Below are 54,595 nucleotides of genomic sequence, written 5' to 3'. Positions count from 1 at the left end.
GTAGAGTGCTGAAACACAGTAAGAACTTAGTAATTGTTACCTATTTGTACTGCAAATTGCTGTTTTTGTAATTCTGCATATATTCACTCTTAACTACAAAGAATTTCTCCTTGAAACACAGACTCCATCACTCTTAGCTCATGTGGCTTAAATGGGGCCAGCAATGAGACTCAGACTTAAACCAATTAGAGCATTCCATTCCCTTTGCACAGAGACTGTGTTTCACAGATGGCCCAGAATTTTTATTCAAACAAATGATGGGAAAGAAAAACTCTCCTTACCCCCAGTCTTTAATTTTAGAAGATTTGAGGCTGAAGTTACTGTAGCTATCTTACCACAGCAAGGAGACAGCCTGGAGGTGCCAAAGGCCACTATGTAGAGCCTGAGAATAATGCCAAGTAAATGGTATGCAAAGCAGAGCAAAGAAACAAAATCCTGCTGTCGTTGAACACCGTCCAGTTATACTCACCTGATTTTTTGGATATAGAAGCCAATTTTTTTTTTTCTTAAGACAAACTGGATTGGGTTTTCTGTCACATATCTAAAGTCCTACCAGAGACAATACTATAATTATTTCTTTTTCCTAGATTCTAACATTTTCTGATGCTATTTCTTCTTTACTCACAACCTTAAAAACCTAACCTATTTTTAGTGTTCCAACTATCCTTATAACACTCTCTCATCCTATTTTCTCTCTTGAGCTATATTCTCTACCGCTACTGCCTATTTGATATATCTTTCAATAAAGCCCACAGACATGAACAAAAACAAACTCATCTTTCAAAATGGTCCTTCCCAAAAAAATATTCCGCTTCCTCGCTTCCTATTTTTTTCTGTGAAGTAGGTGAGAGTTTTAGCAAGGTTAATGTACTTGGGGGCTTATATAGGGTGACCAAAAAACATGTATACACACTTTAACAGCTGATAGCTCAACTGATGTTTCTTTTCAGCCAGAATACACTTTGAACAAAGGAAATTCATCCTAAAACACTACTGGAAGTTTGAAAATGCAGCCAAAGTACAAACACGGCCTTTATAATTATTCAAAATGTGTATACATTTTGGGGGGACACCCTGTATTATCCAGAGGGGTATTCATTACTATCTGTCCTGTGTCTATATCCAATTTATTAATCTTGAATGATAATCTCTAAGTATTTATACATCACTTACATAAGTTCATGTTTATTTATTCTTTTTTTCCATTTAAAAAAAAGTATCTTTTTTATTTCAGAGAGAGGAAGGGAGAGGGGGAGAGAGAGAGAGATAGATGAGAGAGTCATTGATTGGCTGCCTTCTGCACGTCCCCTGCTGGGGTTAGAGCCCACAACCAACCGGAGCAGGTGCCCTGGCCCCGAATTGAACCTTGATCTCCTGGATCATAGGTTGATGCTGAACCGCTGAGCCACTTGGGCCAGGCTATTTATTCATTTTGATTCATTAATTAATATCTAATTGACTCAAATACAGGATGTACATATGTATACATTTTGGGAGGATACCTTGTATTTACAGTTGCAAACTTGACTAATATTTTTAAACATTTACCCAATCTAAGTTCACTTTATGAAATGTTGTGACCACACTAGAAGGCAGACAAAACATATAATAACGACAAAATCATGCACTTAAAGAAAGAATTGCAAATGTGTATTTTAATTCTAATTCCACCTTTTACCTGAACCTATTTCTTCCTGTGGGGTACAATTTTACTTTTAAAATGTAAAAAGTAAGGGTTCTCTTCCCTGTCTGCCTGAAATTAAAGATAAAGGTTATTAGTAGATGATTTTGGACCAGAAAGATGAGACACTTTCCAAAATGACTATAACCTAGTCTATTTCAATTGGGCCATCCTCTTTTTATAATTAGAAAGTGTTGATTTCATGAGAAGCATCCAAAGTATTGGCAGATGCCAACCAAGTTTTTATTTCTTGTGACCCTCATCTCTTCTTATTCCAAGTGTCTTATTTTCACTCTAGATTTAAGTGTACTCTGTAACTGTTTGTTATGACTGTCTTTTCTTCATTATACAACCTTGTTTAAGGGTATTTTAAAAACCTTTGTTCTGAGTGGGTCATGGTTAGGTTCAACTAAATCAAAAGCTGTCAGTCAATTTATTGATTTATTGAAATTACATTTCTTTCTTATTAATCATCAAGACCTACCATTATTCACAGCAATTATTAAAGGCAGTAAAACTACGATTTATTTGTGATTTATTTTTCTTCCTATCCCTTCATCACTAATTCAAAGATTCAAACAAAGAATGGTGTCTCACTTTCAAGGTTTACACTCTTAACTTTGTACATTAAAATCTATAAAAGCTATAGATTTTATTTCTTCCAAAATGTGTCAGGATGTTTTCCATTCTACTATGTAGAGACTTCTCACCTCCCACATGGAGCACTGTACCGTAATAATCTAACTAAGCAATGCCTGATCTCAGTCTCTTTTGCCTTTAACACATCCCACATAATTCTTTGTTTTATATTTTTTAACAAGTCATTCCTTAGTTCAAAATTTTTCTAATAGATGCCTCCTCCATACCATATCTAAAATCTTTGACATGGCTTTCAAGACCCTTCATAAGCTAACCTTCTTCTAACTTGACATTCCATTATACATCCTTAGCACAGTATCGAATGCTTATAGCATGTGTGCTAGATGAACAGTCATAAACAATCCTATGAGACGGGTATTACATGCTGGTTTTATAAATAAATACTCAGAGAGATTGATAAATTGAGTAAATTGTCCAAGCATGTAGCTAAAAAATGATGGGATTTGGGATTCTGTTGTCTGTTACATCTTTCTACCATATTGTGCTCTCCCCATATACACAACTCAATTTGGTCTAGTCTTTGCTTTTTCATGGTTGATATCTCTCCAACTCAGGTTTTGCAGTGTTTTACAAACTTCAAAAATCCAAAAGATTTCAGAGGCTCTCAGAGGGAATCCCTTTATCTCCTAGTATGCCTACGGGCCAATTTTTCCCCCTTCAGCTTTATTGTCTGTAGTTTGTCTTATGAAAACAATAAATATAATATATAATATAGTGATTAATAATATGATATAATAATATCAAGTCAATGCTTATTCAAACCGCACCAGTCTCTTACACTTGTGAGTGTCCACACCCCACTTTGAGAATTACTGAACCTGATTTTATGCTCCTCAGAGCAAGCGTCATAATACTTACTTAGAATGACAATATAAATTCATTCATAAAGCAGGTGTATTGGTGCTTTAGTATGCCAGGCACTAAGTGTGCAACATTTTTTTAAAAAAAAGAGTCTCCTGGTTCTCAATGTCAAGTACATAAGAGTTGCTGAATAAATGCTTCCTGGTGGGGATTAAGAGCATGTTTGAGACTCTGATCAAAGTTCTGGAAAAATTAATTCCCCAGAAAAATGCACAAACACAAAATTTTGTATACAATTTGGGAAGGGGGGTACAGCTATGAACTCCTCTGAAGCCCAATAACCAATCACCAGATCCACAGACTGCAGGTTAAAAACTCACCAACACAACTGAGTTCTCTGGGAACAGGAATACTTGCTTAATAATCCAGATTATGCCTTGCACAATGCGAAGTATACAAAAGAAACTTTAAAATACTTGCTGATCGATACTTGTAATGATAACCAGATGACGTCGGCAAATGGCTCCTTCCCTGACGGACTTTCAAAAGCCCACCACCCCTGCACTAGCGACACTAACGACCTAACATCAATAATTCGAAATCATTTTGCTATTCACACGTGGACTACACAATCATTCACCAATCCAGGTCTTCCGTTTTCCTTGCTGTCCCTAGGTTTCTCCAAATTCTGGGCTTCCTCCGTTGCATCCCAAAAGCTACGTCCAGAGCCCCACTGCCCCCAGGGGAGACGGAAAACAACTGATGCTCCACGCCGTACACACCCCCAAAGCAGGAAAGATGGGATCCAGTGACGGGCACAACTTCCAAACCCTTTCTTCACCACGTCCAAAGGTGAAGAGATTTACCTTAAGTTCCAGGGAAGCGATGGCGACCGCTCTCACAGACCAGTTACCAAGAAGCTTCCCGACCTCCCGTCACCATAGTGACTTCGAAGGAGCTGCGCTCACTCCCTCTTCCCGCGATACTTCCCGCCGCGCGTCACCCGAGCGGGCCTGAGACCCCGCCCCTCAGGGAGCCCGCCCTCGCTTTGAGGGACTTTATTGGACGACTGAGCCCCGCCTCCAGTTGTGGGCGGAACCCTACTCACTTTTTTTCTTCTTTCAAAACTCGCCTTGTCGGGGTTTTTTGTAATATTTTTATAAGATGCCGTTTCCGTAAGTTCCGGGGAAAACACTTTCGCTCTTCCTTTCGCTTAGTAGAAACGTCCCACGTCGCCTGGGTGCCCTCCCCCCCATCCAGCAGTTCGCGCATGTGTGTAAGCGACTAGAATATGGCGATGATAATCGCCGCACTTTTTTTCAAATTAGTGATTCCCAGAAAGCATTGCGCACATTTGTAACGAATTTCCGTTCGAGTTTGTATTTTAGGCGCCATTTTCGAGTGAAGGACCCGGAGCCGAGACACCGGTAGGAGCGGGGGGTTTATACAGCCGTTTCCAGCCTTGGTCTGAGTGGACTGTTCCGCAGGTAAAGTACATCTTTTCCTGATCAGGTTGTCATACTCTCACTTCCTACCCCGTCCGCGCGCGTCCGGAAAGTACAGGCCTTGAGCTGGAGCAGCCGAAGTCTGCGCCGAGGCTGTCGCCGGGAGGTTTCTCTCGCTGTCACCCCTCCCCCCTCGGCCGCTCCCCGGCAGTCGGGGCTTCCGCGCGCTTCTCCCGGGCGCCACTTCTCTGAGCTACTTGGGCGTCGCTTGTGGTGGGAGTAGGGGTTCTGAGCCTCGCGGATCGCAGAAATTCTGGGGTCTGTCGGGGAAAGGGCGTCTCCCCCGACCCTTGCCCTTCTCTCTTCTCAAGAAACTAGTCACCGGGTCTTAGCCCTTACTGGTGACCTTTCGTAGTTCATTATCCAACGGGATTCCCCTGCGCGCCCCGGAGGGACAAACCCCGGGCACCCCAGATGATTGAGCCGGAGCAGGCGTCGCCGGCGTCCGATTTGGAAGCGGGAAGTTTTCCGCCGAGCCTCCAGCCGCCCTCCCAGTCGGGCTGTAGAGAGACCTCGAAGCCCCCGAGCCGTCCACGGCGCCGAGGGCTAATGGCGGGGAAAGGACTGTGGGCTGCGAGCCGCCCGTTAGCCTTCTGCTTTAGGAAGAGTCAATAGCCCCTCGAAGCTGAAGCGAATACGAACTCCTCGAAGTCCGTGCGCTTGCATCCCTAGCCCCGGGAGCGTGGGAATGTTAGTAAATGCCAGCGTATGGAAGTTACTTCGTTTAGAAATTACATTCAGATAAACCTATACACTTGTGCTGTGGGCGACGGAGGTGAGTGGGGCATTAAAGAATAAAAAGAACCTAAGCAGCTGCTCCATCGTTGCTCGATTTCCAGGCACGTCTAGTTTCCCCGTTTGCTTAGGACTTGCTTAAGAACACAAATCCCGCTTCCTTAGCGCTTAGGTTTTTTTGTGCCTTCTTTCTGGAGGACCCGCTGGCGTTGAGCAGGGTTTTTAAAACAGGCTCTTGGAAACGGGTGGACGGAGTTTTTCCCCGAGTGGGACGGGGTGGAGGCTTAGCCGTCCCGCCGCGGGATCCTGCGGGGAACGTGCGTGGCCGTGCGGCAGGTGGGCTCACTCGCTGCTCTCACCCGGCCCCAGCGACCATGCCCCGTAAAGGCGCCCAGCCCTCCACCGCCCGGCGCAGAGACGACGGGCCGCCGCAGTCCCCGGACGGCGCCAGCAGCGACGCGGAGTCCGAGCCGCCGCCCGGCCGCGCCGGGAGCCCGGCCCCTGCTGTCGCAGGTGAGTAGTCCGCCGAGACTGTGCGGGAAAGCTCGCGGGGGGACCCCAAGGGGTCCGCGCCCAACCCAGGACTGGCTGGTTTTATTTAGCGTGGACGAGAGGGGCTGCGGAGTTGACGTCTGAAGTTCGCGTGCGGGTCGGGTAGGCCAGCTCAAGAAAGCGATTTGGCGATTTTCAGACACAAGACTGCAGTTTCAGTGTAGCGGTGCTGGAGGGGATGGGGGCGAGTAAATGGCTTCAGTTGTGAATTTCTGTTTATGGCCTTATTTCTGCGGAAATTGGTACGGTCAGCCTATAGCCAGTGAACTTTTTTTCAGGAAGAATCAACATGACTATGTTAATATAAGTTGCTTGACCCTAACTAACCTTACTTCCGTGGTTTTAAAATGCGATTAAAGAGAAAATGATAATTTACTCTAAACCACCGTAGCATTTGTGAGTCTAGTAATTGGATGACATTATGAAACGCCTGTGACAGTTTGCAGTGGAGCTCGGAAGTGTCCAAAGTTAAGTTTCCAGGTGCTCAAAGAGAGGAAGAGAGTTGGAGCTAGATCCTTAGGATGTAACCACCGAATTAGGCGAAGAGCAGGGAATCAAGTTGTTTTGATTTACCCAGATTTGGTTCATGATGGATGTAGTGTTCTGACTCCTAAGAGGTATATTTTTATAGAATTTTGTGCCGGTCGGCATTTCTTTCACTTTAAAAAAAAATAAAACCAAGATGAAAGATTCTCACTGCCTGTGAGCTTAGGATAATACTATTTAAGTGGAAAATAGAGATTTCCAGGTTTCCTAAATAACATTTCTCCAGAGATTAGCAGGCCCTAGTTCTCAGAAGGAATTGTACTAATGTAGGCTTTTTTCCCCCTTGCCTTGCCTTTAACTGACTTAGAGACTCCAAGTGAGGAAATTGATAATAGAAGTTTAGAAGAGATTTTGAATAGCATCCCTCCTCCCCCGCCTCCAGCAATGACCAATGAAGCTGGAGCTCCTCGACTTATGATAACTCATATTGTAAACCAGAACTTCAAATCTTATGCTGGAGAAAAAATTCTGGGACCTTTTCATAAGGTATTTGACCATTTTAAGTAACTATTGAAAGATAGTGAGTCTTTATTACAAGATGTTTCAATTTTGTAACTATTAAATTTATCCTGATTGATACACACCTGGTACATTTTCTTTGCTTTTTAACAACAAATTCTCTTTTGTTTTATCTAATTATTTTTAGTACCTGTTAACCTATTATAAAGTTCTCACTGAATAGAATTGGTGAGTTTTTGGTTGAAGGGAGTATTTTCTCTTTACTATTAGAATGAATTTTGTAAAAAATTAGAATTAGAATGTAGTATTTTTTAAAGTGTGGAAGCTTGTGACAGGAGTAAGAAATCAAGTTGTGTTATCGTGTAGCAATGAAAACTTTTGGATGTGCATAGATGTGCTGCAAGTTAAAAAAATCAAGCCGTTTAACATCAGTAGTATGACCTTTTAAACTTCACTTTAATTTTTTTTTCTGTCCTTTTTATGCAGCGCTTTTCCTGTATTATTGGGCCAAATGGCAGTGGCAAATCCAATGTTATTGATTCTATGCTTTTTGTGTTTGGCTATCGAGCACAAAAAATAAGATCTAAAAAACTCTCAGTACTAATACACAATTCTGATGAACACAAGGATATTCAGAGTTGTACTGTAGAAGTTCATTTTCAAAAGATAATTGATAAGGTAAGAGACTTTGGCTGTTTAGTACTTGCAACTTCAAGTAAGGAATACAAAGTATTTTAGTACATTGCATATTTTATTATTTTTGACTTAAATTTGGTTTCAAAAGTTAGTATATAAAGCAGAACAGATTATTGATTTAATTACCTCCATGACCATATTTTCTTTTTGAGGAGTGGTGGAGGTAGCTTTTAAACTTAAAATATTAAAATTTTTAGCCAGGGAAATTAATTTTAAGTAGCTCATAGTAGTTAGTGTGCACCTTTTTGGAATAAAACATCAAGTGGTTTTTAGTATTCTGAGTGCCAAATAGGCATTCTTTTACTATAAATTTTTGGTTCATTTTTAAAGTTATATTTTTATTGCCTTCAGATAAATTACCTAAACTTGAAAATGTAATAGTTAGCTAATTTTACCATTTCTGTTATTTCAGTTCACGTGAAATTTAATGTTGTTAGTAGTCCTGTGTATCTGATGTGAAAGGGCTTTGCTTCCGTTTGAACTACCCTTTTAAAACAGGAGAAGGGTCAAGCTAATATGTTTGTTTTCTAGAAAAGGAGGCAATTATAGGTAAAATGTCTATTTAGATTATTTATACGGTTTTGTTGGTATAGGTTTTTTTCTCTTCTGATTAATAATTAACTTTGGAAATTCATGGTTCAAAAATGACTGGCCAGAACCTAAAAATATAGAGAACAACGAGAAGGGATGTGACTTGGCTTGTAGGTTTTGTTTTAAATTTTTTTTTAATATAAAAGGTTTTAAATCTACACAGTGGAATCTCTTTTAATTTGTCTCAAGTTTTTATTGTACAATTTGAATTGGAAATAGATCGCTAATAAATGGGATTTGGTTCCATTGCCCATTACATTTGATTTGTGTAAATTTTAAGTCATAATTTCGAAGTGGCATAGCTTTTAAGGGGAAGTGTTTTAATAAAGTAGATTTTGTACTTCACTTATTTTTTTTAATTTGGGTTATTTAAATGTGGGGATATAGTTGTCAACTTTTTACAATTCTTTTTACCTTTTATTAATGGTATTTTTCCCTCCCCCCCAAAAAAAACAAACACTAAGCCGTTATCACCTTGTTACTGCCTTCCTTTTTTCCTTGAATCATCCTTTGCAAATTTTTTTAATGGACTAGTAATTTAATCTGTCAACGTGATATAATTGTGTGAGTTTGTTTTGGATATAGTCAGATTCTTGTCCCCCTTCATCAACTCTTTTCTCGGTAAAATGTTTTTAGGCTTGTTTGGAGGTGGGTGTTTTGTTTTGTTTTTGTTTATTTGATTTGGCTTTTTGTTTTTTGTGACCTCTGAGAAAGGAATCACACAACTTTGAAAAGTATTCTTTGCTAAGAAGGTTCTTTCTGAGAACTATTGCCAGTTTATGTGCATGTTCTTTGAAATTTTTAATCCATAGAATTAGTTTCAATATGAAGTGAGTAAAATTTGGAGCAGACAAAATACCAACAATTGTTTTCTGGTTTTGTTTTTCCTCAAAACAGGAAGGGAATGATTATGAAGTCATTCCTAACAGTAACTTCTATGTATCCAGGACGGCCTACAGAGATAATACTTCTGTCTATCACATAAGTGGGAAGAAGAAGACATTTAAGGATGTTGGAAATCTTCTTCGAAGCCATGGAATTGACTTGGACCATAACAGATTTTTAATCTTGCAGGTAAGTTTATTAAAGACTTTAGAGGTTCTCTTACTACTGTTACTTTTTTTTCCTTCTTTTTCAATAAAGTTTAGGGGAATTTCCCTGTTGGATGAATCCTGTATTTTTGAGGCCTTAAAGTACTGTAGCAGCACATCATGGTTTACATACTACAGTCAAGATGCGAATCATTATTTGCTGCTCTAGAAATTTAAGGAAATTCATTCAAAACTATATTTTCATCATCAGATGCTCATGTTTGGATGAACTGACAAACTTGTTCCGCTCTAGCAGCACGTAAATATTGGCGTAGTGAAATAAATATTAAACACCAATATTATTGTGCTGCTTTAGCGTGACAGGGATATAGCAACTATTTATCATTTTTGTTTGTATTTCCCTTTCAGGTAACATTTTAAATGAGATTCATTATCTACTACTAGTTATTTTCCTTTACTTTTGTTCTTATTATCTCCACTAGTATTATATAGCATAAAAAGAAGAGAAAAGACTCTGTACACTTGGTGTTTGCTGAATTTACCTGAGTACCTAGCTAATTTAATTTAATCTCTTTTTTAACACTTAGAATGGTTAACTAAAAGCTTACTCAAGTTGGTTTTTTGTTTTGGTTAGAATGGATGTCCTACTTGAACCAGTATTGGAAGATCAGAGAATAACTGATATTTCATTCTGAAATATCACAACTCTTAAATTTTTTTAAAGGGGCATAAAATTAAGTACCTGGCTTTAAGTTGATTTTTATTAGAAACCCTGTATTCTCTCTTTGAGTAAGGATGTATTCTAGCAGCATTGCTTTGTAAGAAAAATCCCTTCTTTTTATTCTTTATGTGTTTCCTTTTTAAAAAGTTTTTAGTGTAAAGCATAGCTTTATCAGATGTATTAAAAATTTTTTTTTCCTTGAGGCTATCTTTTTGTGTCCTGTCCAAAATCACCAAGAGTATCATAATTAAAACTATATTGTGGTGTAGAAATAGCCACTAATATTCTTTAGTATCTTGTCCTATTGATTTTACACGAAGTTGGGAATTTTTATTTGATACTAAAAGTTTTGTTCAAAAGGAAATACTGCTTTTAGACATGCGTGGTGTATGTACAAGGTAAACCAGAATCATTCTGAAATGACCTATATTAATACCTTTGTTACCAGGCACAGTACATTTGTAATACTTCTATAACCCAAACTTATTTTAAAAAGAATGTTGGGAAATCAGCTCTAGATATATTTTTAAACAAGATTGAATTAACACAAGTGTGGAATTAAAGCTTTGTGGGTTTATAAAAAATCAAATTTAACTGTTTTATGGACTTTTACGTTCTGAGATTGGGTTTGGTTAACTATGAATAAAAAGTTATGTTCCTTTATAATACTAAGTTTGAAAATGATACCATTTTGCAGGAACCTATACTTGTGTTTTTATCTTTTGTTTATAATTTACTATTATCCTGGGATAAACTTTTACACATAAGCAAAGGCATCAAAATAAATTGGGCTGCATTTTAACCCTTGTAAGGGTAATTCTTTTTCCTTTGTGCAGCCTCTCTCCATAATTCAGTAATAAAGGAAGCTAAATACAGTAACAGCTTTCCCAAAAAAGTAAATAAGAATAATCTTTAAATTGCCAACTTTATATTAAATATGTTCTTCTGAAGTACCTAAGATGCTTAAGCTATTTTGCCCTCATGATAATCTCAATCTTTTTATATCATCTTAACAATTGTTTTAAACATTTTTAATACCAAGGTAAACTTTCCAAGTTAACAGATTAAATTTTGTTTGATTAAGCTTATAAGAACTTTAGGAACTTGCCTGTTAGGAAGAAGAAAGAGGGATTGGACTAGGTAGAACTAATGATGCCCTATTTTAAAGTTAGGGAAAGTTGCAGTGGTTTCTATGGATTTTTGTTTAGTTCCTTATCAAAATCTTAGACTTCTGTACTAGAGATATAAAGTATTTGAAGGTAAGTAAGAATGTTGCTTTTATTACTTTCCCTCCCTCTGAATAACATTTATCTTAAAATTTGGCTGTGGTTTGGGAGGTTGGAAATGTGGAGACATAATATCACCATCCAAGACATACGTGATTACTTTGAATAAAATGTATAGACTGGCCAGTGGTCATGTTCAACTGAAGTCCATAAGGGTAAATTTTTTTTTTTTTTTTTTTTTACAATGTTTATGTTGTTTTAGTAAATTCTTCAAGAAAGCATTTCTCATATTAGATCCATTTAAAATTTAATCATTTGACCACTCAAATGAGTACCTAATAAGGTAGTATTCTAAGATGCTATAAATGATACAAAGATGGTTAAACCCTTTCTTGTCCTTAGGGGCACTTATATATACATGCTTTCAAGAAGTTTTAGATTATAATTGACCATTATACTTTCTATATTTATATATTTATTCATTTACATACTACTGATTTGGGAGCTTTTGTTCCATTATAATAACTATTGGTGCAAACAAGTAGGGTTTTATTAGCTCTATAAAGCATTTCATGATGACTGTGACTTACTAGGTTTAGTTGGTTTGGATGCATGTGCTCCATTCAAGGTTAGAAGAATAATGATAACCCTTGGGTTGCATTAATGATTACTGTCTCAGGAGTGTTTTTTTGTAAACACCTGAAAAGCTACAGCAATTAACACAATTTTACTTTTGTCAAAGTTTTTTAACTTCATATGCTTTGTGTTTATATTATAAAACCTAAATTAAAATTTAAAACAAGAACCAAGTTTTTTTCTTATTGTTTAAGAATTTGGAGATTAGATTAACTTAGGTCTGAGTTGTTGCCTGTCCATCTCTTTCTTTCCAGGATAGTTCTCCTAAGTCTGGCATGACACACAGACTATTTGGGTTCTAGTCTTTAAGCCTATCAATAATACTTCTGTTATCCAAAAGTATCGTGTTCAACAGCCTCAACTATGAAAGAAAACAGGCTATCCGTAAGCAACCAGAAGAGATATAAGATAAAGGACAATAATTTACAGTGAAAATGGAGAAAATAAAAAGATTAATACAAAATAAAAATTTAAAGTTCAGTAATTCTGAGCCATTTAATTTTGATGCAAACACCCATATTTATCTTAAGAATCTTTAGGCCTTATTTAGGGAAGCAGTTTATTATAACTATATACTTGAGTTCTTGTGGTTTGTACTTTTGCTAAAAATTTGGATTTTATTGAATAAGAATAAAGAGTGTCATACCTATTCATTCCTCTTAGATTTTTACATTGTATCCCTGTAAATTATATTATCAAAGAATGGCACAGTTAAGTCACAGTATCCATCCACTTCAATAAGTTAAGATTTAAGCCTCTGTGTTACAAATATTCTCTTGAAGTATGTTTGCTATTTCTGTTACTCTTAAAAACCACAATTCATACATTCCACAGTTTAATTTCTCTGATATAGTTTAACATAATTTAAAATATGTTAAAATATACAGACTATATTAAAATATAGTCTGTAGTAAATAACAACAACAAAAAGTGTTTAAGAACTTATGTATAAGCTGTAGAAACTAGAGGTAACAGTATAGAGGCCTATAAAACTTTGCCAGCTTCAGATGCTAGAATTGTAGCTACTTGAAGAAACATTTTTTTTTGGTCATCATGTTAACACTATTTGTGAGCCTTGGTATGGAAGGGTGACTTTAAAATCAGGTTGGTGCTTTAAAATTATCTCTGAAATATATTGAACTTATTGCCCTAAATTAAAACGATACTATTATAATTTCCTATGGGGTAGGTAAGATTTCTGAAGAATAAAGATGTGGTCCTGTGGGCACAGACTATCAACTCACAGATTATATATGAAGTGGCACAAAGTGGAAAAAGAAGCAAGAAAGCAAGTAGTAGCAGGTGGTAAAGTAGGCAAAAGACATCAAGGAGCAGAGCCACAAGAAAGGTCCAAGGTTGTCATTGGGGTGCCATAGCAGCCCTAACAGTCAGGTGACAAGTAGAGGCCTAAATGCTGTAATAGCTTGTCGATTCAATAGTGTTCATCTGATAATAACTGGTAAAAAAAAAAAATTTGATTGCCATACAATAAAATAATCTAAAACAATGTTATGTGGGACTTGAGGTGAAACTATTTTGATTCATAAGTGTCCTTGTCTTTCACTTTAATATTTATTTTCAAGTGGGCAACCTTGTGAGAATAAAATCAAATTATAACTGTATATCCTTCATTTTAATTGGGGTAGAGGAAGGAGGAACAAATAACCAAAAACAACTAACCACTGTACCCAAAGCTGGCGGTCTGCTAATAGAGGTGTTCCATCTCCTCAGCGAGTAATTTGGTCAGGAAAAGCATGATATCTTTAGGAATGTTTGTATCACTGTAAACTGTGTACTAAATTCCAACTTTTGGTTATCTGAAAAATATATACTAAAATAATGTGACCATCTGAGTCAGGTATCTAAGTTCATGGCACAGTTTTAACATCAGGTGTTAGCTATTTGTTACTTGTATTATAATTCTAAGATTTAAACAAGTAGACCCATGGCTCTCAGCTGAGGGTGGTTTTTCGTGGAGACAGTCTAGGCTATTGTAGCTGTGGGGACTATAGCTGCGGGAGAGGAGATGCGACTGTCATTAGTGGCTCCAGGTCAGAGATACTATTAAACATCATAAGATGCCCAGCATAGCTCTCCATAACACGAAATACCTAGCACAAAATGTTAGTAGTGTCTCTGTTGATAAACCCTGCCTAGATAAAAATTTTGAGTAAGACTCAGCTTCTTCAAAGGCTGGAATTTACCCACGTTGTAATCCAAAGCTTCGGACATTTTTCCAGGCTTAAATCTTGACTAAAACTTAAAACTATTGCTGCAAATATTTGGAAAGAACTGATCATTGAAAGCAGAATAAAATAGATACTTAATGTAAATAAATACATATTTTAGGTTAAACTAATTTATTTAAAACACTGATTCATATATACTGAAGATTACAGAAAATCTAAGCAGGCTCTTTGGAAAACATTTCACTTTGTATTTGATAATCATGTGCTGCTATGTTGTCAAAGTAGAAAATGTGATGATGTATAAATATTAAAAATTATTCTTTTCAATGGGTAGATTAAAAATTACTTTATCCCCTTTTTTTTACTTTTTATAGTTATGTTGAGGCTTTTTGGTAAACATGCTTTGTCATAAGCAAGTCTTACTCCAAATTTTTAGGATTCACTCATAAATAAATATTTTAAATATTTAAATTGAGAAAGTAATATGTTCTTTTTAATGTGTAAATTTTTTCCTTTTTTTTTTTTTTTTTTTTTTGCCTTTGCTAGTTTTTCTAAAATAAAGGGTTTGGGGTTTTTTTCTACTTGCCTGTCCCTTCTGTTGTACAGAGAACAAGCAGACTACTGTGAAGTAAAGTTGCAACATTTTGTCTGAGCATGTTTAGACAAAATTTTCTCCATCATCAAACTAAATGGCTGCCTGGTAGTCAGCCTTGAAGGCTACTGATTGTGGATTTCTTTCTTCTTTTGTTTGTAATTAAACTGCATAAATACTAATACATGATGTTATTCTAAGATCTTAATTATAGTTCAAATTTTTATACTAATGATTACAAACAAAAGTTTTTCAATGTCATATATCAGGACCTTTAGTTTTTAGTCAGTTGGGTTTCTTCTATTACCATGATAAATGGGTCATTTCCTTTTCTAGTTAATAGACTTGCTTTTAAAAATTAGAACATTAAGTTTGAGACATCCTTATGAAGCCCAGCACTTGTAGAGAAGGTTTAATAATACTAGCTACCTTGAGACAGGATTTCTACTACAGTATAACCATGAAAGGTCTTTTTGAAAATTCTTGGTTTTAAAACAGGAGCTCTAATTATGATATTAACATTGATAATGTTGCCACAGTAATCGAATTGTAGGTTATATGAATAACCTTGCTGAATCTTGCTTAGTAGAAAAGTTAATAGTTTTATTTATACTGAATGAACTTCGTAGACGGAATCTTCCTTTGCCTCTGTGTGTATATGTGGGTATATACTATAAGAGTTTATGTAAGGGAGTATAAACATATATTTCTTACCCCCTTGGGTAAAATTAAAACTCTTAAGAATATCAATGGAAAGAACATTTTATTTGTATCTTATTTCATCTCTAAACTATTGATTTACAACATTTATTTGTTCATAACTATTGGATTTGCTAATTGTTCCTAACTTTCAGTTTAAGATTGATGTAGCTAAACATACACAATGAGTGTGAAATATGACTTCTTTTAAAGGGTGAAGTTGAGCAAATTGCTATGATGAAACCAAAAGGCCAGACTGAACATGATGAGGGTATGCTTGAATATTTAGAAGATATAATTGGTTCTGGACGGCTAAATGAACCTATTAAAGTCTTGTGTCGGAGAGTTGAAATATTAAATGAACACAGAGGAGAGAAGGTGAATCTTTTGTAGACTTTTGTTGTAAATCAGAATGTTTCATTTATTGACAAATTTTACTGAATCAAATATTCAAATTATAATAGATTATAATTATTGAAAAATGTTTACCATTTTAGATTGAATTTTATGTTTTTCATTGACATTGTTTTATTAATGAAGTTTATGTTTTATCTAATTTTGGCATATTTTAAGTTCAGATTTTACATTTGAAGTGTTTTTTAACAATCTCTACACTATTTTTGTAGTTAAACAGAGTTAAGATGGTGGAAAAGGAAAAAGATGCCTTAGAAGGAGAGAAAAACATAGCAATTGAATTTCTTACCTTGGAAAATGAAATATTTAGAAAAAAGAATCATGTTTGTCAATATTACATGTAAGTACCTTAATTTATTAATTTTTATATTAATTTCTGACATTAAGTCAAATCCGCTTCTCTTTTCCTATATTAAAAAGATGTGAAGACTGCAGTAAGAAATTCTAAAAATTGTTTTATATGATGAATTCATTAAATTGGGGTTGTTTACCATAGTACTGAAGTTGACTTTAAAGTATTCTACTTTAAATTGGGAAGTGGGTTCACAAGTATGTATTACTATACTTAATAGTTTTATGTAAATTTTTTCATTCATGTGACAGATCTAATTTTGTTTATGTGGAACCTATTTTGTTCCTAATTCTAGTCTTGACCCTGGGTTGGTTGCGTGTTCCCCCCCTTCCTCCACACATATCTCCCAATAGCCCCAGGTAATTGTAAATTGACTGTAGTTAAGAATATTTTAGAAACATCTGGTTTTACTAAAATAGTTACATAATTTTAGAAATGGCATTTTAGGATCTCCGATTTCTTTTTTTCTCCCTCTAGTCATGATCTACAGAAACGAATTGCTGAAATGGAAACTCAGAAGGAAAAAATTAATGAAGATACCAAAGAAATTAATGAGAAGAGCAGTATATTATCAAATGAAATGAAAGCTAAGAATAAAGCTGTGAAAGATGTAGAGAAGTAATGATTTTTTTTGAAAGCACTAGAAGTATTTTAATTCAGTTAATTTTATTAAACCTGTATGTGTGTGTGTCTATAAACTTGCTGGCAGCACAAAAGTGTAATACATTTGCCAGCATATAAAATGGTCTCCTTTTGCAGACGAAAACGAAACATTTAATTGCCCTGCATCCAGTATTTGAGTGCTCAATGCTGAAATCTTAAAATAATGGAGGATGCTACCCCCTTGTGGCAGAACTCCATAACACAAAACCTCACAGGAAAAACAAGTATTTAATCTGACAGATGGTTTTAAGAATATAGAGTCTGCATATCTAATTGAGGTAGAATTGGGGTTGTTTTAGTAGGTGTTTTTTTTTGTTTTGTTTTGTTCTTTAATTTTGTTCATGACCTTTTTCTGTGCCAATATTTAATGAAACCAATATCTCTTACCTATGTGACTTTTCTTTTTTATTCCCTTAAGTTTTACGATGAAATATATATATTTTAATATATCTTTATTGATTTCGGAGAGAGAAAAGGAGAGGGAGAGAGAGAGAGAAACATCAATGATGATAGAGTCATTGATTGCTGCCTAGCCCGCAACCCGGGCATGTGCCCTGACCGGGAATCAAACCCTAATTGCCTGGATCCTAGGTTGACGCTCAACCGCTGAGCCATGCCCGTCCGGGCACAATAAAATATTTTTATACCTAGACTCATAGTCCCTGGGAAATACAGTATTTCCCATCCAGCTTAGAAGGGCAAAATAGCTCTCATAATCACTTAATGACATCCTCAAATATGGGGGGAAGGTAGGATCGGCTTGAAAATAGGTCATTTTAGAGTCCTACCTTATAAGAGCTTGGCTACATTTACAGAGCAAACGTCCCAGGCAGGGTATAAAATGGCTTTAAGTACCTGGATATCAAAAATAGTGACTGATCATTTTCTTGCTTTGCTAGGAAACTGAATAAAATTACAAAATATATTGAGGAGGTCAAAGAAAAATTTACACAGCTAGACTTGGAAGATGTTAAAGTTAGGGAAAAATTAAAACATGCTTCAAGTAAGGCAAAAAAACTGGAGAAACAACTTCAAAAAGATAAAGAAAAGGTAGGTTTTAGAAAAAAATTATTAAAATTTACTATCTGCATATCGGATCTGGGTTTTTTTATAGATGTGTTTGCCCCATATTACCTAAGAGAATGCACTGGGATTCTGAACATTAAGTATTTAAGATTTATCTTTGAACCTGATTTTTTTCCCCTAAAACATTCATTGATTTTTGAGTTTTAGAGCATATTTTTCTATGATATACATTGTTGAGGAAACATTTGCCAAATCAGCAATTCTCTTTCGGTGATAGATAAAACAATTTTCTTTATTCTAGGATAGTGGTTTAAAAAGATATTTTTGGTTCTGTGTTATAGACAAAAATATTACCTCCCTCCTACAAAAATTAAATTGAGTTCCTCCTTAAAAGTGGGGGGAAGGGGAAGCTGGTAATTTACAAGGTTTCAAAAAAAAAAAAAAAAGACGAACTTTGGACCGGAATGTGTAAGTTGCTAGTGGCCAGACTCTAATAATTAATTAGGGGCTTTTTCAAACTATGCTCATAGCTCTATCAGATACAAATAGATATGACACCTAAATCCCCTTCCCCTAAAAAGCTTTTTATCATGTAATTATATAGTAATAATAATACTGACTTTGTTTTACCTTATAAGTATTTTCTGAATGCTTTTGTTCACAAAATACTTTCTGCTTGGTATGATAACAAGTTTTATGTTAATCAGTGTTTGAGAAACTCCATTTAGGGAAATGTTGAACTTCTCTAGTACTAGATCATCAGAATAACAAAAATACCATATGGATTTGGGAGTGACCCCTAAATTGGACAGATAGCCAAATGTAACTGAGAGGGATTAGCCTTTAGGCATTAAATGTTGGTAAGTGGTTATTATCAGATAGTAGTAATGGAATAAAATATTAGTCCTGCATGGTGCCTCTAGAAGGGTAAAGTTGTGAAAGATCTTAGGATTTGAGGGAAGCTGTGGCTGTAAAAGTAATTCATGGTAAGTTATAATATACCATGATGGATGGTTTAAGAAGCCTCATGTAGTTTGAGCATTTTAATAGGTGAAAGGATAATTATTGCCTGATATTGGAACAGAAGGAAGAAAGACCTAATTCCCAGTCAGGGAGAATTTTCTTCATAAGGAATCAGGATTCATAGAATTAGCTTTACCATTAGACTGAGAGAATATAGAAATTTCAGTAAGTGAAATGTTGAGAGTGTCAGCCTAAGGCATATGCTCCTACAACTTTAATTTGTTTTATAATCTCAGGTAGAAGAATTTGAAAGTATACCTGCCAAGAGTAAGAATATCATAACTGAGACAACAACTAGAAAGAATACCCTTGAGAAGGAAAAAGAGAAAGAAGAAGAAAAATTAAAGGAAGTGATGGATAGCCTTAAACAGGAAACACAAGGGCTTCAGAAAGAAAAAGAAGTAAGATCTCATCACTTGGTGTTTATTTTGGTGACTTTTTTTAACTCTGTTGTTTTTATAGTAATAGTAAAAACTGACTTGTTAGAAGAAAAAGTTTGGACTTTTAATATCTAACATTCCTAAGAATAGCCTATAGTCTTTCTTTTCTACTTTCCCATTGAAAAAAAAATTAACTGAATCAGAATTTATAGTGGTTGCAGAAAGTGTACTACATCAATTACTTTGTTATATATGCCATTCTTTGTTGAGCCTGTTGATTTTATCATCATATTTTCTTTTTCATCCTCAAATTATTTTCTTGGTAACTTAATTGGTAACCACCCATAAAAACTTGGAACCACACTAACCACAGGTTGACATCTCCTTTCTTTGCTTCTATAGCTCTTATGTAATAGTTTAAAGCTACAGCCCTTGTATAAGTTCTTGGTTCGAGTCATCTCTGATCTTGTGCAGGTTATGTAACAAGAATATTATAAGCACAAAATTTAGCTGTCTTTGTTTATATTCACTATAGTTTTTTTTTTGACAACACTGAGCATGTTAAATTGGTATTTTAATAGATAATGGTAATTGATTTAAATTGACTTATGTACATAAGTTATAGATTTGTGTACAACCTTTGTAAATTATACCTCAGTAAAGTATTGAGTTTTTTTGCTTTTAATTACAGACATAATAGATTCTGTTTTGGAATATGGACATATTCTAATGTCACACTACAGAACTTTGTAAGTAGGATGCCCATATGGTAAAGTGGCAATGGATAATACAGTAGCTTTCATAATGAAATACTGTATGGATATAGATTTTTCACATTTGCTCATCTAATGTATATTGAATACTCCTATGTGCCTTTACACCCTTTGTTAGTGAAAAAGCCAGGACTCACATCCAGTTGTCTTCATTCCTCAGCATCAAGTGTTAGCTAAAAAAAGAGGCGCTACCACTTATAAGTGCATTTGAGCAAGTTATCGAAACTCTGATCTCAGTTTCCTCAAAACGGACATAATGATGGTATTTACCTCATAGGGTTGTTACGTTAAGGAATTAACACATACATACATCACATTCATAATAGTGTCTAGAATATAGTGTGTCAAGTTGTGTGTATGTGTGTTAGTGTTCATGATTTAAACTGATTATCTGATGACCTTGGATAGAACCTCATGTTCCTGGGCCTATTTTTGTGTGAAATGAAGGTTTGGCTTTTGTAAGGGCCTTTCTTAAGCCATTATTCTAATTAGGGGTTTTTTTACACAATTCATTATAAAACCCCCAAATTTCTACTCACTCATAAAATAAATGACTAGTGTTGGGGATTACCTTCCTTGCCTTATCTCTAAAACGTCACAAAAAGATGTTTAACACAAATATACTTGAGGGAACTTTCTACTGAATAGACCTTAAACTTTACCATTTCAGGTAAATTAGTGTATAAAGACCATGAAATCTAGAGTTTAGACCCACATTTTTATTCTCTTAACCACTACTTTGTAGTGGTTTTAATTTCTAAAATGAGCATACTAACATATACCTCATTAAGCTCTTGTGAAATTAGTTGGGGAAAGACTATACACAGTGAACACGGGCAGCTAGGCAAAAACTTAGTCCATTCCACTTGTAAGAATTATTTCTATATATTATGCTTGTAGACTCTCAAGTTAAATTCAAAATACATGGTTTCTATTTCAATTTAGGTATGAAAACACAATATTTCAGATTTAATGACATCTATCATATTTTAACAGAGCCGAGAGAAAGAACTTATGGGTTTCAGCAAATTGGTAAATGAAGCACGTTCAAAGATGGATGTAGCCCAATCAGAACTTGATATCTATCTCAGTCGGCATAATACTGCGGTGTCTCAATTAAGTAAGGCCAAGGAAGCTCTAATTGCAGCTTCTGAGACTCTCAAAGAAAGGAAAGCTGCAATCGGAGATATAGAAGCAAAACTCCCTCAAACTGAACGCGAATTAAAGGAGGTAACTCTGCTTCTGATTTCATCTGAACACTATCAACCCAAGTTTTGTATATATGTTTTCTTTATTATTTTATTTTTTTAATCCTTACCCGAGGATATTTTTTCATTGCTTTTCAGAGAGACTGGAAGGGAGAGAAAAGAAAAAGCATTGATGTGAGAGAAATACATCAATTGGTTGCCTCCCACTCGAGCCCTGACCCAGGCTGGGGATCGAGCCTACAACAGAGGTACGTTCCCTTGGCCAGAATTGAACCTGAGACCTTCAGTCCACCGGCCAATGCTCTAACCACTGAGCAAAACCTGTCAGGGCTCTTTTTTTTTCTCTTTTCTTTTTTTTTTTTTTATCTCAACATCTGAAGTGACTGGTTACAGATGGTTCCCAATTCAGTATTTTTTAACTTTTATGATGGTGTAAAAGTGATACACATAACTTACATGAGATATTCAACACTTCATAATAAAATTTTATATAATAGCCAGTTTTATTGGCTTTGTGTTCCATGATTTTGCCAAACTGTAGACTAAGGTAAATGTTCTGAGAACATTTAAGTAGGCTAGGCTATGACATTCAGTAGGTTAGATGTATTAAATGCATTTTTGAGTTAATGGTATTTTCAACTTCCAGTGGGATTGTTGGTATGTAACCCCATCCTAAGTCAAGGAGCATCTGTATAGATTTCTTTAATTTTATTTAGTATTAATCTTCCCTAAAACAACAGGGTTAGTATTTCTGTATTGCAACTGATTTGAACTGAGATTGTCAAGAAACTAGATGTATTCTCCCCAGGAGGGTCAAACAGCAAATAACACTGCTGCCACCACCATTATTTCCCATGGAATTAATTTCTTTTTTTCAAATCCTCACTCAAGGAGATATATTTTTCCACTGCTTTTCAGAGAAAGTGGAAGGGGGGAGAGAAACATTAATATGAGAGAGACACATTTATTAGTTGCCTCCCATACATGTCCCGACCAGGGTTGGGGATCGAGCCTGCAACTGAGGTACATGCCCTTGGCTAGAATCAAACCCAGGACCCCTCAGTCCAGGGGGAGAGGGATGGGTAAAGGGGGTGCTCTAACCACTGAGCAAACCTTCTAGGGCTGTAATTAATTCAAACAAAAGGAAGTTTGTGTTTCCCTAAATCTAAGTATAGACAACTTCTACAAGAATAAGTGAAAACCATAAAATATATATGGATGAATGTGCAAACCAACTCTCTTAATGTATTATTTTTTAATTTATGGATGTAGTTTCTTTGTTGGGACTACAAACTGTTTTAAACTAATTAAGACACCAGTTTAGCCCATTGCTATCCTTGAATAAATTACATATCTGAGGAATTTCATAACTTGAATCCTCCAAAGCCTCATTAGGCAAGATGACAATAGAAAATGCTCTCTGAAGAGAAATAATAATTTTGGAAATAGTTTGTTTTTATCCTTGTAAATGTACACTATTTGGTCATCTGGGAATTTCTTGACCATGTAGAATTTAAGTTATATCCAGTGACCACTTCTATCTGCCTAGTAATTTGGTTTGTTTTCAGATAAGTTGTAACTACAACTTGAGCTTTTACTTTATACTAGTGTGACTGGTAAAGGTGATAATTTAAAGCCAGGAGATGAGGGATAATGTAATTTAGAAAAAATGGCTGCTCTAAATTAGAGATTTAGCAACTGAGAATTTGAATTTTTGTGTGCATGTGTGTGGTTCCTCTTTTGGCAGCCTTACATTTTTGTATAGCAAAACCAGAATTCACTCATTATGTCCCTTTCAAAAAAGCTATGCTTTTTGGTTGTTTGTTTTGTTTTCTTTGTCTAATTAAATGTAATATATATAATAAATTTTCTTTATTATTTAGAAAGCATAGCACAGTATAACCATAGTCCTGCCCAGTTACCCATATTTAGAGGTCCTGTACCAAAGTCTGTTTTTCATTAGTGCAGAATTTAAGAATTAGGACACACTTTTGCATAATTGTGTGGTTCCAAACTGGGATTTCCACAGCCCTGGCACTACTTGCTCTATCAATCAATGTATTGCTCCTAGAACCATACTGTATTTATGTTCTTTATTATTCACCCAAGTCATTTATGCCTTTTTTAAAATAGAATATCCATCCACATTTTTCAAATCCAAACCAGCAGTTGCAGTATGGTTGCTTAGTTCCGGTTCACATGTTTATTTTTGGTCTTTTCTTGTTTGAGGCATTACAACTAATTCTGTGCTATGATTAGGCATAGAATTATGGGATTCATTTTTATTTTTTTTTAACTTTTCACTTTTAGAAAGAAAAGGAACTTCAAAAACTTACACAAGAAGAAATAAATTGCAAAAGTTTGGTTCGTGATCTTTTCCAAAAAGTTGAAGAGGCAAAGAGTTCCTTAGCAATGAATCAAAGTAGGGGGAAAGTCCTTGATGCAATAATTCAAGAAAAAAAATCTGGCAGGATTCCAGGAATATATGGAAGATTGGTAAAGTAGATTTATTTGGAATAACTACATTTTTCTCAAGAAAAACATTGTAAATAATTTTTTTGCCTTGACTTAAAGAAGTGTATATTGAGTGTCACTGTAATAAAATAACATTCTTTTTTGTTTATTTTAAAGTACTTTCAGTTTTAAACATTTTGCTCTTATACTCAGGCATGATAAAATTCTTTGTGCTGTGGATTGATTCTCATATTGAAAGTAGGGGATTTTTGTTTGTTTGTTTTTTAGTTTGGACAATTATAATCATTTTAATTCTGGGGGAGGGGGGGCAAATTTTAGTAATGGTAAACTTAACAAAACTACTCTATTTTAAAAATTTTTTTAAGATTTTGATAATTGTATTCCGGGTTTTATATCATTATACTGAAGGATGTGGCTATAGTTTAGAGACTTCAACAAGGGATATTTAGAAACCTAAGACTAGCAATAGTGGGGGCCATTCCCGCTCCTAAGACTGAAGAGGGAAAGAAGCTGTGGCCTTGGCTAGAGGGTGACAGGGAGGAAATGGGGAAAATATGTATTTCAACCCCATTCATCTCCTACCCTACCCATTACTCTAGCTAGTTCCTCACATTAGCTAAAGCTAGTGGGCCAAAGGAGCCAGTTGATGGAATCCCTGAATCAGCATTCCAGAGAAGGAAGCAGAATTACAAGGGTAAATGAAAATTACCCAGCATAGTTGCTGCCTGTCTAAATGTTAAATGACTTTCACCTTATTTTCTCAAAGATACACAGTTTGATCCTGTTCATTTACTCTAAAGGAAAAATAAAGCTAATCAGTGAATGCTGCTTGATAGCTAATTTATTATACATTAATAACCAGGCAAATGTATCTCATTAGGACGTATGTAACCTTAGATGGCTTTGAATAAAGTTTTATTATTTTATAAATTATTTTGCTCATAGTACTTTTAGGTTTCAAATTCTCAAGTGTTAATTTTTATGCAGTGAAAGCAGTTTAAGAGAGTTCGCAAAACCTGTATGAATAGTTATGAGATGGTTCTTTGCCTAATTCCTTCCTGATTAAACATTGATTTTCCCCCTCCTGTTATATTAGGGAGACTTAGGAGCAATTGATGAAAAATACGATGTTGCTATTTCATCCTGTTGTCGAGCATTAGACTACATTGTTGTTGACTCTATTGATACAGCCCAAGAATGTGTCAACTTCCTGAAAAGACAAAACATTGGAGTTGCAACCTTTATAGGTTTGGATAAGGTAGGTACTCATAAAAAGCTACATATAATTTAATTTAGTGCCAGGTGTTGCTTTTTAATTTTGAATCCTAGTTTTTTTTCTTCTTGGTTATTCAGTGAACACCTGGTAGGTTTTGAGGATTATTTTAGGTTCTGGGGTTACATGGTTGTGGGAAAAACATCTTGTAATGCCTCCTCAAAAGGATTATACATTCCACTGTTAGAGTGACTGGTGGTTTGCATTTCTAACTTACATCATTAATAACAACTTTTAATAATTCACATGCCATAAAATTCACCATTTTAACATATACAGTTCAGAGAGTTTTAGTGTATTCACAAGGTTAACTGCGACCTCTGTAATTCCAGATTATTTTCATCACCCCAAAAAGAAACCTCATACACATTAGCAGTCATTACCCATATTCTCCCTCCCTCCCCCAAGCAACCTCTAAATCTGTTTTTTGTCCCTATCTATAGATTTACCTATACTGGACATGTCATATAAACAGAATCATACAATATGGAGCCTTTTGTGTATGGCTTCTTTGAGCAGATTTTCAAAGTCATCCATGTTGTAGTATGCACCAGTACTTCATTTCTTTTTATTGGTGAATGATATTCCATTGTATGGATATACCATATTTTGTTTTATCTATTCATCACTTATTGGACATTTGTGTTGTTTCCATATTTGGCTGTTATGAATAATGCTGCTGTGATTCACATGCAAATTTTTGTGTAGCTACATGTTTTCAGTTTTCTTGGTTAATACTTAGGAGTGGAATTGCTGCGTCATATGTGAACTGTTTAACTTTTTGAGGAAACTTTTCCACAGTGGCTGTACCGTTTCCTACCAACGATGTGTGAGGATCCCAATTTTTTTATATCCTCACCAGTACTTGTTATTGCTTATCTTTTTTATTATAGTCATGTTAGTCAGTGTGAAGTGGTATTTCATTATGCTTTTGATTTGCATTTCCTGATTACTACTGATGAACTTCTTTTCATATGCTTCTTGGTCATTTGTTATCTTTGGAAAAGTACCTATTTAAATCCTTTGTCCATTTGTTAATTGGTTGATTTGTCTTTATTATTGAGTTGTAAGAATTCTTTATATATTCTGGATACAAGTCTCTTGTCAGATATATCATTTGCAAATATTTTCTCCCATTCTGTGGGTTATCTTTTCACTCTCCTGGTGGTGTCCTCTGAAGCACAATTTTTTTTAATTTTCATAAGTCCAATTTTTTTAATTTGGTTGTTTGTGTTTAAGTGTCATATCTAAGAAACTATTGCAGCCCGGCCGGGCGTGGCTCAGCGGTTGAGCGTCAACATAGGATCCAGGCGATCGGGGTTCGATTCCCGGTCAGGGCACATGCCCAGGTTGTGGGTTTGATCAATGACTCTCTCATCATTGATGTTTCTATCTCTCTCTCTCCCTCTCCATTCCTCTCTCTGAAATCAATAAAGATATATTTTTTTAAAAAAGAAAGAAAGAAACTATTGCATAATCCAGGGGCATGGTAATTTATTTCCTCTGATTTTTTCTAAGAGTTTTATAGCTTTAGCATAATTTAGGTTTTAAGTACATGTGGAGTTAATGTGACAATATAGTGTAAAGAAGGAGTCCAACTCTACTGCTTTGCATGTTGATATCCAGTTGTCCCAGCACCATTTCTTGGAAAGACTATTCTTTCCCCATTGAATTTTCTTGGCACCTTTGTTGAAAATCAACTGACCATAAATGTAAAGATTCATTTCTGGACTCTACATTTGTCTGTCTATCATTGCACTGGTACCACACTGTTTTGATTACTGTAACTTTGTAGTAAGTCTTGAAATCAGGTATCTTCTAATTTTGTTCTTTTTATTATTATTATTATTATTATTATTGATTTTAGAGAGAGAGCAACACATTGATTCAGTGTTCCACCCATCTGTGCACCCACTGGTTGCTTCTTACATGTTCCCTGACTGGGGATCGAACCTGCAACCTTGGCATATTGGGACAACGCTCTAACCAACTGAGCTACCCAGCCAGGGCTCTAATTTGGTTCTTTGATATCAAGATTGTTTTGGCTATTTGGAGTCCCTATAATTTTCATATCAGTATTAAGATTAGCTGGTCACTTTCTGTGCCCAATTTTTTAATTACAATTGACATACAATATCATTAGTTTCAGGTGTACAACATAATGATTAGACATTTATATAACTTACAGAGTGATTTATATAACATAGACCTTGCTGGGCAACTGGAATTTTATACAGATTGCATTGAATCTGTAGATCAATTTGGATAGTATTCCCATCTTAATAATATTAAATCTTAAAATCCTCAAACCTGGGATATCTTCTGTTTATTTAGGTTTAATTTCATACTGTAATGTTTCATAGCCTTCAGTAAACAGGTCTTATGTTTGTTTTGTTAAACTTATTCATAAGTTTTGGGTGCTTTTTTTTTTTTATATAAATGGAGTTTTTAAATTTAACTTTAAATACTAGTGTATAGAAATACATTTAATTTTTGTATATAGATTGGTCTTGTATCCTACAATTTTGCTGATTTCATAATCAGTTTTAATAGTTTCATGGGAGGATTCTTTAGGATTTTATGTATATAAGATCATGTCATCTTTAGAGTTTTATAATAATTCCTTTATTTTTTATTAATCCTCACCCAAGCATTTTTTTTTTCCCATTGGTTTTTAGTAAGAGTGGAAGGTGAGGCAGAGAGAGAGAAACATTGGTTGGTTGCCTCCCATACTCTCCCGGACCAGGGTGGGGGTATCAAACCTGCAACCAAGGTATGTGCCCTTGATCAGGAATTGTACCACTTCCCTTCAGTCTGTGGGCCAGCACTCAAACCACTGAGCCAAACCAGCCAGGGCATAACTCCTTTTTTAAAATAACAGTGAAGTAATACAGTAGTACCCCCTTATCTACAGTTTCATTTTCTGTGATTTCAGCTACCTGCTGTAGGCTACAGTCTAAAAATATTAAATTGAAAATTCCATAACTAAATAATTCCTAAGTTTTAAATTTTACACTATTCTGAGTAGTGTGATGAAATCTCACACTGTCTTCCCAGACATAGGTTTTTCCCTTTCTCTGGAGTGCCCATGCTGTGTGTGCTACTTGCCTGTCAGTCACTTAGTAGCCAGATCTGTTGTCAGAGAAAGATCACATTCACATAACTTTTATAGTGTAATTATAATCATTCTATTTTGTTGTTAATCTGTTACTGTGCCTAATTTATAAATTAAACTTTATCAGAGTTATGTGTGTATAGGGAAAAACATGGCACATACAGGGTTCATACTAGCTACAGTTTCAGGCATACGCTGGGGATCTTCGACCATATCCCCTGTAGATAGGGGGAACTACTGTACTCAATAACAGATACTCAGAACCTTGTATACATGTCCTTACATTTTTTTAATTTATTTTCTTAGAAACTAGATGGAGAAACAAGCTGTCAGTCATTGTCTGGCAGGTTTTGATCTAGCATCTCTTATTTATTTTAAATTTATCTTTATTGTTGAAAGTATTACAGATATCCCCCCCTTTTTCCCCCCATTTATCCCCTCCACACCGCATCTGCCACTGGCCTTCACACTATTGTCTGTGGCCATAGGTTATGCATATATGTATATAAGTTCTTCAGTTAATCTCTCACCACCCACTCCCCCACCCCCACCTTCCCACTGAGATTCATCAGTCTTTTCCATACTTATATGTCTCTGGATCTGTTTTGTTCCTCTGTCTATTTTGTGTATTAGAGTCCACATATGAGTGAGATCATGTAAAACTGAAACAGGAAGAATCAGAAAACCTGAATAGGCCAGTAACAACTGATGAAATCGAAGCAGTAATAAAAAAACTCCTAGCAAACAAAAGCCCTGGTCTTGACAGCTTCACAGGGGAGTTTTCTAATTCTTTTAAGTTGTAGGGTTAGATAGTTTACTAAAAATTTGTTTTGCTTTTTGAGGTAGGCCTGTAGTGATATGAACTTCCAGACTGCTTTCTCTGTGTCCCATAGATTTTGGGTTGTTGTGTGTTCATTTTCATGTTTCCAGGAAGTTTTTGATTTCTTTCTTGATCTTATTGTTAACCCACTCATTATTTAATAACATGCTATTTAGCCTCCATGTGTTTGAATGTTTTTGTGTGTTTTTACTGTAATTCATTTCTAATTTCATGCCATTGTGATCTGAGATGCTTGATAAGATTTTAATCTTGAACTTGTAGAGACTTGTGTGTCCTAACAAGTGGTCTGTCTTTGAGTATGAACCATGTACACGCGAGAGGAGTGAATATTCTGCAGCTTTGGGGTGAAATGTTCTGTAAATATCAACTAAATCCATCTGATCTAGTGTGCCATTTAGAGTCACTGCTTCTGTGTTTACTTTGTGTCTGGAAGATATATCCAGTGAAGTCAGTGGGGTGTTAAAGTCCATGACTATGACTGTATTGCTGTTGATTTCTCCCTTAAAGTCCTTAAGGTTATTATTGATAGGTCCTTATTTATTGCCATTTTAATTCTTTATGCCTATGTTTCTATCTCTACTTCTTCGTATTATTACAGCAGTCTCTTTAACATTTCTTGCAATGCTTGTGTTTCTACTTCTAATTACAGCAGTCCCTTTAACATTTCCTGCAATGCTGGTTTGGTGGTGATAAACTCCTTTAGCCTTTTTTTGTCTGGGAAGCTCTTTATTTCACCATCTATTTTGAATGATAGCCTTGCTGGATAGAGTATTCTTGGTTTCAGATCCTTGTTTTGCATCACCTTGAATACTACATGCCATTCCCTTCTGGCCTGTAGTATTTCTGATGAGAAAGTCAGCTCACAACCTTATGGGAGCTCCTTTGTAGGTAACAGATTACTTTTCTCTTGCTGCCTTTAATATTCTCTTTGTCTTGAATTTTTGTCATTTTAATTATGATGTGTCTGGGTGTGGGCCTCTTTGGGTTCTCCTTGCTTGGGACTCTGTGTCTCCTAAACTTGTGTGACTTTTTCCTCCACCAGGTTAGGAAGTTTTCTACCATTATTTCTTTAAACAAGTTCTCTAACCCTTGCTTACTTTGGACCTCCTCTGGCACTCCTATGATGTGGACATTGTTACCAGTCTCTGTGCGTCTCCACTTTTCCTTCTTGGTTCTGAGGGTGCTCTCCAGCTCTTCTTCAGTTGCAGTTGATTATTCAGGGTGTTTTTTCTATACTTTAGCTGTAATTCCAGTTTGGTCCCAGGAGAGCATCAGTGTAGCTTCCACTCAGTCCGTCGCCATCGTTAATCTCTCATGTCCTTACATTTTATTCATGTATATAACTTATCGCCTTAAAATGATATGTTCTTTATCTTAATATACATATATATAATTATTATTTTACTTTTAGATGGCAGTATGGGCAAAGAAAATGACCAAAATTCAAACTCCTGAACATACTCCTCGGTTATTTGATTTAGTAAAAGTAAAAGATGAGGAAATTCGGCAAGCTTTTTACTTTGCATTACGGGATACCTTAGTAGCTGACAACTTAGATCAAGCCACAAGAGTAGCATATCAAAAAGACAGAAGATGGAGAGTGGTAACGTTACAGGGACAAATCATAGAGCAGTCAGGTAATAGTGATTTTATTCCTGTTATTGAGTTTATTTGTATTTAATCTTGTTGGGGGAGATATCTAAGTCTGACTCTGTCCTCTGTTCTCCAGGTACAATGACTGGTGGTGGAAGCAAAGTAATGAAAGGAAGAATGGGCTCATCAGTTGTTGAAATCTCTGAAGAAGAGGTCAGCACATTTTAAACTATAGTCATACTTTTAAGTATATATACATATCAGATGTGAGATTTTATGTAAAACCCTTTTAAAAGTCCTAAAAATAAAATGTTAATTAGAAAATATATACTCAACATACATAATTTTTCTTTTACATTTGGCTCATATGGCTATTCCATAATTTATTTAACCATTCACTTACTGTTTGGCATTTAACTTGTTTTCTTCACATAATTATTGCTGTATTGCATAATTAGTTTTTTCTATTTCAGAATAATTCTTTAAGGTGTAAGTATAGTAGAACTTCTGATCGTGTTTCCAAATTTTATTTCAAAATATTTTATATGCCCACAAAGTATAAGAAAATGTCAAAATGACTGGGAAAAACTGCTATGTTCTAACACCCTCAGAACACCAGATGTACTTTTTTCTTCCTTAAAAACATATACTTGGATGTCCTGGATACCTGACTTTTTCCAGAGTTATGCCTTCATCCCCCCCCATATTTTCAAATAGTTTATATCCTTTCACTTAAATATTTGCATAGGGTGCCTTCACTTGACTTTGTTGTTAATCTGAAATGACTCTTGCAGAAAATTTATTTCATTAGTACTCTCCTTTGTAGATAAATAAAATGGAATCACAGTTGCAGAGAGACTCTCAGAAAGCAGTACAAATCCAGGAACAGAAAGTACAACTGGAAGAAGCAGTAGTTAAGTTAAAGCATAGTCAACGAGAAATGAAGAATACACTAGAAAAGTTTACTGCAAGCATCCAGGTACTTTTTTATCAATATTAGCTGAAACTATTGGAATTTAGTAGTAATTTGACAGAAGCATTTTGCTGTTTGCTTACAATTGTAAAATATAAGGGAGGAAGGGGATGCGTCTCTAGGTGGGCCTATTGATTTTGTTTCCCTGAGAACTAATGGACAGATGCCCTGTCATAGTGTTGCTCTAGCCACCGCTATTCTTGGTTTTCATTTGTACTCCATAGAAATGTCTTCCTTAACAACTATGTGACCCTTTATTTTGATTCTCTTTTCAAAGTGGAATGTTTTCTTAATTATAAAAAAAAAATGCATGCTCACTGTCTTCTAAAAAAAACAACCAAAAAACAGTTTTCAGAAAATACTCAAGGGTTATCACCCTCAATTTTTATGTATATCCTTCAACTTTTTAATATAAATACCTAGTTTGCATGCAAGTTTATGTATATGACAAATATGGGTATGCATGTTAAGTATATGTATGGAATTTTAATGAATCATACTAATTTTTCTTCACTTAAGAAATTATGGTTTTCTTTCTAAGCCAATGAAAATTTACTTTGTTTGCAATTGCGATGGAGCCTTTTGTTTGTACAATTTGATAAATATTTTTATGTACACTGCTATGTTTAAAATACCCTTGTTAGGTTTGCATTTATATGCTCATCCAGTTATTTCCTTAGGTTAGATTCCTAAAATTAAAATTCTTATTCAGTATGTGTACAGTGTTTCAGGCATTTGTTGCATAAGGACAACGTGACCTCAAAAAGATGGTTATAATTATTTTTACAAGTCTTAAAACACTAGGTAGTCTGCAGTACGTTGTAAATTTGCTACTCTGATATACTAAAAATGACATAACTTGTCTTTGTAATGAGTTTACCCATCATTTTATGTTTGTTGGCAATTTTCATTCTTTATATAAATTGTTCATATTTTCCTGTTTGTATTTGTCCTTAAAGACTTTAAATGCCTTCTTTTCTTAAAATTCAAAATGCTTAAAGGAAATATTACTGAGTTAAAACATTGACCTTGAATGTTAAAACTGTTCTGTAGCCTTTATCAGAGCAAGAGGAATATTTGAGTGTCCAAGTTAAGGAACTTGAAGCTAATGTACTTGCGGCAGCCCCTGACAAAAAAAAGCAGAAATTGCTAGAAGAAAATGTTAATGCTTTCAAAACAGGTATGTTTACAGATACAGACCCTTTTTTTGAGATTGTTAAAAAGGGGTTTTTAATGTTTAAAAAACATTAATACAGCAATAATTATGTGAAGAAATGTTTAAGATAGCAGTTTGTAGACTAAAAATAGTAAGTCACTACTCTGTTTTATGGTTTCTATTGTTTCATTCTCAAAAGGTTATAAAGTAAGTACTATTAAGGTTAAATAAGTACTATTAAATTGAGAATTTTATTTGACAGATAAGAAAACCGAGGCATAGAATGGTTTATATAATTTGCCCAAGGTCACATTGTAGCATATGGTGCTATAAGAATTCAAGGCAGTCTGATTCCAGAGCCCATGCTCTTAATTTTATATTTTGTGTACTTTGGCCCAGTGTTCCCTGAAACCCTTTAAAATAGTTATTTTATAGATTTAAGTCAGTGATTTTTAACCTTTTTCATCTCATGGCGCACACAAACTAATTACTAAAATTCTACGGCACACCGAAACTGTATATTTTTTGTTGACCTGACAAAGTAGGTATACCTTTTTAAAATACATTTTTATTGATTTTAGAGAGAGAGGAAAGGAGAGGTAGAGGGAGAAACATGGATCGGCTGCCTCCTGCACCCACCCCACACCAGGGATTAAACCCACAACCTGGGCATGTGCCCTGACCCGGAATGGAACCTTGGACCTCTAGGTGCACAGGACGACACTTAACCAACTGAGCCACACAGGCCAGGGGTGGGGGGAGATTGGTATAATTTGGATTCACTCACACCAGGCGGCTATTGTTGTGTTCGCTGTTGTCGTCTTCTGTTGACCATCTAAGGGAAAAGAGGTCAGTGCCCCTATCTAAATCGTCAGGTATTGCATGTTTTTAAAAATTCTTACAGCACACCGGTTGGTAATTGCTGGATGAAGGAAAGGATTTGGAGAAGCTAAATCACTTCAAAGCCCACAGGAAATAAAGGGTATGGCTTACAGCATCTTAGCTAGTGGCCCCAGCAAACAGTGTACCTTCATCTCATTCTCAAGATAACCTGTTACAATTTGGTCCATGAGCTAAGAAAGGCAAATACTGATAGTCCATCCAAAGAAGTATTTGGAGTGAAGTTGGAACGATTATGCAAATACTCCAAAAGTGAGAGAGTAAGAGGTAAAAAAAGGTTAAGCAGACAAATGTCCACTGTACTTTTTGTGAACATGTTTATCTGCATTTTTAATAGTAGGGCATTCACTCAAATAGCATTTGCTAAAGTCCCTCTTTTCAAGCTTACACTGGAGATGGATAATCAAAACAATATATTGCATACTGTATCAGGTGCTATGGGATAAGTAAAACTAGGATAATGGGACAGGTGGGGGGTAGGGGGGGCTCATACAGACACAGTGGCTAGACAGGCCTATGCTAGAGATATTTGAGCAGAGACCCAAAGGAAGTATGCGTGCTAACCATGTGGATATTTAGGAGAAGAGTATTCCAAGAAGATGTAAAAAAGTTCAGAGGCCCTGAGGCAGGTGTGTGCTAGAAGTTTCTAGGAATATGAGAGAGCTACAGTGGCTAGAGTAAAAGATGGAATAGTCCAGATAATGTAGAGCCTTATAGGACATATCTCCAATTGAAATAAAAAGCCATTGGAGAGTGATATATAGGGAAGTGGTGTAATCATGATGGGGGTTTTTCTCTTGCATTTAATTTTGGATCTACATTTTGTTTTTGCAGACACATTGACTTCACCCACACTCCTTTTTCCTCACACAGACCCACACAATATTTGTTATGACTGTTTTGATGGTACCTAGTGGTCAATTAAAAGGCCACATCATATCTTTGTCATTTATAGCAATACTTCCACAGAAAGACTGCAGGAATCTGTATTTTATTTTTGTTTGAAAAGGAAGCCTTGACTTTAGTAGGAGCTCTATATATCTCTTCTCTCATGGAAATGTGGCCTATTATCAGTGGACTGTTAATGCCTAATATGGAGGACCCATTTCTGCAGGCATATCTTTAAGAAGAAATATTTCATTTTACATTACTTTAGTTCTTAAAAATATCTCTCTGGCTAATGTGCAGAGAATAGAGTAAGGGGGTGAGGATGTAAGGTGGTATAGAATAGTGACTTCAAAATTTAAAAATAAATGCATTGTATATACTTAAGAATAAGGAAGAAAATGTTCTAAAGGTTTGGAACCCTCTCCAGCTGCACACCTGGCCCATCCCCCAGTGTAAGTTACGGAGCTGCAGCTGGTGCTCTGCCCCCAGGTGAGCCAAACACACAGGCACCCTAGTGGAATTTCAACCATCTTAAAGCTGGGGGGGAAATTATTAGTATTGGCAATATAGAACTTTTAAATGTGTATATTTAATCTCCTTAGGGGAAAGGGGGGGATTCAAAAGACCATAAAAACGGGTTTTTGTTTTTTAAGAGCAAAGTAGTGATCTCAGAAATGTAAAAAATAGAATTCAAATTAATTCATTAGATGGGCTGAAAGATCAGGTGAAAAAAATTATCTGATAATGTAGAACTAAGAGAGAAATTATAAGTTATAAGATTAAGGGAAGGTTGAAATTCCAGTCTACCTAACAGAAGAGACAAAAAGAAAGCAGTAGTTAATTCCTTATCCAATCCTTTTTTCTCAGCAAATCCTACCTGCCTCTGCCTGTGCCAAACGCCCATACACCCCCTGTAGGAGCTTTATGAGAATCTCTTTCCTTAAATCAGCTCAGTTTTTTGTTTACCTCTTTAGACATGGGTATTCTTGATAGCTTGAACTCCTCACCTTTTTATCACCTTTCATCCTTATGATATTGTACAGTGATTGAGATTCAAATAGGAAAATAGAATCTACTCTGGCTGGTGTTAATAGGATTTGTATAGAGCTGTGTGCACATACACTGACGGAGAGTAGTACACTGTTTACAGAATCATTAGGATGACCAAAGAAATTCTATGTTGAACATTATTCAAGAATAATTTCCAGAACTACTCTGCAGAATCATCAAAGGAGAGCTATACCACCTCTTAGTCTACCATTGGAAAGTCAGATCTCAAATTGGGAAGATAACACTACAATTACCAGCATCATAAGCACATTACACCCACTATAATCTATACCAGGGGTGGGGAATGTCCAGCCCACAGGCCTTGGTCTGGTTCTGCCAAAACAACTGCAGGTAGGACTCGAAATTCAGTAAATCTAGGAGCTTTTATCATAGCAACAATAATTTTTTAGGGCCCTCAAATGATGCTATAAATAACCAAATGGCCCTTGGCAGAGAAAAGGTTCCCCATCTCTGATCTATACCATTAAAGTTAATGACACTTTCTATTCACAAAGCTTTTGACTGGACACCAAAACCTTACTCCACCAAGAGGCTCTCTCTGACTGCTTGCTTGCAGAAACATGTTTGATTCATCACTTTTGTCTCCCAAATTATGCACTTTCTTTTGACTGAATGGACTTAAATGATGTCTGAACCCTGGGTCCAAGGGAATCTAGGAAATGTTAAGTTAGCTTTCTGTACCACACAAGACTGCCAATTTTATGCTATCTTCCCCCACTTTCTTGTTATAACATGTGGAGGAGAACTCTAGGTTAGCAAAATAAAGTATCTGCAATTTCTTTACCACTGGCAAGGTATTGAGCACATAGTCTAAGGGTAAAAATCATTATGAGACCAATAATAGGCAAGGAAGTACCCTAAGAAAAAGTTGAAAAAATCTTTGAAAAGAGCTTGAGGGCATGAAGCCATTAAGAAATAAATGGGTTATGTTCAGAGCTGAGCCAGAGAATTTACCATGTGTTGTTACAACACCGTTTGTCTTGACATAGGGTGTTTTGGTTTTTTGAGGTACTTTTCCCCAAATGTCTAAAATTTCTTTTAAATACATCAGGTTAAGTCATATTGACTGAAGAAATTTACATCTAACAAGTGGTGCTTGTTAACGAAGAAACATGAATTATGTTTCATTTTTTTTATTTCAGAATATGACAATGTGGCTGAAAGAGCTGGTAAAATAGAAGCTGAGGTTAAAAGGTTACACAATATCATCGTAGAAATTAATAACCATAAACTCAAGGCCCAACAAGACAAACTTGATAAAATAAATAAGCAATTAGATGAATGTGCTTCTGCTATTACTAAAGCCCAAGTAGCAATCAAGACTGCTGACAGGTAGAGTATGCATACTCTTCCCTACCTCAACATTGGAAAGGGGTTAATATTTAATAACCATTAAACATTTCTATTACTGTTATTTATTAAGCCTATCTGACATGTTATTACCTAATAGGACTTAAGTGAGGGGGAAGCTATACTAAACATTTACATAGCAGTTTTTTTAAAAAGCAAATACTGATAAACAGGTATACCTCGGCAAAGCATAGTTCTGTAACTCCCCAGATGTTATGAGGACATATAAATTAGTTTTGTTTCTCTGTTGGTGATTAGATCTAGGTCTTAGAAGAATAAGAGATAAAAATGAGATCACTTGGCAAAATTGCCTTAGTAACTTAAATTCTTAGCTAGCTTATTCCATTGTCCCAGATCACAAAAAGTTTCTTATCCATTCATAGATCTTGTTTTAAAATTAAATTTTAGATTACTTATTGAACTGTTTGTAAAATAATTAAAGCTAAAGTGTTAAAATGTAAACAGCTATTGCTTATCTTAAAATTAGAAAAAAATTATTGCATATTGATTATCTGATTATTAAGTTATTCCAGTGCCTTTTACTCAAAAATAAGGCACTATTAAGCCATTTGTTAGGAGCAGAAGTTTGCCTAAATACATTTGTCAAAATAGCAATAACTTTATTACGGGAAAAACAGTTGTTCCTCCCAGTGTATACCCCCATCTACGCCCTGTGGAAGCACTTGTGGCCCTAACTTGCACTGGGAGGTAATTTTTTTAATCCTCACTTGAGGATATGTTGTTTTTTACTGATTTTAGAGAGAGGGAGAAAGAGAAACATCAGTGTGAGAGAGAAACTGATCAGTTGCCTCCCGTATGTGTCCCAACCAGGGATCACACCTGCAACCTAGGTATGTGCCCTGACTGGGAATCAAACCCAAAACCTTTTGGTGTCCGGGACAACGCTCCAACCAACTGAGCCACCCAGCCAGGGCGAACTGTGAGGTAATTTTTATTTGAATGTATATCTAAGTATATAATCTAACTCTGTTTTATAGTATAAGATTGCATGATACTAGAAGCTTATATAATAAGGAAATTTCATTAATTTGTACTGAGAGTTTAATAAAATATACAATATCCCACAGGTGTATGTATAAACTTAAAAACCAGCTCAGGGTTGGTTTTATAAATCATAAATTTTAAAATTTGTAATAGAAAAAGCATCGAATTAATGTCATGAAAAATTCTTTGGTAAGTTTTCAGAAGCAGATTAACAAGTCACACATCACAATTTTAATATATTTTGCTTGTTTAGAAATCTTAAGAAAGCGCAAGACTCTGTCATTCGCACAGAAAAAGAAATAAAAGATACTGAGAAGGAAGTAGGTGACTTAACAGCAGAGCTGAAAAGTCTTGAGGAAAAGGCGACAGAGGTGATAAAGAATACAAATGCTGCAGAGGTAAGACTCAGAGGGGAGACAGTGGTATATGAAGCAGTTTCAGGAGCTGGGTATATGTCATCAGTACCTTGCGTAGTAAGTGCTCAGTAGGTTAAAACTTGTAACTATATTAACTTATCTGTACAATAAAAATATGAGCACTGTATTGGAACTTGAGTAAATAAGTTTTAATTTAAAATGGAAGGAGCATGGGGAAAGATTGCCAACTTCAGTTTTGTGATGTGAAAATACCTGTTCTTTACTTGAGAAGGTCATATTTGTAAAGCAGTTCTTCTTGGTCTTTAGGAGTCCTTACCAGAGATCCAGAAAGAACATCGTAATTTACTTCAAGAACTAAAAGTAATTCAGGAAAATGAACATGCTCTTCAAAAAGATGCACTTAGTATTAAATTGAAACTTGAACAAATAGATGGTCACATTGCAGAACATAATTCTAAAATAAGATATTGGCAAAAAGAGGTGAGTTTGTTACTATTTAGTTAAATGTAACTTTTAAATATCTTTTATGAAAAAGGGTTGGGTTTTGTTCGTGTGTTTGAGGTATTTTATGATTCTTAATTCCATGATACAATCACTTCCCAGGTTTATAGGGAATGTAAGAAACGTGGTAATATATACAGAAAAATCTGGGTCATCTTTAGTAATCATTTTCATCCATGGGCTGATTTGGAGATTTAACAGAAGGCTACATGGACACTTTGGAATACTACAACTATTTTTCTTGAAGTCCTTTGAAAAGTAGTTGATACACAAATTAGTGACAGATCCTTGGTATATGTTGTTTTAGTAGATAGATGTCATATTGTTGATTTGATTCTTCTTAAACAATGAATGGTAGTACCATGCTCTCCCTAACTCTTCATTTAATTGAACTTTTAGATTTCAAAAATATCACTGCATCCCATAGAAGATAGTCCTGTTGAAGAGATTTCAGTTCTGAACCCAGAGGATCTTGAAGCTATCAAGAATCCAGATTCTATAACAAATCAGATTGCACTTTTGGAAGCCCAGTGTCATGAAATGAAACCAAACCTTGGTGCCATTGCAGAGTATAAAAAGAAGGTATCAGAGTCAGGAAGTCTTTAGTCCTCCGCCTAAACTGTGACCTTCAGTTTTATATAATTAACTGTTCTCATCTCAAATTTATAACTTAATCGATATTTATTCTCATGTTCTCACAGGAAGAATTATATTTACAACGGGTAGCAGAATTGGACAAAATTACTCACGAAAGAGATAATTTTAGACAGGCATATGAAGATCTTCGGAAACAAAGGCTTAATGAATTCATGGCAGGTTTTTATATAATAACAAATAAATTAAAGGAAAATTACCAGATGCTTACTTTGGGAGGTGATGCTGAACTGGAGCTTGTAGACAGCTTGGATCCTTTCTCTGAAGGAATCATGTTCAGGTTTGTAATTAGTGAGTTTTTAGTCTTCCTGTTAGGTTGCATAGCTCCATACTTTCTCCAAACTCTTAGTTTAGGGGCAGATGTGAAGATTAGAAGAGAAACAACTCCTTTTACTTGATGATAATACTAAATTATTTACATACTGGCAGTTTAGAGCATAAATTCTGGGCAAACAGTAAATATTTGATTTTACACATCTTTTTCTTAAATTTTGAAGTAATTTCAGTTTAACACCCAGATTTAAAAATTGCAGCATGAAAATTGCATTGGAAATGGGGGAAGAATAGCAAGGAGTACTTATTAGCCTCCTGGTTTAAATCTTAAAATTTTGATAGATGTTTCTATGCATTCATCCTCCAATGTTTTTAGAAAATGACCCCCAAAAGTTTAGAATTGTGAAAAGCAAGTTAGAAATCCCCGAGAAAGGTGGTTATGGAAAACAAATCACAAAGTCTTAATTTAAATTAGCTTTACAAGTAATTTGACTAACAAGATATTTTATTTCAGTGTTCGACCACCTAAGAAAAGTTGGAAGAAGATCTTCAACCTTTCAGGAGGAGAGAAAACACTTAGTTCATTGGCTTTAGTATTTGCTCTTCATCACTACAAACCCACTCCCCTGTACTTCATGGATGAGATTGATGCAGCCCTTGATTTTAAAAATGTGTCCATTGTTGCATTTTATATATATGTAAGTAATCATTTAGAGGATTTTACCCTAAAATTTTATGGGTTCTTCAAACATTCATTGCACATGGAATTCTTTGACTTATTTCTTACTGTTGATGAGCTTTTTCCAAATTATTCTCTATGTCCTGGGGTATCAAAGGAAACAAAATCCTTTACTTGAACCAAATATTTTCTTTTTGGGAGGGTAAAATATAAATTGATAATGTAAATTAGCAGAAACACTGCTAGAATCTTCTGTCTCTGCCTAGATTTTTTTTTTTCCACTAAAAGCTTCTAAATAAGCATGCTTCCAGAAATACCAAATTCCTCTCAAATCCAAATAATTTCATACATTATCCATCCGATCTTTCCTGTTCATGTTATTTATCAATGTAATGTTAAATTTATTGCCTAAAATAGAAGTAAAGCTTAGATGTTGATTATATGATGTACCTGTCAATAGTTAATGTTTCTAACTTATTCTTCTTTCTCTCTCTTTAGGAACAAACAAAAAATGCCCAGTTCATAATAATTTCTCTTCGAAATAATATGTTTGAGATTTCAGATAGACTTATTGGAATTTACAAGACGTACAATATAACAAAAAGTGTTGCAGTAAACCCAAAAGAAATTGCATCTAAAGGACTTTGTTAAACTTGTTTATACTGTTAAACTTGTTAATTTGAAGATTTGTCAAATTAAATCAACATAGACTCAGTGTATTGTATTACTACTGGTTTTTCTATTTGTAAAGGATTATAAACTGCATAAAAATCATATTCCTAAAGTTGATAATGTAAACTGGCTTCTAGTTCATGCTGTTATGAGTCTAATAAAATACTCATTCGCTCTAGCTGCTTCTAGATTTTAAAAACCTGACAGTTTTGTAAGCAGATTGGAGAAAATGATGCCTGGAGGGTCAGGTTACTGCCCTTTTCCCCACATTCCTACCAGCAGAGTTAAAAGTATGTTAGTTAACATTCAAGTTCTAGACTAGTTCACGTTATCAAGACACAGCATACTCTCAAGGACCTTTGACCTATAATGGAAAACCTGCCAACTACTAGTTTATAAATTCCTAAGGCAGTCCACTTAATTTACTAATGTAGACAATCACTATATTTATTACCCAAATACTGGGAACAGTTTTTTAAATCGGCCATTCTGAAATATATGAGACTGTAAATACTTTATATGCTTTTCTAAAACTTAGTGTTTAAAACACTTGCAAGAGGACCAGCAAACAATTTCTGATCATGACTAGGATATTGCATTTGGTGAAAGGAAGAACTAACCCACAATAGATGCTTCATAGAATGAAGTATACAGGGGTTAACTTAGTGTAAATGGAAATTAAGATGGAGGGATGTCTTACCTACCAGATTGTCAGGGTTTTGTTTTTCTGTTTTGTTTTTTTGACACCTACTAGCTCAAGAAATAGGTTAACTGGAAATAAGTTGGCAACCACTTCATTTTCAGAAGGAATTTCGGTATTGAATCAAGTCTTTGCCCTTACTATCCAATTTCTAGATAGTGATCCTGAGGACTTAAAAATGTTTAGCTCATTACTCAGTAAAGCATTATTTAGGTACTAAAAATCCAACAAAGGTTTATACCATAACAGCCATTAAAAATGTAAATACATTAGCGTGGTTTTAAATAAAGATCTGAAACTCAAGTATGGTCACTTGTTTGTAATTTTGATTGCCTTGTGAATAGGCAGACTGCCGCATGCAGCGCTTCATTTGGATGTGTCTGACGTCCTGGAGGCTTGATGACGCTGTTTTCCTTCAAATGAACCTTCAGAGCTTGCTTTGGAGGCTTTAGCAGGGGAGCAGTTATTTGTATACCCTTGACCCAAAAACAGTCCTCTTCCACCAAGTGCACGCAGCTTCAGGAGACACGTACCTAGCCAGTCAGATCAGGTGGCTCAACCCTGGCGATCAATGGGGTGGCAGATGTTGCAGCCAGATCCCTTCACATCCTGGTCATTTGTTTTCAACCAAGATTATGTAAGGGGAAGGACTAGGAAAGGCTATAATCAAGTGCTTTTTCATTGGTGAGGGTAGAGGTGAAGGGAATTAAATATTTTATTACATTTTAATAACATGGAGTAGAGTTTAGTATTTTTTTTTACAAAGTTAAAGTACATGATACCCACAACCTATGTGAAACTTCCAAAGTTACCACTCCTGAGTTTGCCTTATTAAGCCACTCAATATAAATAAAATGTCAAGAGTTTATTAAAATATATACTTTTGTTATATATAAGACATAGAAATATTTCAGTATATACTTTAAATTTTACAATCTCATCCGGTAAAAATACAAAAGAAAACAGCATGTTTAAGTATCAGTTATTTGTACACAGGCATACCTTGGAGATACTGCAGGTTCAGTTCCAAACCACCCACAGCAATTGAGTCACAAAATTTTTTTGGTTTCCTAGTGCATATAAAGGTGGCTTATGCTACACATATTGCAGTCTATTCAGTATGCAACATTATATCTAAAAAACTACATACCCAAATTTAAAAATGCTTTATTGCTAAAAAAATGCTAACCATCTGAGCTTGCAGTTAGTTGTAATTTTTTGGCACAGATAGACTGGCTCAACACAGGGTTGCCACTAACCTTCAATTTGTAAAAAATCAATACTCTGCAAAAGCACAAAATGAGGTATGCCTGTATTTGACTATATTCATGCACACTACATAAAATTTAAAAGTTTAGTCTAAAAACTAGCAAAAGTCCCCCACTGGACCTACGGCCTTAGACATGACTTGTGTTTTCATCTGTAAAGGGGGGGGGTCATACCTACTTCAGAAATGAGATTAAGTGCTTGACACATAACATTTCACATATATTTACTAATATTTACACATTTAAAACTACGTCTTTGTGTTGTGACATACTTTAAATCACAATCAATACAATATGTGTATGTGTGTGTGTGTGTGTGTGTGTGTGTGTGTGTGTGTGTGTGTGTGTGTGTATTCTCCCCTACTTCCATTACATCCTTCAAATGTCTTTGCCCATCCCACACAACCAACAGTTAATTGTGCTAGGTATATTATGCTGGTCATAAATGGACCTAATGCAGCCAGCCATCTTCACGTTAAGGCTCTCTTTTAAGCAAAATTCAAGAAGATTAAATTATTGGTACTTTGGCATTAGCATAAGGGAATGTTTGGCAAAAAACTCAAGATAATTTTTAAGATAAATACAGTTAACATGCTGCCATCTAAGTCTGGTAAGAATGGAATACATATTCTGTTCTAGTAATGTTTCAGAGTTTTTATCCAAGAACTGATTTCACAACTAAAACACTACACAAAAGTTAAACCATAGAATATGGTATTAGAAAATGTTGCAGTTTGTTCCCAAGTAACAGATTTCCAAAAGCAATAGCTTTATAAGAACTGAATGTTGATAAACATTTTAATACTCTTAAATCTAAGACAATGTATGGATCAGGTTTGATCAAAAATATCTTTAAGTAATCCCTTATCTCTTTAGACTTTGCAGCTAGATTTTAAAGTCTCACCCATCCTCATTTGCAAATTCAAAAGAATCAAGCCATGTCAAAAATAAATGCGTAGGCATTTTCAGGATTTTACCATCTTTTCATCCAAAAGCTACTAAGTTTGAAGAACTGCAAAGCCAGTAACTACAATATATTAATGCTAAAAGAATGTTGTTACAAGAATGTTTAAATGCCACAGCAATATTGTCATAAGTCAACCTCTCAAACCCATAAAAAAAGGATACTACTACTCAAGTAATCACTAGATTTCATTCTAGTTTTCAGATTGAAAACTAGCGACATCTCATTTTTGACGTATTTCTATCCAACAGAAGCATGAGTTTTAAAATATTTCTATATATTTGTTGCAACTTTTAGTTTGCTATTTATCCATGCAAACCCCTATTTCTCCATTTAGCAATGGTGGTTAGTCCCTGTACAGGACAAGCCTATTTAAACAAATTACATTTGCATTTTCAACGAAAAACTATTTTCCACAAGAATTCCTTCAGTAAATATAAAGTATGACACAGTATATTCTTTAAATCATGCAGACTGTTAGATAAACTTTGGTAAACAGATAGAGAAACTTCAGAAAAACATACTGAAGTGATTTCATTTAGAAAGGAGATTATGTGTTGGTTAAAAAAGAGGATCAACATCAGAATCACTGAAATTAGTGTGACTATAACAATGTTTAGAATCTTAAAAAGTTCAACTTCCTTTTCATCATCACCCCAGGAACACGGCATCCTTGTTGAAGAAATTTTCATTTCAGGAATGAGAAGTTTCTTAATTTGTCCAATTTCTGTTATGCTCCAATCTTCTTTCAATACTTGGCTTACTCGAGGATAAATTTCAATACGTTGAACCTCGGGAAGTGGACTTTGTTTCAGGATCTGCACGTGCTGGCGGACGTCATCAACTTTTTCAAGAAATTTAAGTGGAGACTCTTCTTGTAAAGATGTTGTCAATGTCATTAACTCAAGCTGCTGCTTTCTCATTTCTCTTATTCTTTCAATTTGGGGAGTATATTCTTGATTAATCAGATTGCCAACATCACAGAGAGCAGTTAGGAACAATTTTTTTTTCTGTTCTAATGTATCACTAAGCTCCTTAAAATACTGAAGAACAACTTCTTTATCACCTTGTACCATTTTCTCTGCCAGAGATTTTTCTTCTTCCAGCTTTTCAATAAGACAAGTAAGGTCTGTCCAGTGTGTGTCAGTTAACTGTTCAAGCAACTTCTGAGGCGTCTCCTTTTCTTTCAGATAGGCAGTTTGAAGATCATCTATAGGATGGCCATGATGTTGGCCTATGGTAAGGCAATGACCACACACTAATTTTTTATCTAGTAGACAGTAAACATTTAATGGTTGTCTATAATGTTCAGGGCAAGTGACAATATCTGGATGATCTTCTTGCTGGTACTTTTCAATAATAGCCCTTAATGCAAAATTAACAGGTAAAGACTCAATACCAGTTGGAGCAATTTCAATAATACTTCTGCAATTAGGGCACTTGAGTGGAATTCGTAAAGGTCTCCATATATACAAGTTACCAGATGCCTGAAGAACATTTTCCAAGCAGTTTCTACAAAATGTATGAGAGCATGGTAGTACACGAGGATCTTCAAAAATACTATAACAAATGGGACATGTTAACTCGTCCTCAAAATTGTACATTTTCTGTCAAAAGAAAAAAGTACTTTAAGTCTACATATAACAAAGATAACTGCACATATGTAAAGTTTTAGCTGTTAACCTCCAAATTGTTAATATTCTGTGCTTATCATTTAAAAGAGTTAACTGAGGTATTTACTAAGATTTTTTTAATGTAATGCAATTCCTAATATATGTTGAATAATCCATCATCTTTAAGAGCTTATTTGGGACAAAAATCATGCTAAACAAAACAATTCAAATTTATAATGCTTCAAATTGAAGTTATTTAAGTTTGTTCCTATATAATAAAGATTTAAATTCAGTGTTCTACGGAAGTCTACTTAATGTTTATAAGTACTCTGTGAAACATTTTACATTCTAAAATGCTAAATTAAGTGAGGCTTAGCAAAATAATTGTATTCTTTAATTCAAAAGAATAATTAATGCTCCCAGTTGGTTCAACCATAGTTTCTAAAGCAAGTTACAAAATTTCTCTAAGTAACTGTTATAAATTTCTTAGCTTCTTAAACTGCTACTAGTGTGCTTAAAGCCCAGGATCAGCATAGTGTAAAACTCTAAAGTAACAAATTATTTATTTATTTAAATTTTGAAAGTACATTTATTCAAGTTGAGGCAGTGAAACAAGGGCGGGCTTAGGATAGAAGAAGCAACAGGAGAGCCTAGGCAGGGCTGCTTTGGCTTGCTAGAAATTAAAGTAATTTTAGTTTGAAGATTTAGAAGGGAAAAACATTTCTGAATTGGTCTTGCAATAAAAATCAGTTTCAAAAATGAAATGTTGATTGTGGTAAATGAATTACGACTAGAACGAGTGGTAAAGAACACCATTAGTCATCTCTCCTTAATGGAAGTAGCCCAGCAATAATCCAGAGACCCTCTCTGACAAAGGAACTTGATCTCTTGGCAAACTATTACTGACATTTCCAACAAGCCTGACAGGTTTACACCTTATCACCTCCTTATAATATTTTTTTGTACCTATCAATGCAAGTCACAATCCTGGGGTGTTACTTAACCCTGATGTGGAGGAAAATCAAGTTACACCACTGTTTCAAGAATCTTGAAAAGCAAAACAAAAAACCCAAGAGTCATTCATGTAATCACCAAATCCTGCTCTGTAAAAATATTAATAAAAGTTTGAGAAAACAAATTATGTTTTCACCCTGGCCAGTGTGGCTCAGTTGGCTGGGCGTCGTCCTATGCACCGAGAGGTTGCTGGTTGGATGCCCGGACTGCAGGCTCAATCCCTGGTGGGAGCCTACAGGAGGCAGCCCATTGATGTTCCTTCTCACACTGATGTTTCTCTCCCTCTCCCTTTCTAAGAATCAATAAAAATATTTTTTTAAATAAATCAAATAATACTTTTAATAAACAAAAAAACCTATTTAGAGTTTTTAGTTCTATGCTCCTTACCTTCACCATTTTCAAAACCAAACTCTTATTCATGCTTCAAATCTCAACTTAAAGTCTTCCTCATCCCCAGATTAGGTGCCCTGTTCATCTCAACTGAACGCTCCACTCCACTTCCACTTTACAGCACTAAACTAGATTTTATTTAGAAGGATTTTGTAACATTTTTCTATCCATTAGAATGCAAACCTGCAATAAGGGCAGGAATTGTGTCTAAGCATAAACTGTGACACAAAGTAGGCATTCACTCCCAATTAGTAAACACTGCCTCTTAAGAGACTAATGTTAATGTCAGATCTTAGTTTTTTGGTTTCTTTAAAACAGCAAAATCTGTACTCTCAGGAAAAGTTGTAACAGTTGAGTCCATCAGAAAATACACTCCATTCAGGCTGACCAATATTCAGAACCCTAATAAGCCAGGATGTGTCATACTGAGACTAAGCTTCAACTGTGAAACATTCCAGGAAACTAATGTAACTGGGCAACAGTACAGAAGATGACATTCACTACACATAAATTCAAGTGAATGCATGTTGGGAAGACTTTATGACTTTACTCTGTATCTACAGAGAACTCTTAAATCATACAGAACCACCAAAGAAAAACAAACATTTCTCAGAGTATTTCAGTGACGTCACGAAGGAACAGAATAGCACTTAAGGAATAAAATTCGAGCAGTGGACATATATTCAATTTAGATTTAATATTAGAGCTACTTAATGTTTAAGTACAAAAATTATCCCTGAAACAGAATTTAACCTTTCCCTCCAAAGTCCTCTATTTCTCAGAAGCTATAAAACATTTTCCAAGAAGCCATTTAGGGACCCCAAAAGCTCAACTTTCTTTAGGATGACGATATTCACAATACTGTAAAGAAAGTATCTCCTGAGCTCACATAAAAAGGGAAGCAAATACTACAGTCTCAAGTTTCCAGAGTACATAAAACTTTAAATAAAATTTCATCAGAAATTTGTGAATAACTTGAAGATACGGAAATCAAATTCTACTCTTGGACTACCCTCTTCTTGCTGATTTTTTAAAACTAATTTTAGGCAACAAATTCATGAGAAGTCAGATACTGAGAAGCAAGCCTGGTTGACAATAACTATAAGGCCAGGAACTTTCTGACTCTGGTTGCTGGCTGAGAAATAGAAGACATAGCTCGTAACCATGTCTAGGAGCTAGTTCTTCCAGGAACAGGCATGAAATTTTAGGCACCAGAAATTTTCCATAACCAGCCTAAACTCCTGATGGGGAGAAAAGGAGAAAAACGTCAGCTACGTGTATTTTCTAGGATGCATGTTAGACTTAGCTATGCTGCGTGTATGTAACAACACTGGACCCTCTAAGACAATGAAGCCATACCTTCCATACAGGATGGGAAAAAGTAGGTTAATAATAGTAATAAATAATCCAATAATTAATGAATAAATAAAATAAATGTGTTTCATGTACTCACAACTGTAAACCTACTTTGCCCCACCCTGCATTCTCAGGAAAAAATGGCTTCCAACCTTCTATACAAAGAAAAATAACTTTTCAGGATAGACTAAAGCAGTCTGACATGAAAGTTCTCGGAAATAAACACGTTCTCCCACTTTCTAAGGAAGCTACTGCAGTGTGAAAAGAAAGGCAAGAATTCTCACCAGGCTAATGGAGTCCAGAAAAACTGTGCAGCCTAGAGAGCAAGCAGTCTGCAGGAAGAAGACAGAGATCCAGAAGGAATGTGCTTAAGTAAATAAATGGAACTTAACAGATCATTTCATGTTTCTGAACATACTGAGAGGTAATGAGAAAACTACATTTAAGGAAAAGTGAAAAAATCATGAAAAGAGAGGAAATACGTGTAGTACATTATGTGGCTCAGTTGTCATATTAGTCACAATATTAAAAATATTAAATATTGACTTTAATAAAAAGCATGACTGTTATAGACTGTCATGTTTGTGCCCCCCCAAACTTCTTATGTTAAAATCCTAACTCCTTATGTGATGGTATTAGGAGTGGAGCCTCTGGGAGGTCATTAAGTCATAAGGGTGGAGCCCTCATGAATAAGATTAGTGTTCTTATAAGAAGAGACACTAGGACTTGCTCCCTCTCTCTCTCTCTGCTCTCCCCCATGTGAGGACCCAGCAAGAAAATGGCCATCTGCCCAGCTAGCTTGGCTCAGTGGTTGAGTGTCGACCTATGAACCAGGAGTTCACAGTTCAATTCCTGGTCCACCTGGGTTGCGGGCTCGATTCATCCTGCAGGAGGCAGCCGATCAATGACTCTCTCTTGTTATTGATGTTTCTATCTCTCCCTCTCTCTTCCCCTCTCTGAAATCAATAAAAACATATTTTTTTTAAAAAAAGAAAGAAAAGAAAATGGCCATCTGCAAACCAGCAAAAGTGCTCCCTCCAGAATCCAACTATGCTAACATTTTGATCTTAGACTTCTTAGCCTCCAGAACTGAGAAATAAATGTTTGTTGGTTAAGGCACCCAGCCTAAAACAGCCTAAAATTAAGAAAATGATATAATTATATTCGGGGGAGGGAATATGGGAAGATAACTATTTTAAGAACTAAACCTTCCCACATAAGAAGTCAATACATACCTAAAAGTGAAAAATCAAGAAATCACATTAAAAGCATACTATTTAGAAATAAAGCAGCAGCCCTGTCCAGCCAGCGTGGCTCAGCGGTTGAGCATCAACCTATGATCCAGGAGACTGAGGTTCAATTCCCAGTCAGGGCACATGCCCGGGTTGCAGGCTGGATCCCCAGTAGGGGCCGTGCAGGAGGCAGCCTATCAATGACCACTCTCTCCATCACTGATGTTTCTCTCTCTCTCCCCCTCCCTTCTTCTCTCTGAAATCAATAAAGATATATTTAAAAAAAAAAAAAAAAGCAGCAGCCCTGGCCAGTGTTGCTAAGTAGTTAGAGCGCCAGCCCTAGGACCAAAGGGTTTCGGGTTCAATTCCCAGTCAAGGGCTTGTACCTGGGTTGCAGGTCCAATCCCTGCCCTTCTCCAGGTAGGTGTGGGAGGCAACCAATCAATGTGTCTGTGTCACATCAGTATTTTTCTCTTTCTCTCTCTCCCCCTCCCACTACTCCCTCCCTTCCATTCACTCTATAAAAAAAAATATCCTCACTCTCTTGGGGGGAGTGGAGGGAGGGGAGAGAGGGAGAAGAGGGGAGGGGAAGAAGGAAAGAGAAAATTGTTAAAAGAAATGAAAGTGCTTGCTTCTGGAGTGCAGGAATCAGCAGTAGGGAGAATGAGGGCAGGGAACTGGTTTTTTTAATTATAAACTTAAACACTGCTGTTTTACTTTCAACTATTATCATGCATTAAAAATACAAGAAAGAAAGAAAGAGAATCCTACAAACATCCTGGCAGAAAAGTAAGATACCTAAAAAAGGAAAACAAAAACATAATGGTCTCCAAATTCTCCTCAGGGAGACTGTAATTTCCAAAGACGTCTGCAACAATTATCACCCACATATGTTCTTCTGTAATGTGACTTTGCTGGTACTCCCCCATTAAGAGATGAAACCTATTCTCCCCCCCTAGTCCCATGACCCCCCCCCCCCCCCTTAAATTCTGGACAGGACATGTGACTGCTGTATAAGTGAAGCAGTTCTGGGTAAGGTCCTTAACTAGCCTGGAAGGTTACTGCCTCTTACAGTTACAAAACATAAAGTAAAAAGTCTAGGCTACTCTGCTGAGAGAGGCCAACTGGAAAAGCAATGAGGTGCCAGCCATGTAAGTGAAAAAGCCATCAAGCCATCTTGGACATGCAGCCAGCCAAGTCTTCAGATGTTTGCTACACAGCAAATAGATAACCAGAACATCTCCAAAGCAACAAGGAATGCCAGAAGACACTGTAGCAATGTCCACAGAGTCTGGAAAATAACATCACCTAAGAAGTCTGTAGCCAGCCAAGATGTAATTTATTGATGTGAAACAATAAAAGTACTCTCAGCAAAATCTAAAGGTTAAAAAAATTCTACAGAGCAGAGCTGAAGCCATATACTTTCATTACCAAAGTTATATACTTTCTTAATCTAGTATAAAATGCTAATTTCCTCCAATGAGTACTAAAAGCCCAAGCAAAAATTGATAATTAGTTCAAGATTTCCTGCTTCTCTTTTAAAAGTCACCAAGATATATGCATATAAAAAATTGTTTCAAAAACAAACCTGAGGCTAAATCATGTGCTTACAAACTATTTCACAAATTTCTTGTATTTAAGTATCAAAAGCACATTTCTGAATTTCTAAACTTTTCTCCAGAGGGCTGATTTCCTATGGAGTCTCCACAGTGTCTAACCAGCCTATTACAGATGGGTCAGCACTAATAACAAATGATGACGAATTAAGCAGTACCAAAAATACCATCGCCCATTCTCCTGTGTAAACAATTTTTTAAGTTTTAATTCACTAATGTGTTATTGCCTTTCATCTCTAAACATGGATGGTTATAAAACATTCATTACATGTTACAACCACTAAAGAGAAATTATATTTACCACATTATAGAGTTAGACGACTTGCTCTAGGACTTACAGTGTGAGTCAGCTGTAAGTCTGGGAAAATTCAAGAAGTGCCACCACCCAGATTGGGGCTCACATGTTTTTGGCCCTAACTGATAAAAAGCACATGTCATGCAATTAAAGACTTACTTTAGAAATACAATTGTGCATTTTATACAAGTAGGGTAAGTTTTAAAATTACTTTTATACACATAAATTGCACAAACCAACGAAGATCACCATAACTCTTTCAAATTAAAAAAAAAAAATCCTATAGTCAGATCTGATTTTAACTCTGACCATCTGTACTGTTTTCCTGCAGTTTGGTATCAACCTGTTTCCCCAAACTAAAAAAGAAACAATGCAATTTAACCAGGGAGTAAAATTTTGCTGAAAATGTCTTTTGTACTCACTTGTGTTCACCCAGCGCTTACCTGCTTTGTTGATCTTCTAATTTGAAGACTGAATATACTTTATCTTCTCCAACGTTTTCAGATTCTTTTATTCTTGTTCTAAACTTAAAATAATTTTAATGTGTTAGACGTTACATTCTCAAAAGATATATTAAATAGGAACCACAAGAATAGTTATTTCACCGTTTTTGATGTTTACCTTCCCTATGCCTCGTTTTTAGAAAATGACAAGTAACAGTTGTTGCAGCAATTCTGCGACCAAATAAATTGTCACAAAGAACTCTCTTTTATAATGTCAAGTATCTTATGAGCTCTACAGAAATATTTGCCAACAATGGTGATGACGGGGCAAGCATTCATGGTCGTTTATAGTTTGCTTAAAGTAGAAGACAAGAAGTACCCATGGCACTGAAATACTTTGCCAGCTTGAAACTGTAAGTACTGATTTAGGCTATTCCCATCAACAGGTCTGCTCATCTCTCAGCTCTGCCATTAAAATACTGAGAGACTCTGGGTCAGGTTTAACTTAGCATCTCAGAGCTGAGGTTTCACATCTGTGAAATGGGCACAAGTACACCTACCCCCGATGAGTCCCAAAAGAACCTCTCCCAGAGAAAGGGCTAAAACAGCAGCACCCTTCCCCTTCCCTGTCTGGAAGGTTTACGAGAAACCCTCCCGGGCTTCCCTCCTCAAGCGCCCCGAGCGGCTCGGCTGCCCCCGCCCGGAGGCCCGGCCCCCGCGAGGCCGAGTCCCTGGGCCCGAGTCCCGTCCGCTCCGCTCCCCCCACCCCACCCCACCCCCACGCCCACAGAGGCCCTTCTCCCCGCAGGAATGCAGTTCCAAACCCTAGAGAGGAAAACGAGCTTTCCCCCACTCCCCGAAAGGGACCCGAGGGACGGGATGAAGGACTCAACCCCCTCTCCATGCAGCCCCTCGAAGCTCCTCCACACCCCCCAGAACACCAGCCTTCTTTTCCTAAAGAGGAGAAACCCAGCGCCGCCGCCTTCTAGAACCCGAGGAGAAGTTCCTCACTCACAGCGCGGGGCAGAGGACAGGCACCTCCCAGGCCCCAGCAGAGCTCGCCGGCCTCCGTGCGGACGCCGCCGACTGCTCCGGCCCCGCCCTCCTCCCCCCTGAGGGCCTTCAGGTGCCCAGACGGGGCGGGGCTTCGCGGAGCCTCCTGACGCAGGTGCCGTCTCCCGGCAACATTCAGTTGCGTGGCATCGGCCAATGGGAAAGAGCGCGGGGCCGCAGTTTGAAAGTAAACGGCCGACAGCGCCCGCGGAGGCGAGGGCGTGGTCGCCAGGGATTGGCTGAGGCCGGGCCAGCTGTCCGCGCCTGCGCACTCGGTGCGGGCCGCTCCCGGGAGCTCGGGCGGCGCGCTGCAGTGGGGGCTTCAGGGTGTGGGGGCGCTTCCGGTACTACGGAGCTGGGCTGGGGTCTCTTTTCCGGAACCTTGATGGCGCCAATGGCCCGGGGAGAAGTGGGGCCAAGCGGCGACCGACGATTCATACAAGAACGATTCATAGGACTATTTTTTCCATGGAGCCTTGGGCTGCCGTGGCTTCCTCACGGGTTCCCACTTGGAAAACCTCCACCCTCCCTGAGGGCACACGCCCCCCAGGGGGCACCTCAAACTGCTGTGCACCTGAAACTGCCCCTGAGCGCGGCGCCTTCTGTTTGCGGAACCTGGACGCCTGGCGCTGCCGGCTATGGGCTGAGCGTGGGACGAGGCGGCTGTGACTCCAGAATTCCCTTGTCCGCCAAGAGAACTGACCCAGCGCGAGCTCGCGGGGCCTTAGGACTGTCGGGCGGTAACCCTGGTCCTCTCCCCCCTCCCCCCGTGCATTTCCACTTTATGAAGTTCCCGCCTAGAGGTGACTACTGTGGCACAGAATTCGTGTCTTACGGGTCCGTTTCTTTACCAAGTTGCTCTTTCACCTTAACCCCCTCGGATCAGAAAACACGCGCGTCTCCAAGCGCGTGGGTCCCCTTTGCTCTTGAGAAACCTGCCCCGGCCGTGTCGGGACGCGCACCATGGCCGCCCTCTGAACGATGCGAAAGCCCCTCAGCACGGAGCTGGGTCAAACCGCGCGCTGCGGTGCTGTGTCGCCGGCACGCTCCGGTCTCAAGGTCTACACGGTGAGTTACAGGAAAGCATTAGACAGCGTGGACCAGGGCCCGTCCGCGAGGCTTCCCCAGCTCGGGTGCTGAAGAAGCTCCCCCGAGGCGTGGGCTCCGGGGACACCCGGGGACACCCGCTGCCACACGGCGGCCTGTGTACGTTTCGACGTTTTTACGCACATGCGTTTTCTGTTGAAACATTAGAGTCTTCCAGATCCACAGCTTAGCTTGTCCAAGCAGCACGTGGTGAAGGGCTCCATACCACTCCGCGCGGTCGACATCTGTAGGATTATTCCCCCTCCCCCCACACACACACCCCCCCACAGCATCACTGTGAAGGTCAACATGGGCTGTGGAGGACCGTGAGGTCAACGGCGGTTCATCACTCCTTACAAGGGACCCCTCTGGTGGGGAATGTCAGTGATGGGGGAGGCTATGCATTTGGGAGGGGCAGGACCTACATGGGAAATCTCTCCACCCTCCCCTCAGTTTTGCCAGGAACGTAAAACTGCTGAGAAAAACCTTAATTTAAAAGTTTACGTGTAAATTGCCTCTGGAATGAAGGAACATGGCTGAATAGCGCTTTGAATTCTCATTTTTTTCCACCTGTGTTTTTCCCGGCTGT

General features: G+C 36.6%; 2 protein-coding genes across 2 annotated transcripts; one reads left to right on the top strand and one right to left on the bottom strand.

Moving 5' to 3' along the window:
- Positions 1-4,535: 4,535 nt before the first annotated feature.
- Positions 4,536-41,979, top strand: SMC4 (structural maintenance of chromosomes 4). The gene is made up of 24 exons (XM_087818344.1): positions 4,536-4,629; positions 5,752-5,895; positions 6,788-6,966; positions 7,426-7,617; positions 9,124-9,300; positions 15,555-15,719; positions 15,968-16,095; positions 16,585-16,725; positions 17,670-17,824; positions 19,060-19,220; positions 20,969-21,202; positions 23,491-23,676; positions 24,752-24,913; positions 30,296-30,521; positions 30,614-30,690; positions 31,304-31,456; positions 32,504-32,630; positions 36,608-36,797; positions 38,074-38,218; positions 38,504-38,677; positions 39,098-39,280; positions 39,400-39,632; positions 40,140-40,323; positions 40,803-41,979. The coding sequence occupies exons 2-24, from the start codon at positions 5,757-5,759 to the stop codon at positions 40,953-40,955; spliced, it is 3,864 nt and encodes a 1,287-aa protein (XP_087674470.1). The 5' UTR covers positions 4,536-4,629; positions 5,752-5,756; the 3' UTR covers positions 40,956-41,979.
- Positions 41,980-43,583: 1,604 nt separating this feature from the next.
- TRIM59 (tripartite motif containing 59) lies at positions 43,584-52,345 on the bottom strand. Its single transcript, XM_016215729.2, has 2 exons — positions 51,868-52,345; positions 43,584-45,515 (listed from the first exon to the last, which is right to left on the bottom strand). Exon 2 carries the CDS (start codon positions 45,510-45,512, stop codon positions 44,304-44,306), a length of 1,209 nt encoding a protein of 402 aa, XP_016071215.1. The 5' UTR covers positions 45,513-45,515; positions 51,868-52,345; the 3' UTR covers positions 43,584-44,303.
- Between the last annotated feature and the right edge of the window lie 2,250 nt (positions 52,346-54,595).

This window comes from Miniopterus natalensis, chromosome 6 (genome assembly GCF_054644295.1).
Source record: "Miniopterus natalensis isolate mMinNat1 chromosome 6, mMinNat1.hap1, whole genome shotgun sequence".
NCBI classification, from domain to species: Eukaryota; Metazoa; Chordata; class Mammalia; order Chiroptera; family Miniopteridae; genus Miniopterus; species Miniopterus natalensis.
This window is presented reverse-complemented; position numbering and strand designations above follow the sequence as displayed.

Bases quoted from the DNA above. Each gene is read 5' to 3' on its own strand.
- SMC4 (XM_087818344.1), top strand. From the start codon at position 5,757: ATGCCCCGTAAAGGCGCCCAGCCCTCCACCGCCCGGCGCAGAGACGAC. The intron at 6,967-7,425 runs GTATTTGACCAT...CTTTTTATGCAG, and splicing joins TTCTGGGACCTTTTCATAAG to CGCTTTTCCTGTATTATTGG. The intron at 30,522-30,613 runs GTAATAGTGATT...TCTGTTCTCCAG, and splicing joins ACAAATCATAGAGCAGTCAG to GTACAATGACTGGTGGTGGA.
- TRIM59 (XM_016215729.2), bottom strand. From the start codon at position 45,512: ATGTACAATTTTGAGGACGAGTTAACATGTCCCATTTGTTATAGTATT.